The sequence below is a fragment of the Haplochromis burtoni genome, unplaced genomic scaffold (genome assembly GCF_018398535.1).
Source record: "Haplochromis burtoni strain Fernald_Lab_line unplaced genomic scaffold, NCSU_Asbu1 Contig_15, whole genome shotgun sequence".
Taxonomy (NCBI): domain Eukaryota; kingdom Metazoa; phylum Chordata; class Actinopteri; order Cichliformes; family Cichlidae; genus Haplochromis; species Haplochromis burtoni.
In genome coordinates this window covers 64,544-130,617 of record NW_024582376.1, presented here as the reverse complement: position 1 = coordinate 130,617, position 66,074 = coordinate 64,544, and the positions used below count along the sequence as shown (strand labels likewise).

Here is a 66,074-nt window from a genome sequence, read left to right as displayed (position 1 = left end):
GACCAAACTGGATGAAGAGGATGAGAGGTTTCTGGGAATTAGCACATCTGCCTCATTACTTCTAAGATCTACAGCATTTTAGAGGGCGGGTGTGATGTGTTACGTCAATGTGAATTTCAAATTGCAGTGGAGTTTTAGCCAGTGGACCTCTGTTGCACAGTTAGCTTAGTTTGCTCCATGTGTACAGCTTTCAAATTATAGACAGTCACAATTATTTTACTTTAACACTTAATATTTTATCTCTCACATATAGAGTCTAAAATATAAGTGTTATCCTAACTTAGGCTTTCAAAAAAAACCAAACTTTTTTGCGAGGGTGTGATGTGGCCTGGCACCTCTTTATTAACTCCCAGAGCAGAGCTTTTATTGGACTGTTCCTCCTTCACATCTCCTCACTCCTGACAAGTCGAATCACTGGAAATTTTCAGCTCAGGGCAGCATCCCTCAGCTTTGAACATTTGTTTGGACAAACATAACAAGAGAGAACAAAAAACAAGAAGAGGTACAGAAGAAGAAGAAGAAAAGCACCTGAGAGGAAGGCACAAAGAAACTACCATATATAAAATGTGAGTAATAACTGGGTTTTGTGGCATTTAAGTTCATTTAAACGGATTTAAAATGACTCTGTTGCCTCACGGCAGGAAGTTAAGCAGCTTTGGGTATGAGCCACTGGCTGGAAACTTTCACCAGCTGTTTCCTTCAGGTGCTGCAATTGTTTCCAATTTCAGTGGATTTTGTCATTTTTACAGGCAACACTGGAATTTTCAGAAATATCACTTTTTACAGAAGTGTTTGCTTGGCTGGGATGGCTACAGCCTCTAGTGCAGAGAAGTTATAAACGAAGAGGATCGGCTTATACATATGATCTTATAAATAAAAGAAATCATCTGAGCATATTTTAAAGGTACAGACTTTCTAGGAAAATCTGTTCAGAAAATCATTTCTGTTTTTACTAGTTTCCTGTCTGAGTTGCAACAGAGGAATGGTAAAATCCCCCCAAAGCCCCCTAATGTGTCACTGCCACCAAGAGCTGTCTCTCTATTACGATGCAGGGTCTTTACCTTACTATAGTAAAGTGCCTTGAAGTGACCATTGTTGTGAATTTGTGCTGCAAGAATAAAATTTTCCAGAATTCAACTAATTTTAGTTTCAGCTCATCAGAGCTGCGTGCGCTGACTCAGAGCTGTTAATTCTGCCTTCCATCACTGCCAGTGAAATTAATTTAAGGGGCAGCTAAGGACAAGAGGAAACATGCCCACGAGCAATTAGTAGCACAGAGTACACGAGGGAATAAAAGTGTTGAAAAAAGACAAACTAGAATGATGTGAAATAATCAGTAAATTAAATCTTGAATAGTCCTTCCTGTGCTGCCCCCCTCTCCAAACGCTTAATCTTGTTTAGGGGAACAAGGACACTGTTGTCCCTCACTGCGCCACCACTGTAAGAAAGTGGGACAACAGGACTGTGTGTCAGATTAAATGTTGCACCTGAGTCCGGCAGGTAGGTGCAGCTCATTACAAAGCTGCCTTGTGCTCAGTGTCGCGTGGAAACAGCGAGTTACTGAAAGAGACGAACTTAGCGAGTCCAAAGAAAACTTAAGCGACAGTTGGACAGCTTCTGCGTGCTTCGGCTTGAGTGTCTAAATGTTCATTTAAAGTTAAAATAATCCCCTTAATCTAACGGGTTGTCACCCACCTGCAGCAGCGTGAGATGCCCGTGAACGCAGGGCATGTGGGTTATAGCAGTGTGCCGTCGGGAGCCTCAGAGACATGCCCTCTGCTCATTCCGGAGTCCGACTCTCTGTGGAGGCCAATGACGAGAGAGGAGCTCGAGGCAGCTGCTGGGCCTGCCTGGAGGAAAGTGCGCTGTTACCTGATGCTGCTGTTCTGGCTCGCCTGGGTCACCATACTTGCCACTTCTATCGGCATCATAATAAAGAGCCCCCGGCCGGTTGCGACGCCCTTGAAATGGTGGCGGGAGTCTGTGTTCTATCAGCTGCAGGCCGACCAGTGGACGGAGGCGCAGACCGAGGGTTCAGAGGGCATGTGCGGTAGGACGCGCCGAAATAAAATGCTGAAATTTGGGTTTAATATTTCTATGCTTAAAAAATTGACATGATGGATAATTTAAAGGTGGGTGATCAATTCAAATATCGATAGATTCTATTCCGACGCTGATATTGGATCGATATTAGCACGATAAGATAGATACTTTGCTTCGATCCTTTCAGTTCAATTTTAGACCACTAAACTGTGGTAAATTATTTATTTATGTTTGTTTTTTTAAAATGGAGGGGGGGGGACTTAAAACATGCACTACGAAAAATGTCTGAATCTTTGTATAGCCTGGCCCAAATAAGACAGACACATTTACATTCCAGTCCCCCATTTTCAAAATACATGAGAAACTGAAAAATGTTTTGCTTTGACTGATTATTTTGGAAAGTGAAAATCACAGTGACTGATCAAAATTAGTTCAGAATTTACAAATTGATGATTCATCTCAGTCATGATGCACAAGCTGCTTTTATAAGTTAAAGGCACTGGCCCCGTAATTACATGGTAAATGGCCTGGATTTGTACAGCGCTTTTCTAGTCCCTAAGGACCCCAAAGCGCTTTACACATCCTGTCATCCACCCATTCATACAAACATTCACACATGGTACCTGATCTATATCAAAATTTGCAGCGTGCACAACCTTAGATGCACCTCATTCACCATCACTTAACTACCTGCTTCCTGGCAGTCACGACAACAGGAAAGCTGCAGTCATCAGTTTTCATTGAAACCATTTTTTCCATTATTTTGTCCACCGCATTTATGTTGGTAGGGCCAATAACGGCTTTGAAAACCACACAAATGTTATTGTACCCAAAAATGCAATGTGCAAGCGTGGCTGTATTTGTACCAATTATTGCTTTTAGTTAAACAGTTTCACTATTACTGTGAGGCCAAAAGCTGCACTGGGTTCATCTCTGTGCTGATAACTACTTAATCTGACTGTGTGATTAATACTGTGGGCTACCACATGATTGTATCAAGTTATGAGAGTCTGAGAAAGTGCTGTTGCTTTTGCTTTTAAAATAGAAAACATTTTTCTAATTCCACATGAGCATCTGTGCGCAACATGTTCTTCGATATAAATGATAAATAACAGCTCTACTGAAATAAACATGAATGCAAACCCATCACATGAGGAAACTGAATATCATGGCATTCTGATTAAAAATAAGTAACTCTTTCTGATATGTATTTTCTTAAGCAATGCATGAGCAGCTTCCCTACCTCGGGTCTTTGGGTATAGGGGCTCTAATCCTGAAGGGTGTGTTTGATGTTGAGGTCTTTCCTTTAAACCTCACTGCCGCTGATAAAAACTTTGCTCCACTGGCTTGGATACAACACCTGCTCAGTGAGCCACAAAGCAGGTGAGTAAAGAACTTTTTTTTTTTGTTTTTGCAAATGGTATTCAGACGTGGTTTTATGGGCCTTTATTACTGATTAACAGGCTTCATGCTGGTCCTGCAGGTCTTAAAATTGTGCTTGACTTGTGTAAACGGGATCTGTTGGCACTTCAGGATGTAACTGGAATCCTCTCAGCTACCACACAGGTAAAACCTGCTTTCTGATCATGCACTCAGTCAGGAGTTCATAAAATATGAAATGGATATTCTTTCTACAGCGTGCACTCCACTTCTGGTTGGAAAAAGGTGTGGCAGGTTTTGTTATCTGTGACACTGATGCAGCATATTCAGAAAAGGTAAAATGATATTGACTAGTTACCATAAGCTCAGTTTTCCCAATTAAATGTGTACTTTTCAGACTCTGCTGGAGTGGAGACGTGTCTTTGGGGAATTCAGTAGTCCCGAGGAGGAAAGGTGTTGTTATGCATGTAAATACAGAGTTTTTTTTATGTTATAAAGGAAGCTCAAGGATTGCTGGAAAAAAAATGTTTAATTTCAGGATTGTCGTGGTTAAACAGACGGCAGATGTTCTGCGTCCATTAAATGGCTCCGGTCAGGTCAACGTTACACTGGTGGATGTGGTCATGAGGTCCATTCTCCCTCGTTCACATCACCCACTGTTTGCACAGGAAGTGGCTGATGCTGTAGAGAGACACCTACAAACAAGAGGAGATAATATATGGCCCAGCTGGACAGTAAGATTTCTCTATAAGATTCTTGTACATTTTGATAGAAAAATGCTTATTTTACAGATTTTGCAAATTTTCCTAAAATCCTTGTACAGTTATTTTAATTGACTGCATCAAGTCATTTTTTTCCATTATAAGCAAACCTGTTATTTGTGTTATTAAATGTCAGAAAAGCTAATGCACATATTGCTTAATCTAGTGGTATTATCTGTTTCTGACTGAACAGCTCAGCCCTAACGTTCGTTTAGGCTATGTTCACACTGCAGGCGAAAGCGCATCAAATCCGACTTTTTTGACCCTATGCGACCCATATCCGATCATGGTATGACAGTGTGAACGGCACAAATCCGATATTTTCAAATCCGATCTGGGTCACTTTCGTATGTGGTACTGAATCCGATACATATCTGATGTTTTAGAAAGCGACTGCTGTTTGAACGGTCATGTCGCATTAAATCCGTCTTTTACGTCACTGACACAAGACAGACGCCAATTATCAGCGCCGGAGAAGACATCGTGAACGCTTCCTGGCCATCCAGTGAAACTGTTGGGAAGACAACGTTGGAGAAACGTGAACATTTTATTTGTACTGTATAATCTGCAGATTCTGACAGAAATCTGCAACTATCCTTTGAAGCACCGCTCCTCTAAAACAGCAATAAGGATAATTATTAGGCCATATGTAAATAACAAAATAACTTTATAACTTAAAGCAAAATTGGGAAACGTAAAGTCCGAAACAAGTCTTTATATTAAGGGCCATCAGTCAAACAATACTGTTTGCTCTGGGTCTAAACAGAGCGCGTTGTGTGTGACATCTTCTTTTGCGCATGCGGGCCGCTTTGAGGGTTCACACTAGAGCGCGTTTGCTGTCGCATTTTATTTGTAGTGTGAACGAGCAGACAAAAAAATCGGATTTGATCAAAAAATTGGAATTGAGCATTAAAACCTGCAGTGTGAACGTAGCCTTAGTCAACTTTCTATGTGACAGTTTACAAGCATCAGACTACAAAGATGCGACAAAGATACTAAAAACCGCAGCTCTTATGCACTACTTTTCATTACATATTTATTTTTTCAGCTTTGGTTTGGAAAGTTAGTAGTTTTGTATTGTATTTGTATTTATTTATTTATTGTCATTGTCAGAGAACAATGAAATTGCATTTGGGGCTTCCGTACAACCCGTAAATAAAATAATGAAGAAAATAATAAATACCCCTTAAAACCCAAGTGTAAATATTTAACCCAGTGTGACTCCAGTGCAATAAGACAATCCTTAGCAACAACATGAGAACATGACAAGTAAACATGAGAACCTGACAAGTAAGTTCAGTGCTATTAAGAAGTTGGATATGGTTATTGTCCGTGAGAGGGGGGCAGAGAGTTCAGGAGCCTCACAGCCTGTGGATACAGGCTGTTGGCCAGTCTGGATGTTCTGGCCTGTATAGACCTGTACCTTCTCCCTGAGGGCAGCAGGTGGAAAAGGTGGCGCGCAGGGTGATGTTGGTCCCGCAGAATACTGTGCACCCGTCTCAGACAGCGAGTGGGGAAGATATTACTAATCTCTGGCAGACTTATTCCAATAATTCTGCCAGCTTCTTTCACCACCCTTGGTGCAGCTGGGGAACCACACTAGAAATCCATACGTCAGAACGCTGCTGATGGCACAGTTGTAGAGGTTCAACATCAGAGATCTGGGAATGTGTGCGCTCCGCAGTCTCCTCAGGTTGGAGGCAACGCATCTCAGGAACTGAAGAAGTTACTCCTGGTGTTGGTGATGACTCTGCCAGGATCACCAGCAATCCAGTATGATAAAGACATGGAGAAAACAAAGGTAAAGCCTTGTTTGAGACTTTAAATTGATTGATGAATGATTTTTAACCGCTAACGATGTCATCTGAAACATTGCAGCTTGTATTATACGCCACTGAAAATTTGCATGTCTCACAGAGAGATGGACGAGCTACTAGATACCAAACACTCAGTATGAAGCTAGCTTGTGCTCTAAAAATGTCTCAATAAGATTTGTTCTTTGACTTTTTTTTCACAAATGCAGTTGGAACTCTTGCAAAGCTGTTGCAGTATTTGGGGCATATTGTATTTATTTTTCTCACATTTGTCGCCATCCTCCCCTCTTCCTCAGGAAAAGGGCAAAATGAACCGTGCAGCCCTTCAGCTCTTCTCCTCCCTCAGCTTCTCCAAAGCCAGAGAAGAAGCGCTTCAATATGGCAGTTTCACCTTCCTCCCTTTCAACACCTCGTCATCCTCCAACTCCTCTCTTTCCTCTCCTTTATCTCCCCCAATTCTTGCCTTTCTACGCTCCTGGGGTTGTGTCCACTTCCTTGTTCTGCTCAACTTCGAGTTTCAGCCTCAAAGCCTGGATCCTGCCTGGGCCTCGAGCTTGCCTGATGCCGGGCTGTTTGTAGCCAGCACAGGGATGGATCGTTTTGGGTCCACATCTCTCTACAGTCTCAGACTGCAGCCCCACGAAGCCATCGTAGTCAAACTTTTTGAAGCACAAAACTATTTGTAGAGTTTCTGTGGTCGGGTTTCAGTATATCTCAAACCACAGTGATGCAGCTGTTTTTTAAAAAAATTCTCATTTGTGCTCAGAAGTCACTGAAAATAAAGTCATTGTTTTGTGTGGCAACATTTGTGGTTCCCCTTCAACCACTGGGATCTGTAATATATGTATAATATAGCATGACTGTATGAACTCAGATAACAAGTAAATCTTGATTTCACATCACAAAATTTTGTTTTGTGTGTGTTTAAAGAGTTAAAATGATACTCAGTTCACAATGGGTTTAGACAGTGTTGGGTAAGTTACTTTAAAATAGTAACTTAGTTACATTACTAGTTACTTCTCTCAAAAGTAACTCAGTTACTTCAAGTTACTCGTTACTTTCAAAGTAACTAGTTACTAGGGAAAGTAACTTTGGTTTTACTCAGAATTCTCTTGTTAATGTGTTTCTTCCATAACTTTGCCAGTCTTCTAGCTTGCTTACTTGCCACAAGTGCACTGTGCCACCTACCAATAGAAAGGAAAAGATAATGTGCATATTTCCACGAGAGAAATCCCACGCCTGGACCGTCATTGACTGCTGCCATGATTCTAGCCTACGTCACAGCGTCATGTGCGCCTTTTACATCCAACACAAAAACTGCAGTCGTGGTGCTTTCGATTGTACTCAGAACTCAGAAATTCTGCCTTCTGAATAGGAAGATGTAGGTAACACCAGACTGCAGATGAGCTGCATACAGGGCTGGACTGGGACAGAAAATTGGCCCGGGCATTTTGACTAGAGACCGGCCCACCATTATAGGAAAAATCATAAAGCCTTTGAATGAAAATAAACACTGTTGTGACAGTGATGTACACTGTTTTGATGGTATATATGCATCAATCTATCAATCGTTTGTTGTAAGATTCAGATAATTATTTTTTAAAAGCTAGACATTTTAAATGAGAATAAGAAAGAAAAGTATTTCTTTGTGCCCCCCTCTCCCTGTTAATGCCCTACCTGCCCCCCTGGCAACACTTTGCTAGACCCGCCCCTGCACAGTTACCAGCTGTCAGCTACCTAAAAAAGGATCCTGGTGTTATTTGTCTCTCAGAAACAGTTCATAACTTCCCTTCAACTCATTCATGTCACCTAAAAGGTAAACCTGTTTCTCCATCACAGCTCTGATGATCCAGTAAGGACATCTCCTGGTTTCATCTTCATGTTTCCCTCTCACCACATAACCAAACCATATCATGACCAGCAGGTTTACAGCTGTGGCTCCAGCAAACATCAGCTGATACTAGAAATTAATATTAAATAAATTCTAACAACAGCTGATCAAGCTTAAACGTGCTGCTGTTGTTTAGCGCGACATCCGCTGGTTTCCTCTTTCGGCGCAAAGTGGGCGATAAACAAACAAGAGAGCCGATCAGCTGATCATTGATCAGTTTCATGATTGAAGTAGAAACGGGAGAGGGAGGGGGGAGAATGAAAGAAGAAGAGGCAGCTGTGCAGCAAAGACACAGAATAACTCCAGCTTTGTGTCTTTTTCATTGTAGCTGAATTACGGGACAAACTGTTCCTTTTCACCTCAATAAGAAACACGTAATATTTTCTCTGAATACCAGACGGGACGGTTGGCAACTCTAATAACTTATGAACAAAATAAAGTTCAACATCATTAACTTCATAGCACCACCCAGCTGTATAGAAACTCCGTCATGCTAGCTAGCACGCAGTACGGAAAAAGTCAGAATAACGAAAATAAACTCCACCTAAACTTGGTTCATATCTGACCCAGAGAGACTGCAGGTCATAACTTCTTACCTGAAGTTCAGTTCACACTTGGACCGGCGGCCGCCTCGGGTCTCTTTTCCTTCTGCGTCCCTTTTCCTTCATCCACCTGCTGGCCTCCACCACTTGCTAATGTTACTGAATCTGTGGAAGCTCCGCGATAGCCACCACACGAAGTAACGAGTAACGACCCTATCTAAATCCCAGTAACGACTAACGCGTTCCTGATTTTGGCATAATAACTAGTTACCGTGCTCGTTACCACAATAATAACGTAGTTACTGTAACGCGTTACTTAATAACGCGTTAGTCCCAACACTGGGTTTAGATAACCTATTATAAGTGTGCTTATATCAGAAGTGAAAAAATCCTTTTTACAACAAAATTTGGCAGTATCCCGAGTGTTATTACTGTAACCGAAGAGTTCTCTTGTATTTTGAGTTTCCTGAATTTTTGAAACGGTCACTTAGGCGTGCGACTAAGTACAGTATATGCTAGCAAAATGATACAATAAATGCTGGATATAAGGACAGCATAAAAGATGCCAATCAAAGAAAAGAATGAACGTGACATGCAACACAACCCTTTCTGCCACACTCAATTAGTGGTGAAGTGTGGCTGCCTGAGAAAACAAAAAACACTTGGGAATATAACCTCTCCATCTTGGGATGTTTACATTAAGTAACCACAAGGTGAAGCTGCAGTACCAGTAACTGTTCAGCTGCTCCCCCAACTCTTAAAGTATGACAGTAAAAACTCATCAACTACAAATAAAGAGTTTCTAAAAACAGTAAATCAGTATTGATACACGGCACTTACAAAATCAGCTGCCATCATGTGACTGCTGAGTCATTCACTGCTAATATGGCACTTTCTTTTTTTTTTAAACGTTCCTCATTTTCATCTCTTTCACTCTGAATCATGTCAGATTACTTGTTATTTCAGAAATTTAGGCAGCATTTCACTTCTCAAGAAACTTTCTTACCACATCATCGGCATCTGGAGTGATCTCACTAGAATTTCAAATCAGCAAGTCTTTGTGTGATGCATCTGAATAAACCTATAAAGCAATTATACTTTTTTTTAAAAAAAATTTTTAAGATCACATCTTTCTCAAAGACCTCCATGTTATATTCTCTCTAATATGGTTAACATAAAAATCAAAAAGTGTGTTGTACTGTTGCAACAGTTTTATTTTTTTTAACTTTAACACTTTTACTTGCCACAAAAAAATTATAAATAATCCACACACACACACACACACACACATATATATATATATATATAGATATATATATATACATATACATATATATATATATATATACATAATATACACATATATATATATATACATATACATATATATATATATATATACTGCATAAGGGCTTTCATGTCATGTCATGTTCTTCAAACATCGGGTCTCATAGAAGACAAACAGTGCAAGTAAGGATGTTCACTTTTGCTTTGTTTTTACATGGACAAAAGAGTTTTTGACAAGATTGTAACTGTAATGAGATTTTATTTTATGTGAATGAAACGTTAATGATAGAATGAATGATATTCTTTCATTCAATTCAACAGATTTACAGCTTGATGATTAAACACTACATCCTCAAAGCAAAATGTGTGGGTGGTAATGTGTCTAACATCGAGACATGCATGACTGAGCATAAGTGAAATCAAAACGTGAATGTGGATTGAAAACAAAAATGTTTTGAAGAAAGAAAAATCCCAATTTTTGTCGTACTCATACATTTGCACTTGCATAAACCAAACTTGCATAATCATTAAAACACACAGCTTTACAGCACAGGAATACAGTTACAGCTTTAAAGTTAAAAGTCTAATTCTCACAGTGCATTTTGCAGCAGCACGGAATTTTTAAAAGCAAAAAGCTCTTAAAATGACATTCACAATCATCATAGGTAGTTTAGAGATCCATGAAAAGGAGGAAGAAAAGGAGAATGCAATGTTCAAGCAATACAGTGACATTATGAACAGGACTCCCACAGGAATGAAACCCTCTCTGAAAAAGAAGTAACCCAACTCTCAGAGATGGTTTGGAATAGCAACAACTTATACTAATCCCTTTCGTTTCTCAACATAAAACATTATTATTAGACTTGCAAAAAAAAGCAGGTTTACCTTTAAATTACTGTTTTAATGCAAAAGTAAGTGGTAAAAGGAATAGGCCATTTTTACGACAATTTTTCCCTCCAACAGAGCACAATTATGAAAAGCTTCTACTGTACCAACATATATACATAAACATTTATGTATTACCTTTTCACATTCACTTAAACCTTATGGGTAAAGGTAGAGGATGTATTTTAGAAAACACACACATACAACCACAAACACATGAAACACAAAATAGTCAGTGTTATGAGTCAGGCAATCTTAACTCCTGAAGAAGTAAAAGCTTTACGTTTCTGAAATCCATTTTTTCAGTCACAGTGGTTTTGCTCTTGATACATATGTCTTGACAACGATGTGATTTTTTTTAAATGCAGAAAGGATATTTCAGGGGACTCTGATATAAACTGTAGAAGCATTTACACTTTCTTGGAGAAAAAGGACATTACACGTGTTTACAGATGTTATTGTTACTCCCATTCTGAGGGCTCCCCTCCGCAGGAAGTTGTTATGCTTGAGACAGACAGTCTATGTTTATCCCTCAGTCGAGATAAGGTGGTCTCTACTTTGTTGCCTACTGCTTCTTTATATGAAAGTAAATACAACGTGGGCGATGCCTGAGAAAGTCTCTGAAGCCACCAGCAGAGTCTGGTCAACACAATGCAGAGCAGAAAAATGTAGGCTTGACCCTTTGGGACCCTTCTGTAAAATTGAGAAAAATCTACTGACTTTTTGGTCTAGTGCCAACCTGTGTTTGAGATTTTTGGTCTTAAATAAAAATACACTATATAGACAAAAAAAACAAAATAGGCTTCATCTGTTAATCTTCAAATTCAGGTGCTTTCTATTCCATTGCCACAAGTTTACAAAATCAATCACCTAGCCATGAAGACTGCCTTTGAAAACACTTGTGAGAAAGCAGGTTGTCCTAAAGAGCTCACTGAATTCAAGTAAAGGTACTGTAATAGGACACCATCACTGCAGCAATTAAGTTTGTAGAACTCTTCCCTCTTGAGTGATCTTACTGCAAGTGGAAATAACCACTGACACATTAGTAATTAGCATTGCTAACACTGGATCTGCTACACATTAGCATATGTTGCACATACAACAAACATTGACATCATTAGCATTCAGCTTGGATCACCCCATATGGAAAATAAATTTCCAGCCCCATTGTCTCCATTAGTAAATGTTTCCTAATATACAGAAAGTTCTATGAGACATATATATCACACTGTGATTTAGTTCTATATTTATTCTTATGCATAATAAATTTTACTTGATTAAATTTTAATTCATATGTTTTTTAATTCATGTTTCATGACACACAAATACATTTTCAATACACAAGTTGTAGTATGAGACACACAAGTCTTTCAAGACATACAAAATACAAACATTTCCTGTAAGTTAATTTAATTTCCATATGGGGATATCCATGGTGGCAGACTTGTTAAGCTATTCTGGGTTATGGGCAGTGGACAGTTCAATAATAATCGTGTATATCTGTTACACACATATGTCATCCAAATAAACCGTGTAAGCAGGCACGTTGCGTGAGCTGAATCTCATGTCATCCATGCTTTAGACACAGATAATGCATTAACAGACTTACTGACTTACTGTGCCTTAAAGAAAGGGCCGACTGATCGAGATTCAAACAACAACAACTATACATTCATACATTTCCATACAGCTTTCCTCAACTGCATATATTCAGATTTTACAGTATGTCATCCTTGGGCCTGACATGACTGTAAGTGTTCCTTAGTCCCAAGTCACAGTGCTGTTTTAATGGCACAACTCCCCTTGCAATGTTGAAATAACTTCCGTCCATTAGTGGAAAGTTAACAGTTAGTGCAGTGATTTTTTCCAAAGTTAAGGGAGAAATTTCAACGGCAGCGCGTAGATTTAAATTGTGACAGTCTTGTCTTTGTGCCTTCAAATACTAGGTGCAGGAATTTTGGATTCATACATTCATTTCATTTTAGAGTTTTCCTTAAATGTTTTTTTCCATATAGAAACGTCCTCCAGCCTCCAGGCCATCACCTTGCACTGCCATGGGTTTTTGTGGGTCATCGAGGTAAATTGGAATACATGTTGGTTGGTGGAACTGACGTGTTTGGTGGGTTGCGTTGTATGACATTGTCAAGGGGTAAAGACAGAGCGCAGTGTGCTGTCGTCTTTACGGCTCCTTTACTGAAGCGGAAGCTCAGCAGAGAGCAAAGGTGGCGAAACACGGACTTGCGGCAGATGATAAAGACCCAAGGATCAACGATGGGGTTGACCGCATAGAATCTGAAAGCTGTCAGGTTCACTTTGTCACCGCAAAATGGATGGATCGCATTGATAAAGCCTGCAATCTGTAAAGAAAAGACAGAGAGAGCGTCAAGGTCAGATGCAATTCCTGTGATTTCCAGCTTACAAGTGTAAATGTTTCTGTACCGTCTCTTCTACAAGGCCAAGGTCAAGAGTTAGAGAGACAATTTTTGTAGAATTGTAAATTAAACAATCAAGATGTGTTTGAAGTGCAAAATTTCAACTTAATTCAAATAAAAATCTGTCTATTTTATATACAGCTCTGCGGGAGGTCATCATTAGGCTGACAACCCCAAATAATCTGGTGTATTGTTAAAATTTTACACTGATCTGCTCACCAACACCAAAAGACCTGAAAGACCACAGAAGACAACTGAAGTGCGTGATGACAGAATTATTTCCAAGGTTAAGAAAAACAACTTCATAGCATCTAACTGAGCCAAGAACTCTCTTGAGGAGGCAGATGTATCATTGTCAAACTTTATTATAAAGAGAGCCTTCATGAATGGAAATACAGAGAGTTTACAACAAGGTGCAAACCACTGGTTACACCAGCCGACACAGTTCTCTAAAATAATCTTTGAACGGATGAAACCAAGATGAGCTTGTACCAGAATGATGAAGACAAAGGTATGGAGAAGAAGACAAACAGTAATAAGTTATTAAACGGTAACAATGTATTTTTAAAAACATTAATACAAATTTTTGAGAGGAAACTTCTTGACAGTGGAAAGTTTTTGGCACACGATTAAAGATATTAAAGAATAAACTTTGTCTCAACTGGATGGAGACCATTCGAAGCTTCCTCCAGCAAATAGAGCAGAGTCGTCGGCACTTTGTTGCTAAAGCCAGATGAAAACTCAACTGCGTGTTCAGCATCAGTGTCAAAGGAGATGGCAGTTCATCTTGCTGTGCAAGGCTTTAACAAATGTCAGCATCATCACACGCGGTGTAAGCGCATCTTTAAGTTTCAAATGTACAAAGTGTTCCGAAAACAGACCCACATAAGGCAGCATGTTAAAACCACATCTTTTTCCTGTATCGACCTTTATGGTATGACAGACTGGAGAAAAGCAGGCCAGACAACAGCAGCAGCTGGCTGCTTACAAAGCCAGGGCAGAGAGAGAAGCAGCAGCTGGCAAAGCATCTTTGTCACCTCACTCCCATTCTCTATCAACAATTCTCCATTTCCTCCACGAAATATCCAACAAACATTCTCCTAATTAATGGCTTCTGCTGATTGACTGCTTTTCTACATCGGTGTAAATGTTTCCATGTTGCTAGGGACTGGACTGAAAACTAATAAGCAAGAAACATGAGAGAGGCCTGAGGGAGAGTCCAGACCCAGTGCAGGGACCAGTCACAAGCATGACTGCATGCTTCGCACACTTATCAGCTGGCTAAAATCAACCAAACATGATATTTCACCTAAAGATGTCTGGGTATGCCGATGACAAACAATAAAAAAAAAAAGACAACAGAGAATAAGAGAAGAGGCACACCCAAAATAACAGCACTTATCATGTGATTTTACTGAAAGGGGTTGAGCTCAACGGTATAACAACATCAAAATCCTGGAAGAGAGCCGTCATCCTGCATGTGTCAGTAGCAGTTACGGTTGAGCGTGGAATGAAATACTCTCCAGATGTTTTTGACTTTTTAGGAAGTAAGCATGCAATTTTAAGTCGTCTAAAATTTCTTGAATTGCACAACTGATGCTGGCAGATTCTAGCGGATTTCACAGGCTTAATAAATGGCAGATAAGACAAGGAGGGATTTTACAAAAACACATCTGACCTAGTGTGTCCTCAACTTCCTTTCACACAACATGTTTCCTTTTTTGCAGGCGTAGACTGCAAAAATTTCACAATTTACCTGCTGCCACCACTTTATTAGTAAGTTTCTCTCCTCCTTGTTACTACATTAGTAGCAACTGGTAGTAAAATAAAAAATAAAAAAACTCCAGCTTTAGTAAAAACCAGTAGCTTCCGAGATGGAGTTGGAACTCAATAAAATTATCAATGTCGACTGTGTGTAAATGAAATGCCAGCAAACTTGAAAAATAGTCACCCAAAGTATGTAAGCAGGAAGTCACTGCAGCATCAAGAGCGGTAATAAAACTTTGAAAAATTGGGGAGCGGTTATTTAATAAACTCATCTGGAAGTATTCAGAGAGTTTTGAATGTTTGTTTTGTTAGTTGAGAATTAATTTTTTTTAATTCATCACTGCGTGAAGCGGCTGTTAACTGCTTTGTGATTGAGAGCATAAATCACGTACATTACTAGTCTTAAAATTGGCTTTTGTTGCCTAGGCATCAAAGGTTACACTGATATACACGCTGAAAAATGGAAGATTACTAAATTCAAACTGTTTGTTTGAATTTAGTAAACTCAAGATTTATGTATCGTGTGTGCGTGTGGAAAAGGGCCCGAGTGTACAGATGTCAGCACAATTTGGTGGCAGATACATTTTAAAAGCTCTGGAGAATCATAGAGAAAGATGTTCGTAGAAACGATAAAGAAAATACAACAACACCCTTAACTATTTTGGCTTCTGACCTAGGAAAAGGTCTCATGCTGGCAATAATTTCTTATTTGATTTAATGTTTCAAACAAAAATGAATCTTGGCATTAAACACACTAACAAACACAATGACAAATGCTTCTTGTGCTCAATGCAAAGTTATGGTACCCTTAATTCATCACGCGGCGCTGCCAGAAACATTTCAAACAGACTCGTGTGCTCTGCTACCTTCCTCGCTATTGTTGTCTCACGCCACATTACCACCCTCGCTCATGCTTCTGCTCCCTACATGCCACCCTGCCTCTTATGGTGCTCTCGGCAGGCTTTAAGCCCCGCAGAGACAAACACAAATCACGAGCTGTCCACTCAAAGCACTACAGGCTGTGGGGCCAAAACTGATGACATGTCAGGCTCTCCTTAAACAGGAGCATATTAATGGATCTGTCTGTGCTTAAAGAGCAGGCCAGACATAGAGGGAAAGCATCATGGGGGATTATTTAGGAGAACAGAGAACCAGGGAGCTGCAGGGAAGGCGTGATGAAGACATATAATGTATTATATATGTACCGTATATAAATCTAGCCAACAAAGTGCCGTACATGTGCAGTTGAATTCACCTATCACCACCCACAGCCTTGCAAATTGTAATGACAAATACTGAATGAAACAGAACCTCGTCTCTTTTGTAGCCATGGAGATATTTACCTTTTAACCAAATACTCTTTTAAAGCAGGTAAAGAAATCGATGGATTTTAAACATTTCACAATTATACGCAGAAAGCTTTGGAGGGCACTGTTACCAGACAAGTACCAGACTATTATTATTATATTTCAGCTGATGGTTTCACATCCAGCCTATTTTACTTTGATATTTCAAGAGCCCTCGGACTTCTCAGTATGGTTTTACCTTGCCTGCATGCAGCTTTCTCAATCCTCAGTTCCTTCCCTCACCACCTCTCCTCAAGTCTTAATCCTACCCAGCAGAGATGCAAAGAGAGTGGAGCCAAGGCAACAGGCATATAACAAAATGAGGTATTTTTGCTTAGACGCTTAGACAATCTGAATGAATGCAGAGACTCCTTTATTTACAGACCCCCGCCCCACCAATGCCATGGTTTGTATGTTCCAGCCGTGTCACGCACGTTAGCAGAGGATGCAACACCTGTGCACCCTCGAATAAAACTCGTCCGACAAGCCTCCTCTCTCCTCTCTGCCAGATGCATTTTAGGAATTGAGACATCCTTCAGCATGGCATATTTAGATTGATTTCTGGGTCATGGTAGTGATGAAAGACAGAGGAGATGAGGAGGCACGTGGCATCATTTGCTCTGGTCTGACCGGAGATGCAGTTATCCTTTATTTAGGCCACCCGTATTTTGTTTTGGAGATTTTGTTTTTGTTTTATTTTGCTCAAATTGTTTTTTATGGATCTCACTTCTTTGTTCTGACAGTCTTCATGTACCTGGATCCAGGCCATCTGTTGTAAATAAGGCATGTAAGACACACATAGGTTGCATGTAAGATGGTTGATGATGGCTGCTTCATTCAGGAAACAGACCACATAATGGATTTCTACACTCTACAACCCATTACTGCCTATCGTGTTGTCCTAGTGGACTCCCCTAACTCTGTCTTCCTGATCCTGTTTCACTGCAGATTATTCTGAAACTTTAGATCAGACAGTGCAGAGAAAACGGGGCTTTCAGAGATCATTTACAGATCGATTACAGTCTCTGAAGGAATTAAGATTTTTGGAAAATATGCGTAATTACTTACTTATTCCTAGAGTAAGAAGAGAAACTCAATATCAATCTCATTGGTGCCTGTTAAACCTGCAATATTTGTTTTGTTTTTTTTTAGTTGGAGAAAATTAACTATTAATACAAAACTGACATCGTATGTGCAGCTTCTTACATGTTTGTATTCAATATTTGTGCTTCTTTAACTTCTACAGAAAACAGCTGCTTCTTTAGTTACCTAATGCACCCCAGTGTTTGCCCCCCGGCTGCTTGCTTTTCAGGAAATGGAAAGCGTGTTGTGTAGTGTGAGGTCGCTCAGAGTGTTTCCGTTAAAAAAACACAGCCTGTGTCAGTAACACTGATCATAGCTTGAGCTAGATCTGCATGAATCTAAAGCTATGACTCCCACAATTTACAATACACGAACTCATTTGATCTGTTCTTAATACAAAAGCACTGATTTTAACAGGTTTAAGTATGGAAGTGGCTTAATGTGTACTGACGTTTGCCACAAACATTATTGTTTAACAAATTTCTGCACTTACAGTTTTGTGTTATCATCATTTCAGAGGACGTCACACTTACAGTCATTTCATGGAATCTACTCACTATTTGCCGAATCCTAACATTTGATCTGAACCTGACCTTAAAAGTAAAAGCCTTTCACCGTAGCCATCCCCTTCACGGGTAAGCTAGCAGTAACACAACACGTGCGACCTTATTGCCTCAGGTTGATTCATTCACTTACATTTTGCTCTGAAGTGATTCAGCGATGCTCACACTGATGATATTCTGTTTCCTTCAGCTTCATAACTTGCTTACAGCTGTTAGCCTTTACAAGCAATAGTGAGTCATTTGCAGACTTTTTGGTTCACTTCATTTAAGTCTTTAAGAGAAATCTAACACACCCATCCTCCATGGAATAAATTTATAGGCTTGAGCTTGATTAACGCTCTCGTCTTGCTTTTTTGGAAACAAATGAATCATTTTGGGCTGTAGAGTTGGCAACAGCACGAGAGCACAATTTACCAAAGGTGCGTGAAACTTTGCTGTATTTCTGTTTTTTAGCCAAAAGGTTGCATTAGTGCAAGATTCCTCGGAGGGGGCTCTCTGCACTGGGGCTGTGATCGACCGTGGCTGCCCAATTTTACTCTTTAAGTGTGTGTGTGTGTGTGTGTGTGTGTGTGTATGTACCCATATGGAAAAGAAATAGTAAAAACGTATATGATTTACTCATGAAAGTGGACACTTTCTCATTACTTTCATACATTGTTTTAGTAAGTATCCAAAACATACAAGTTTCATTATATAATTTTTCAAGGGATCTTATATCTGTTTTCACTCTTGTATGCTTTTGATACAAGTTTCACACAAGACAGATACAAACTTTATAAGATTTATATATATCTTTTCCATATGGGTATCCATGACCGTTTATGTTAATGAGAGTGTGGGGAGTGAGTTGGAGGGCGGGGTGGGGTGGCTGCTTTTAACCATGTAAATCACTTTGAGCTACATCTTTGTATGAAAAGTGCTTTATAAATAAAGATTGATTGATTGATTGAAAGGTAATCGTACAAAGATTTATAACCATGGCATAGCATGGAGGCATCTGATTCATTCAGCACTTTAAATGAGGTGAATCATAAAAACTACTAACTACACACAGATGAGCCATGACAGAAAAATGAACGGCCTTTTTATTGTGCAACTCCCTTTAGTGGTGTTTTTCCATGCCTAACATACAACACTGGGAGAAGGGCTTCTGGGTCCTGTGGGATGCACAGCAAGGACTCTGTGTTCCTCGAACTGTTCTTGGCCAGTTTGTTTAGTATAGCTTGCATGTACGCCCTGTCCTTGTAGGGAAAGGGGGGCACATGTGCATGTAAGGTGCCATTAACACAGGATACACTTGGTTTGGGTGGCACATGTTAAAATAACGTCCATATAAACGCCAGGACCGTACTATGTTTCGCTTCACCTTTCAGTGTTTTCTTTATTTATATTGTGGCTGAACTGTGTACATATTCGTGGCTTTATTTTTGAAAGTAATCTTTTACTTTTAGTGACATTTTTCCACATGCAGTAAATTGGTGGAAATGTGAGTTCACCCAAGTGTTTTTTCCCCTGTTTAGTTTTCCGAGTTGTCACTTCTCTTCAACTTCACACATCAACGAACCTTATCCCTGTTTTCTGCCCGTGTGTATTTATCAAAAGATTCATTCAAAACATGACAGCAGATTTATTTTCTCGTAACTCCGCTGGAAGGTCAGCGAAAGGTTCACCACAGCACACTAAAGTTCATTGATCCATTGATCATTGGAGATTATAGGATTTCCACTAACAGCTATGCAGGAGTGTTTTCTGTGTTATTTCTCCTGAACGCCTTAAACAGAGCAGTACGAGGCTTAGTGACATAAAGGCTGTCTGAGGATGCTTATCTCCTGAGATCCTGAAGTTGTTTTGTTTTTGTAGTTGGTGAATTATTCAGTGTGGCACTATAATGCAAGGGTAGACAGGTTTTTTTGTTGCGTGTTTTCTGACATTTGAGGTTAAGGAGAACGTACAGAGAGGAAAAATGAGTGGGTGTTTCCTGCCGACACCGTCTGCAGGATATACATCTCTGGTGCATGTACAACGGCTTAATGGTAACATTTGTTTTCCTTACTGACTTTTTCACAGAAAACACATCCCAGTCTTTGGAGATTATTATTAAGCTGTTCATTTCCATGAAAGACATTTCCAGAAGACAAAAAACTATATGCTGCAATAAGTGACGGTAGTATAGTCAGTCTATATTGATATAATCAGACATGCTTCATTAGGGGAATTACACTGTCTACACTTACGGTCCATTAGTGAGCTTCCTCTCTAAGATGTGCCCAACACTACAGTGAACTACTGCACCTGAAAACATTAAACCTTTTATGATCATCATCTATAAATGACTTCTGAGAATAATGGACTCTCTGAACACTCACACATCAATTCAACTGTCTGCAAAGACCACAGGGCAAAGTAATATTACATTTAACACGCATGCCTTGGTATCGCCAAAAAATGACCCCTGTTTTAAAAAGTACACAATGTCTTATACATTACATGCTTTCTAAGTTCGTGGAAAACTCATAAAAGTTTTAAGACAAACCTTTATAATCTCTTTAGAATTCAGGGCCAAATAAAGCTGTCACTCTGAACTCTCTCACAATTAAATCCTGTCTCGGGAGCAGGATGTGCCAAATGTGTAGGAGTTGTCGTTTGCTTAACAACTGATAAAAAGAGGCTGGTGTCAGAATTACACTTCTCAAACTCCCCAAAAGAGGAAGTGGAAGTAACCGTGAAACCATAAAACCCCACTTTTCCAACTGGACAGTGTAAAATATGAGGCACAGTGTTTTAGCTAGGCAAATTACAAAACCTTGAGAGTGTTACAACAGAAGAAGCTGTAGACCGACACTTCCTCTTCATTGGAGATAAAAATGCTCATTTTCTCTGCTGTATCTGATGCTGCTGTGGTCTAAAGAGCTTGGAAAGAAAAGCGCCTGGACTTCTTTAAGTTTCTTGAAACTTAAAACTTCAAGAAACTTAAAGAAGTCCAGACGCTTTTCTTTCCTTAGACTACGGTGACCTGGATGACTGAGAACCTTCACAGACATGATGCTACTGTGTTTTCGTGTATTGTTGACAGGGTCATATATGCCCTTTGAAAACAGCAGGAGTGTATCTTTTGAAATAACTTCAAATCGAACAGAATTGCTCACAGTAAAGTGTAACTGTTGTTGACTGAGGCTGTGTTTAATGTCACTAGTGCAGCCAGATGAATTTAATCCTGGTTGCGACATTCTTTCACAGAGAGCCATCTGGACGTCATCCATGTAAATTAACCGCACATAACCGAGGACTATGAACTAAATCCCTTGTTGCTGTTAGCAGTGAAAAACATCCACTGGAACTAATTTGCTGTTGCTTTAAAACATCAGTCCCAAGGGCGTAGATTTGGCATGGTCGGAAGGTACGTGTCCCCACCAATAATTTGATCTATTCGAGTAAAGAAAAACAAACCCGATAGAAAGAAAAAACTGTGTCAGCGTCTCATTCACCCAGCGGTGCAGAAAGAGTTAAATTACGTCCTCTACTGGAGTCCTACGTCATGTGACAAATATGGCCAATGTGATTGGCTGTGCCTTTCAGGGAGCTCTGTTTAGTAGTGATGTGCGATACCACTGATTTCCTTTCCGATCCGATACCAAGTAAAATTCAGGGTGGTATCGGTGATACTGATCCGATACCGATACTCTGTACAAAAACTTAATGTTTCATTGCATTACATAATACAATATATAATTGTATTATGTAATTGTAATAATAACATAACCATATTGCTTCATAATGATTAGAGGACATCAGACAACTTGTTTTTATTGCTTAATAATGCAGAATAATCATATAAAAAAAAAACTGACGTTGTGCGCTATTTGAGCATGTTGCCTGCCTGCAGCACTAAAGGACTCTGCGAGAGACGTCTGTCTCGCCCTAGCAGCACCTGTCCTCCTCTTCAGTTCGCCTCAACATAAGCTCATCATATTCTGTGATGTGATTTACTCTGAGGTGTTTGACGAGGTCAGTGGTGTTGCCACAACACCTCACTGTCTTGCCACATATATCACAAACCGCGTCTGGGCTGTTTGTGGAGGTAAAACGCGTCCACACATGACTCTGTTTGCGCTCAGCCATTGTTGTGAGTGTGCACGCCAGGGGCTGCGACACATTTATACAGCCGTATTTCGCATATGACTATGAAAGGCGTAAGAGGAAGTAGTTCCTTCCAAATTAGACGATCCGAATGTATAGTTTCTTTCCACTGCGTTCATTTTAATGGAAAAACTACAAATTTACCCCAGAGTACTAAAATATCGATATTATAATATGAGAATCGATTCTAGAACATAAATTGCTGGTATCGGAAGAATCGATATTTCAGTATCGATCCGCACACCACTATTTAGCAGCGGCAAACCTGCGCTGCGAGGAGGAGAGGAAGACGGCACAAAGAGGAAGAACCTGGATATAAGAAAGTGTTTTTCAAAGAAACCTGTAAGTCACTTAAAGTCAAGTTCACTCATAAAATGTGTCCGTCACAATAACGTTACAGGCTATGCTAGGCTTTGGCCCACATCAGTCTAAAACTGTATGTAACCATGAATAACGTGTTTTGGAAACTAACTGCACAACAGGCAGCACTATTAGTTCTCTCAGTCTCAGAGCAGCATTTCTAATTTTGATTGAAACTGTCAGAGAAAACAGCAGCCTCGAGCAGCCAGGATATTAGTTTACAGAGGCTGTTAAATTATATGTCTAACGTTAAAATGTTGGTGACACAATAATTTCATCCTAATGGCACTGACATATTCATAGGGTTAATTTTTGAGACAAAATATCATGAGGTAGTCATGATTTTGCAAATATTCCACCTTGTAGTGCAGTTTGCACAAATTGTTTTAAAAATGCACTCACTACAAACATTACTGATGAGTCAAGATCTGCACAAAGTGACAGAAACACTGAAGCAGCTGCACATTTTATTCTTATTGTCATGTATGTCCTATTTGTCAGGTGACAGAAGAACCAACACAAAGCTCAGAGAGCAATGGTGAACAAGATCACAGGTGAAATTGGATGATGACTTGTTGGTTCATGACTGTATTTGAAGCACATGTGTGACTGCATGTATTTGGAATGTCTCACTGTTATTCATCAGGTGACAGAGGCAGCTCTGCCATGTTGTAGCTCGGACAGAGGTGAAGAGGCGAGGTCACAGGTGACTGACTGATGATTTGGTGCTATAGATTAACTAGTATTTATTATCATGACAATTGTTAGGCTGCTGATGTAAATTGATTCATTAGTGTATATTTGACAAAGAATCTGAATTGACATGTCTCACTTTTTATATGGCACAAATCAATGTGTTATTTTATCAGGTGCAATATGTCCTAGTGCAGTCAGAGGGGAAGAGCCAGGGCCAAAGGTGAGGCACATCAAGCACAGAATAATAATTTTAATCTGAGGATAAAATGCAGGTACTGAGGCTGAAAGAAGCTTCAGTGCTCTCAGAAGACTAAAAAGATGGGTAAGGTCCACCAGGAGAGACTGGACAGTATAGATGTAAAACAAACATGCCAGCAGTTTATCTCAGTTAACGAGAGGAGCAGGCATGTGTTTGGCTGCTTCACATAGCGGACATTGAGTTGTTGTGTGGGATACCAGTAGTCCATGTCTGTTGCTGTAACAGTAGTTCGTGTTTAGAATAAAACATCCCAGCTCACTGATCTGATCGGGGCAATAGTGCCTAAAATGTTGCACAATTTTGCTGAGAGATCTTTTACTTTGTAATGATCTTAGACGAGTAGTTGATGGACAAAAACCACCAGGTCATTCAGTGTGCCTTAGTGCCAAAGTATAACAGATGTTGGTGTAGTATAACTGAACTAATGTTGTTAAGTCCTTAAAGTCATATTCATTTATTGTCATGACTGTATTTGAAGCTGTTTTTATTTTTGTATGATACCTGATTTAATGGAATATGACTGAAGTAAACTAAAGCCTAAAATACTTAGTCAGTGATTTGTTTAATAGTAATTTAACATTATATAATTCACATATAAAACTATGAATTGTAATTTTAAATGGTTTAAAAGCATGTATAATAGCATATGTAGGCAAGTATATTCCTCCTTTTATCAAGAAGCAAAGACAAAAAGGAAAAAAGAGTTCGGTCCCCACCAAGGCCAAAACCAAATCTACGCCCTTGATCAGTCCTATTTTTTTGTTTGATTTATTGATCTTCCATCCCTGTTATGGCATTATATTAACTCTGGTGATGTGATGATATGTGACATGGTCACGTAGTCAAAGGGTGACACAACCAGCTGGGGTGGAGGTAGCCGGTGAGCGCTCTATGTTTTAAGCACTTTGTAGCTGATAAAGCCACGATTCAGACGACCTTTCAAAAAAACAGAATTATTTTATTGCTTGTCATCCCAGACTAACTTTCATATAGTTATGAATCTATACAGCAGTAAAATAAAAACAGGAGGTTATGATTAGCACACTGTTTCCACCCACAGCAGCTGACAGGTGATTTCCTCACTTTACTGCAATGCCAATAAAGTCTGTTCAGCGGACAACTGTTGCTTTTGTGTTGACTATATTTATTAGACGAACATCACTGGAAGTGACTGTGTGTTTTTATCACTTTCGCACAAGGTAAAGTCGACCTTTTTTAACTGAGGTCATTTTGATCCAGCTCATCACCTTTATTGCACAACAGTGACAGGAGAGTGAAAGTAAAATATGCATTTTTTACATTTAAATTCGTTTGTTTCCAAAAACTTTAAACGTTCTGAAGACGCAACCATAAACGAAAGAATACATTACTTACATTAAGCCTGTCTTTTGAGCTACCATATTATAATTCTGTAAATCGTAGACCTACTTTCTCGTCCTATATTTTGGATATTTTTTAGCACTACTAAATGAATGGATGCTGTCCACAACGAGGAGCGCGTGACATACAAAGAAGAATTCCAGGTCTTAACACGCACAGCAGGCCTTTATTTTGGGCTTTTCCAAACTGGTTCTAACAGCAAACCAAAGCCAAATAAATCCCTCACCGTCTTTAGTTGTTATATTTTTGGGATTAGCTTCATTATTATAGTAAAAACACTGCATTATAAACCTCATTAAAGTAAAAGCGCAGCATATTAGCAACAATATTGCAACACTATTCTGGTTAAACACAGCCAAGAGAGTTACACCTGCATCGCTATGTGGTTTTCACCCCCTGTATGGTGCAGTTTTAAAGGTTATCAAAGCGGTTTGCATAATTCATTTATCCTGCTAATGCGAGCTCCAAATAACCACAAAGCACTTCCTTTATGAAGTCTGTAAGTGACTATTGCTAAGTGCTGTGTTTGAATGTTTATTTGGATCTTTGATTAAATTTATAACTGGCATCCTGATCAGAACAGCTGTGATTCAGCATGATTCCTTGTCATTGTCCATCTCTTAGTTTTTCCCACTGAGCTGCTGGGACCAAGAATCTACGTGCCAGGCTGCGTGCTGGGTGTGTGTCAGCTGGGGATCAGCAGCATAGCAGCATCAAAGGAAACCTCTCAAACAGAAGATAATAACAAGGATTGAAGTCTGGATTACGGCACTATCGAAGCACACAGAACAGACTCTAAAGCAAAGCTAACTGTTACACAACTGCGAGACAGATTAACCAAATGAGACATAATGTACACAAAGAGTGAGAAGTGAAGCCAGCTAGTTGATTCCTTATGTTTTCAGTCTTTATTCCCAGATAACAGACTCGCGCTCGCACACACACACACACACACACACACACATGTTATTCATTAACTATCGCTTAATAACTGTTGAATAAAAGTTTTGAATGATTCTGTCTCGGTTTCTAGTTCTGTTCTGTGTAGAAGAAACATGACAGGAAGAAGAAAGTTAGATATTTTATATCACAGCTTTTTAAACTACATGCATTCATTTCAGTTTGAGTGTTACAGAAAAAAAAAACACAATTAAAAAAGTACCTCGCCATGTCACTTGTGCACAATGTTTATCAACAGCAACTTGTCTGTAATTTAAAAAAAAACAGTTCCTCTACTTAGGAAGTTAAGTCTCATTTCCATCAGTGAGGGTCACACATCTAAAACTATACAAATACACCCTATGTGGACTGGCTATCTGCCGACATGATGTATTTTTAGGATTTTGCAGGACTCTCTGGGAGAAGATGAGAGCAGAGGAAACTTCCCATCATATTCTCAAGTTCGCTGCAGAAGTAAACATTAGCCAGGGTGCAGTGACCCCCAAAATTTCAAACCACCAACTCGTCACTACTGTCTGGTTGCAATTATGTTGTTTCGTTTGTTTAGTCCCTGTTGTCTACATACTCTGTCTTAGATGTGTTTGAAGGCAGAAGTGAATCCACGCACAGCTGAAATGCATTTTGGAAAGAATCATAAAGAGGATTCATTGATGTGTCCCCCCCACCCCTCATCCATCAGTTCCACCCACAAACATTTTTTTAATTTATTGATATCCTAGATCAATGACTTCATTGTAATTCTATAACTTTATGAGATGTGTGGAAAGTACAGATGCTGACGTATCCTGTCTCCGTGTTGAATAGTTAGAACAATGCTCTGATTTCATTAATAGAAGAAGAAACCTTCAGCCGCTCCTTTGTGATAAGGTACCACTACAGCAGGTTAACATGTTTGGGTTAGCAGAGCTCTGCACCAGTTTCTCCAGCTGGAATCAAACCAGCAAGCTTCCACATGTTGCGCAAACATGTTAACCACTGCACTACTGAGCCAGCAGTTTCTGTAACGGGAAATTTGTATTACATTTTTCACTGTGACACTAGCAAAATTATTTTGCTTTCTCATGGAGATTTTCTTTTCTCTTTAAAAGACTTCAAAAGACTTCCTCATGACCCAAGCTGAGGGCACACCTGAGCACATAAAATGCACACATTAATAGGATTTACTGAGATGAGAAAGGTCTTTACAAGAAATATCAGTAACCTGGTTAGTCATACATGATTCTTACTCAGCTGGACGATTAAATTAAAAGCAGGTTATGTGAGAGTCAGTCAGTTGTAGACTGTTGACCGAACTGTTAACAGTTTTTACAGCTCACAAAGTTTTTTTCTTCCTTCCTCTTTTGGGGCCCCTCCAGCAGGCAGCGTGGCCAACTCAGGGATCACCCGAAGCAGTCATTTAGTTGGCCACGCTAAAAACCAGCCTTGCTATGATAATGGTTTTTAACTGCAGCAAGGGTTTCACCACATTATTGAACTCGAGTGTCAACTGCTTCCCTTTTCAAGTGTCCTTCAGCACATCAACAGATGCTCTGCCTATTCTGCCATTGTTATCGTCTGTTTGATATGAGGGTGTTGTATTTCACTGCTGTGCCATTGTGCCAGGTCGCTTATCTCCTAATGCTGCAAACAAGGCGGAGTATAAAACAAGAATCCTATTGTTCTCTGGAGCTGCTAACATAAGGAGACTAGACTTAGCTGTGTTTACTTAAGCTAATTATCAATTGTAAAACACAGATAAGTGGTTGTGTTTTGATAAGTGGATATGAAAATGGATTTGAATTAACTCTGGATGCCCAGGCGGAGATTTGTGTCTCCACCTGCATATAAAACCAGGGGTTTTTTGCTTGTTAGGTGAACGTGTAAACCACTACACTGTGGAGCCATTATGAAACAGTCACACCTCTGTTTTTCAAATCAAAAATACATTTTTAATTACACAATGTATGCCTGGGGGAAATGTGATTACTGTATGTACCAACATATCATTTTATATCATTTGTTCTATATAAACTTTTTCCTCGTCTTGTGACTTTCCTCACAGTCTGAAGCGACTACACAAGCCCTAAGGTTGAGAAACTCTAAACTTGGGTGTGGAGCACATTTCACACAACAGCGTGTGAACAATGACACTGTTGACAGAAAGGCAAATAACTGTGCACACACGTGGCAAAAAAAAAAAAAGCTACCCAACTACCAAGAGCTCTCAAAGTGAATGTATATGCAGCAAATGGCTAACTGAAAAAAGGGGTGCTGGTACTTTCTCTTGTATGCACACAGGCACACTAAAGCATGACACCTTGCATCTGTTTGGACCAAATGCCTATGTTCCCCATAAGGATTAGCAAGTGGAAAAGAACTGAATCCTTCCTAGAGTTGCTGATCTTTTGCTTTAATTGTCAAGGCCTCAGCCACATAGGTTTAGTGACCATGCACAGTAAGATCAGTAGGAAGAAAATTTATCAACAAATGTATATGCAATACTAACAGCCTAAACACATATAGAATCATACAGTGGATCACTGGTTCCTCTACAAGACATTTTACTGTATCTACCATAAATAATAGCAAATAATTCTTGCTGGGTAATCCAGCTGTGAGTGCAACTGGTTGCCTGCCTCTCTGTATTGGCCTTGGTTAGACTGACCTGTCCAGGGTGTACTCCCACTTCTCGCCCTGTGGTAGGTGGGATAGACTCCAGCTGTATTACCATCAATTATCTTTAAAAAAATGCTGCAGAATTAAGGTGCCTGTAACCTCAAGCATTAGCCAGAGTGCAGCGGTAGTGTGAAACTGTTACATTTCATAATGTCTTGTCCTTCCAGTTTTACCACTGAAGTATTCAATATGTAACTGCAGAGAAATGTGTGGTAGACAATCTGGCTGGAAGTAGAGAGATCATTCAAAGGACAGAGAAAAAAAAGTGCCATATACAGGAAATAAATGACGCGCAAAAGCGCAACAATCACTGTTTTGACGTTTAGATTTGAGACAAAAAATGACTTGTATAGAAGAGTCTCTCATAGCCACAAATCCACAGTGAATTATCAGCCAGACTCAAGACAGCTGTTTTCAGCACAAAAGAAGATCCTCTGAGAGTCACCTAGCCTGCACCAAACAGCAGACCAAAAATGTCAGAAACTAGATGGTAAACAGAACATATAGCAGCTAAAGGAACAGATTTATTTTTACTTCAGGAGTTGGTCACGGGGATACAACTGAGGGACGCATTCAGAAACACAACATTAAATAAGTGCTTAGGCTGCTTCACACCTTGTTGGATGTGCAAATAAGCAGCTATAGTTATGGCTCACATTCTCAGAGTTGAAAGTCACAAAAAAGTCTATTAAAAAAGTATCTACTAAAGGTATTCATTAACAGTGCCAAAGCATTTCGAGCTCAATCAAGCATGCAGAGTACAGTACAAGGTTCAGTTAAGCACTTAATCATCATCAGTCACAAACAATTTTTCATTCGGGGAACCAAAAACACATGAACAGATGATGACTGCTGCAGCTGCCCCCATCTGCTCCACATCTGTCTTTAGCCTCTTCCATTCATTCTATTCCTCAGCCATTAAAGACCTCTTCCACAGCTGCTCACCTCCTATTGTACTGGAGCCCAAAGCCATGTTCTCCAGCTCCCACACTTAACTGGCACATCAAAAGGTTTCTTCAGGAGATTCGTTGGCATCATATGTTGTCCGATTTCAGAATGAGTTCAAAGGTAAGGCAAACAGGATAAAACTACAGGTAGTACAAAGAAAAGCAAGATCAACAAGCCTGCAGCCATCTGACTACTGAAATACAAATAAATGCGTGCACATGCATGCGCATTTGTAATGTGCACAAAATAAATGCTTATTTTATAGCAATTATTGTTTTTATTGAGTTACTTTTGAGTATGTTATGTATGTTAAAAATAAAACTGTTTGTGTAGAAATCGAAACAAACATTGATTAAATTGTTTTACATATTTTTTGTGAACGAATTACTTGATTGATCAGGCAATATGTGCTTAATTTTTAAGTTTTTATTTTATTTTATTGGTGCCCTTTTTTTCTTGTGGGTGGTTAAACTTTAACAATGTTTCCATTCTGTAATCAGAAAAAGCCTTAAGTGTACAACATAGAGCGTGCTTACCAGCAGCAAAAAGAAGATGCCCCAGTGCCCACTTTTACAAAAGCAATCCAAAGTAATTAATTACACATTTTACTCTGATGAAGCAATTACAATTACTTGACTCGATATAGTTTCAACAAGACAACTAATAATCTCTCAAGGAAACTCCCCAACACTGTATAGATGTTTGCATGTGTGTATCTGCTTATAGGCACAAAGGAAAGGAATCCTCTTTGTTCTTTTCACAAAGTCAGCTGCTGATTGCAAAGCATCATCTTTCCTTTTAGAGACAACACTAAACCTCACAACAGGGTTAAAATACCACAGAAACAAAAAAGGTTCTTATTTTCAACTCTGTCATAGCATAAGTACTTTTACACATGTAAGTACGACGCCCATGCTGCGTGGACTGTGCTTCTAACAGCAACCTAAACACATGCAAAGGTAATGGTATCGTATGTTAATGTCACACAGAGTGCTTTCCATTCTAGTTTATGCTTCCTCCTGTCCTCGCTCCTACATGGTGTGGAAACAGTTTTCCCATAGAGAAGATGGGGAGCGAGAAGGGTCGTGCAGGAGGTTTTAACAAGAAAACACAAGTGCATTGCTTATAGAGGTGGCACAGTGGTTAGCCTGGTTGCCTCACAGCAAGAACAACCTGAGTTCAAGTCTGCCATCTATTTTTTCTATGTGGGGTTTGCATGTTCACCTGGTGTTTGTGTGAGATCTTTCTGGATGCTTAGCTCTTGTTCTTTCTCCAGCTAGTCGCTCAAGTTGGTAGTTTAGCAGAATTAAAGAATTCAACTGAGATTCCCAACTTTTGGTTTAATTTTAGACAACCTCTGGAAGGCATTTTAACTTCAATCTTCTGGATCTGTCTGGATTTGGGAAATTCCCCTCTTCATCCACACTAATTTTCTCAATCTGGATCCAGTTGGATGCAAATAGGAGTGGCCCTGAAAAAAAAAACACCAAAAGCCTGTTATTCTGCATATTTTCAATGGCATTCAAGCTTTGGCTATGACTGGGCATGTTAATGCATGTAAGAACTCCAGGCGGTTTGGAAACTATTGTTATAATATTTAGTTGTACGCTTGTTTAAGTCCTGCAGGGGAACAACGAACATGCATCTAAATGTTCTTGAACTAAAAGCAGAATATCCTGTGAAATTTGTCTTCATAACATTTTGTTAACTAATACCTCAATCTTTCTTAAATCTATGACCTGACAAATAGTTTACCAATGAAATTTTTGTGTCTTTTAACAGAAGAACTGTGTGCTGCATACTGTTCCACATAGCATTTTGAAAACTTCACTCTGTGTGATTTCTCTTGTCCAGGCCTGTCAAACAATCCAGATTTATGAAGCGCTGTGATGATTCTTGGAGGAATGATGCCCTGTAAATGTGTTAAAGCTGCCTGCTGTTCATCATCTTCCCAGCAATCAGCCCTCTTGCCCAGTTAGCTCACAGCTATTGGAAGCAAATTGATATTTCCATTTTTCTTTTTTTCAAATCACAGAACAAACTGTGCTCCTGTCAGATTTGTATATCACTAGCCCCAGCAGAGTGAAAGAAAGACTGGGTTCAACAGGAGTTATATGAAGTCCAAAGACTTAACATTAAAGTAATTGAGGCTCTTAAATCAACGGTAACATGACGTATCTACTGTGAGAAGAATCAAAAAGAAAAAGGTTCATTTTTTAAACAAAATAAAAATGGAAATTTTATTTTTATTTGCTATTTCACTGCTACTGCCACTAAGCAGTGTTTAATCTTTGGTCTACATTTGACAAATGTGCAAAGGAGATGCCAAACTTTATACTGCGGCTGTGGGCGACTAGTCGACTAGATGTTTAAACGTTGCTTGTCTTGATGGTCCGTACTAGAAATAATATTTGGGTAAAAGTATTATTCTCTGTGAATGGAAGATGTACACAAGCACGGGGGAAAGTAAACAGACGATAGCAGCGCTGTTTTGCAGTACTCAGATATTAAAAAATGAGCAGCTTATACGTCGGCTTTGTCAGAATAAACTGGAATCTAACCACGCAGCCAAAGCAATGTGTAACCGCATAATGATGCTAGCAGAAACCGAGGTTCTTGCTGCTAGCACTGTTAAAGCTCGCCAAACACTGTAATTTAATCATTGTGTGTGCTAATCTCATACACGACGCACATTTCAGCTACATTTAAAACATGTTTGGTTATCAAGAAACTTGACTCATATTTCATGGAGCTCATTGGACAATGGTTAACTTTGTCCATTGAAAGTGTGCTCATTGTAAATGTTTTCTGATGCTTTTCCTTCTTTACTAGCAAATTATTTTGGATCCCTACGTCATATATCAGAATGCTGATGGTTTGAAAACGATTAAAACAAATAACTTTATTATTTAAATAACTGAAAAGAAGGAAACAACATTCACAGGGTGACATTTACTGTCATTCAATTTCCAACTTTCCAGCCTCTAGCCTTCCACCTTACTTAGACGGCCGTATGGTGGGTAAAACTACTCAGAAGATCAATGACTGAAGAATTAGTATGACCTCATTCGAGCTGTTATTTATTTTTTTAGATACAAATAATATTTTCAAAAGCGGCTAGCTGGAATTTATCATGGATTTTTTTTGCACTCCCTAACCACACACACAGGAATCAATACAGATCTGATGACTGAGATGGGCATATGGCATCTGCCCTAATGGAAACCTTTTATGAATAAGTTAAAACATTAGTGATTAAATCGAGCCCATGCTGCTGCTGATACAGTTGCTCACTTAAAAAAAAGCCTAAAAAACAGGAAAAACCAAAAGCCTGCCATTTGTTTTTCATTATTCACAAATGGGATAATTGGGAAAATTTCTAGCGAAAACAACTTTATTGAGCCAGGTATTGACCAGATGAGTCGCTTCAGGAGTTCCCATAGTGACACTATGAAGGGCATCGATTTGTAGACTGGAGGAAACAGCCTTTAAAATAGAGATTACAATAGGTTAAATACTCACATGATTCTTATTGAGCTGTCAATTAATGCTTATAAACTTCAATGGCAGTATGTAACAGTCATGTTACTGTTAATTCAGCAGTATCAACTTGCATAATCCTGAGAGAACGCTTTAAAACCTTTCCAGCAGCAGGAGATGATTTTTGTTTTTCATAGCTGTATTTTTAAACATTTTACAACCAACAGAGAGCATACTGGCAATAAATTTGACAATAAATCTGTAACAATGTGTCAGTGTCTGCCTGAGATTAGCTCTAATTGGATAACTGAACCTAATAGTTTCCAGCTGTCTGCATCAATTGCACGGTATGAAAAGTGTGAGTGGGAGGTAATAGATAACATTAAGATCAGGGTCATAGTTTGACAAACTTGCTAAATAATGCTTATGCGAGACAGGCAACAGTAAACTAGACATACATTGCCTTTCCTTCTTTGTCTCATAGATCATGTTTTACCACCTCTCTGTCTGCAACACTAATAGTTAATCTTGCCGTACTCAGAACCAGACCTCAGAAAAATGCAGAGAAAACACCGCTTCATTTATTAGTGTCCATAAGCCATTCAGTGGATGCAAGATTGTGAAATGTGATCTGTAAATACAAAGTCCACAGACATTATTTATACCTGTGAGCCAAAGACCATTGAAAATAATGAATGTGTCGTGATACGATAAATATTGATATTCCCTGCCAAACTTAAATTTAAAAATGTAAGTGTTCATTTTCCAGTGCCTGCTTTTCATCTCGCCTACATCAACCCAAGTGGAGTGCAGAGCCACAGAAGAAAACCTAATTCTTTAAAGTATATTCAGTTCCTCAAAAGTGATCTGAGACAACAAACACTAACCGGAAACACATGCTCAATGTTTTTATTTCTTCTTTTTTCTTTTTGCACATTGTTGTTGTAGAAGTGCAAGAATTAATGACCAAATGAAGACCGTATACCTCTTAAGTGAAGGAGAGAAATTGAGAATAAAAATTACACTTGAACTCTACATTGTTTTCATTGCAATGAACAGATTCAGACTTCTCTGCCCACATCTGCCTCAGGCAAACCGACCATTATTAATCATGAGCCTACATCTGTCTGGAAGCTCTGACACGACAATCAAAACCACAATGTGAACAACCATACATGCACACATGTCTGCTGAGACGCTGCTGCAACATTGTCTTTCATCATATATACAACGGATATCAAGCTCATAATTTAAGCACGTTGATAGCAAAACTTAACGTTAGGCTAAATTTGACTTTTTCGAAAACAAAGCTGAATTATAGAAATACATAGGAAAGCTCAAAAGTAAAACAATTTTCTATTTTTAACTTTGAAACTGAAACACAAACTGTCTGCATGACTTCGCAAAAGGAGGACCGTGTGCTTGCAAGCGGTGCAGTTGGAGTTTCCTGGAATCTTACTCAGAGTGTGAACGAGTATGTATCGTCATCCCTGTCACTCTTAACCATAACTCAGGGCAAGTACAATCACATGGACCCTAGGTTAGTCAAAGCTTTAGGGCAAATGTTACCACAAACCACCACGAAGCAGACGGTGAGTAGACGGTGAATAGCACGAGCGTGACAAAATGCATTTTCAGCTTCCTGTAAACTAATTTATCATGAAACCGTCTGTTTAAGAATTAAAAAAAGGCTAATATACATATGACAGCACATGAATGCCTTTATAACACGATTCACACATCCTCTGTGAAAGGCAGGGCCGGACCAGTCTGCCAGGGTTGTCAGGTTGTAGGCACACTCCTCTTAAACAGAGGCAGATACTGAGCTGTGAAGAAAAATGCATAACACAAACACACAAGCAGCGACAGTGTGCTTTGTGTGGCAAAGGCTGCCATTAGGGACACACCTTTCATTAGCAAAGCACAACCGTTAAGGAGACTTCAACAGGGCAGACAAACACATACCACAACTTACAAAAACATCAACCGTCGCCATGCCACCAAAAGCTTGCTATGTCCATAATAATTACAGAAGGGGGGAAAGGAATTCACTTTATTAGATGCACACAAAGTTAGGAAACCCTGAGGCTAAAATGACCTTACTCCTGTAAACTTTGCCTGCCACCAAACAGCACCTACTGAGCACCTACCACCTACCAACACTGAGGTGCCAAAATCTCCAGTTCCTTAAATTGGCACTTGAGGATCAAAAAGTGAGTCCAACCTCAGACTACAATGCAGAATGCCTGGACTTTTGCAGACATAAGCATTTTTGCAGCCTGACACACTTCACCCTCTTGGCTGAATGTTTTCACTTCCTGCACCAAAAAAGGAACAAAGCAAAGACCACAACGCTAAAATTGAGCCTTAAAAAGCACTCACCAATGCATGAAGTCAGGTGGCTCCATCCATCTTATTTACAGATTACATCAGACTTGTCTATCATCGCTGCAGATTGTGCACAAAAACATCCACTACAGGCCAGTAATGATGATAACAATAACTAAACCTTCTTTAACTTTCCCCTTTTTGTCTGTAAACTGCTGTAACCTCTTTTCATTTCACTGGGGAGCTGTGGTCATGTTTCAGCAAACTGCATAAAAGCAATCAGTGTGTCACCTCTCCTTCAAATGTGACTGTGTAGTAAAACTAAAAGGAAAAACAACATAATATCAGTAGCTTGCACAGAGGGAAGGTCAAATATAGACTCACAGTGAGAGGCAGTGAGCAGACCACAAAGATGACAGTGATGAGCGCCAGCAGCACCAGGTGTTCCATCTCCTCTTCTCCCTGGCCAAACCAGGCCAGGCTCAGCCTCCTCTTTCTGCCCGTTGACCCGACCGAGCCACGGCGCAGTTTATGGCTCTTGTGCATCTTGCAAAGGGTGATAATCACGGAACCGTTGCACACGAACACTGCAAAGATCAGCAGTGCCATGAGGGAGGAGTAGGACAGAGAGAAAGCCAAAACCAAGTTGGCCTGTTCATCCTCAGTCGCATCCATGTCAATGAAGCACCATGTCCCAGGGCAGTACTGCCTGAATTTACCATAACTAACGAACGGCAGTAGGCAGAAGGCCACAGAAAATAGGTAGATAAAGAGAAGGGTAAATTTAGCAAAGTTGCGGCGGATGTGTACAGAGTAGAAGTAAGGGTGGCTGATGGCCAGGCAGCGTTCCACAGCCATGGCGCACAGGATGAGCGTGGGTGCAAGGCCGAAGAAACTCATGGCAAAGCCGAAGAGGTTACACAGTCCTTTACCGCCCAGGTCTGTAAGGGACATATTACGGGCATAACAGATGAATACAGGTGGGCTTAGAAGGGAGGTGCCCAGAAGATCTGTGAGAGCCAGGCCGGTTACCAAGATGCAGAACACAGAGGACCTGGAGCGATGCTCCTTCTGATGCACTCCCAGGATAAACAGAGCCAGGAGGTTTCCGACAACACCAAGCAGAAACATGATGATACTTGTGGCCGGTTTGCCATCACGGCCCACAATGCAGGTATGGTTACATGGTTCATTTGAAACAATGCTATTGTTCATCTTGTTGAGAAGAAAATAATAACCCCCTCAGTGTGGAATTAATAAGGAATTCCCAGACATCAATAGAAAATCTTGTCCTCTTGACAGCAACATTTGGCAAGACGTAAGACAGAGGAGACGTGTGGTGAGACTCATACTCCTGTTTTGAATCAAAATGTCAGAAGCCTCCTCTGGTTGTTTCTTGTAGACAGTTTTCAAATCTTTCTGTGGACCAAAAACAAACAAAGAAAACAACGAATACATATCTTTAGTTCTCATAAACATAAAGCTATAATCTATGGGAAACCCTAACCACGTTTTCACAAAATACAAAACAGCCACACTTTTCTGATTCTTCTTACGTCATCACATTGAAACGCTTAAAATATATCAAATTTTACTAAGAAATACTGACTCACCTTTTACTGGATCTGACAGAAAGCCCCCAACACATAAAAAGTACTTGAAAGTTATTTCTTCCCCTTTCGGTAAATCATTAAAGGTAGCACGAGTCTGCTCTGGTGTGCTGGGTTTAAATGTACCGCTGCTGGAAGTGTCGGAAAAACAGAATGAATCCACGGACGGAGAGGAGGACTGCTGGCGCGGCGCTTCTCCTTCAAACTTTATTTCTCTGTTGTCGTTGTGCCTCCTAACCGGTTTCGGATCGATGCAGTCTAGGCTATAGTCCCTCCCACTGCACTTGTGACTCAGATGACATCTTGAGCAACAGGACACTTTAGAGCCGATGCAAAACCGTATTTAAATCCAATAGAATTTCGGTGCTTTCTAGTGACTATTAACCCTTCCCGTTCTAAGATGGTGTAGATTTCAAGATAGTGTGCATTTGCACCGAAATATTTAGTGATTGATATATCATAAATCACTAATAAAGATGGGGGTACAACTTAACTTATCCATTGTGAACCATTTAAATAATACCTGGAGTCTAGGCTGCAGTGAGCTAAAGTAAACTTAACTGTGGTTGGTCTATATATAAGAAATAGGAACAAGATACTGACAGCATTTGTGGACCACGCTCCCACCACACACACACACACACACACACACACACACACACACACACACACACACACACACACACACACTTAGATTGACACACAGACTTCGTCTTGATGTGAGCTAAGAACAAAATGTTTAATCAGTCTTTTGTGTAAGTATTTGGTTTGGCAGAGTCTGACATTCATTTTTATGAAGGTGCTTTGAATAGCCTCAATCTCTGCTTGCTTACATTTCATGCAGCCTTTAGCACAAGTCCAGCGATGCAGAGAGAGAGCCAGTGCACACTGGCTGAGCATTTTGTGATGGGTGCAGCCTCAGCCCTTCCACACTGGTTTATGCTTAATTTGTGAAAGCTGTAGTTTCTGTTTTATTTGTACAGTCTGTAAAATACTGATTAGGAGAGGGCGGGGGGTAAATACAGAGGTTAATCCTTCAAGTGTGTTTGCTCTGGAAACAGTGCTTCACTTTGATTTGTCCATGTCATGTTGGCCACGTATTACTACATGTATTGTTTCTTACATGACGCCTATACAAACAAAAACATATAAAAGGGTTTACACAGTCACATGTTATCATTATATCTTCCTTAACTGGCCATTCTCTTGACTGATGTATGTGCAGGCTGCGCTTGGATTCCACTGAGGAGAAATGATCGGAGAGCAATACATTTAACACTAGAAGCTGTTATTTCATTTTGCCACACTGTTTTCATCAGCAAATCAAAGGAAAATAGCTGGGATGAGATGTTTGCTGAAAAACATAAAAACCCTCATCCCTCATGTGCTATTACTTTAGTCCTTAATGGTTTGTTTCAGTGACACCTACAAAGGATACTAACAATAGAGTCATCATAAACAATAGCCATGAATACAAATTGCAACATAGTAATTACATTTCACTGCTCACTTTCCTCTCAGAGTAATCCTATTCACGCTTGCTTCCTGTTGCTGTTTCTGTAGCTGACCAGTCATATTCATAACAGCAAAGTGCCAAGCTTCAATTATGGTTAGAGTAATGCAGATCAGGTTTCTCCTTGTGTTATACTTTGTTGAGTTTTGCAGACTTACACAGCTAATACAGACATGCAGTTTCAGCCTTCTCAGTTTCACTTCATCTCTCCAGCATTCAAGCACTCCCTCCCTCCCTCCCTCCCTCCCTCCCACACAAAGTTTACTGTTAACTACCAACTTGAGATCTGGATAGCACTTGAGTTGTTTACAGTTGCTTTGCCCATAAAGCAAACCAGGCTAGCAACTTTAAATAAACAACACACAAAGAAGCTAAAAACAAATGCAGACATACTTGCAAACATTCCTCAAACCATCAGATGAGTTTGTGAACATAGCAACTGAGGCGCCAAGATCATAACACTTGGTAAATTTAAACAACTGCTTATTTAGATACATAAGCAGTTTATAATAGCTTTAGCAAAGCTTTGGTTTACAATCAAAGCTGTAGGTGTTTGCTTGTATGATCTTAATTAATGACTAGATGGATCTGGCAACTACAGTTCAGATGAAATATGTACTCAAAATAAGAAATAATGGATGGCAAAATACTGGAAAAATGAAGAATGCTGTATGATGGACAGATTAGTGAGAGGACTGTAGGTGGGTGATTGGTAGATGAATAGATAAGTAGAGTAGGGAATGATATTTTGGATAATAAATGAGTGAGTGGGTGAATGGATAGATAACTGGTAGACAGAATGGATACTAGAAGGCTGATAATGATTATGAGTGGGAGAACAGCTGGATGAAATGATTAGATGTGTAATGACAGGAAGAATTATGGACAGCTGGATGGACAAACAGATTATTAACACTGATTGACAGGAGACCTTGGGATCAAACCACCAAGACCTCGGAGTCTGTTTGATTTGAATTTGCAATCCAGAATGTTTGAATTCCCACTGGTAATTTTCAACTGGAACATGCCCTCAAGTCGGATTTGCAACTTGGAAAGTCGAAGCGGCCCCACTAACCTTGACTTAACAGTCTAAGGTTCTGGCAGTGCATGTAAATATTAGTAGAACTATAACAACTACTGTTGTGTATTTTTGACTAGTTAAATAAGCCATATGTAGTGCACTGAGCAGACTCCATCCATTACGGTGACACAGCAGTGTTTTTAAATGTAAGAAAACCCCTAAAAAATTGTGCTGCATAGCCTCTGATGAGTGAATGGCTCAAATTTTCCAAGAAGAAAAGCAAATCCTGTTTCTACTTGCTTTTCCAACTAACCTTTGACTGTCATCTGACGCAAGTATTGGTGCATCACCAGCAAGTGGTGGACCCGAAGAAAGACGAGTGCTATGTAACTCTTTGCAAGTGAGTAAACATTTTTACTCACAAAACTCTGGAAACTGATAAATTAAGCCAATCTGGCTGCTTGAGGTTAGCGCCAAAAACTGAGTAATTCCACAGAGTTTTACGTTAAAATGCCCCAAATTGTTTTGAATCTATGGTTAGCTTAACCCCTCATAGCAAGAGTGAGGAGGGCTAACATTTTATATAATTTATCCACCTGGCTGCTGGAGCTAGAGGTGTTGCATTGACTAATAGGTGTCCTGACACAGGTAGTTGGAACTAGTACCTCCACTTCTGCATCTTTCTGCTGTTTTTATGCTGTTAGAGGTTATAGGGACCTGGAATGGTCCCTGACTGTGCGCATAGTCCAAATTAAAAATGGAAGTAAAAAAAGACGGACTATGAAACAGATGTGTGAACCCCACGATTGCATTTTTCTTGACTTGGCTGCTTGGCAAGTTTAAAAATACAAGAAACACTCCTATTTAGAAATGGTGTGCCATTAAGTGAAGTATCAAAATATATTGCTTACATTGGTCTGTGAATTGTTAAAAAAAAAAAAGGCTGCTATGAAAACAAAGTCTAGCTAAATGTTGCTTGAACAGTATTTTTCCTTTTCTTTTCTAAAGAGAATAATAGCCTATGAGCCAGCTGTTTTTAAATACAGTAGAGGCAGTGAGTGGACATGAATATAAACCTTCTTACCTGATGAGCATCTTTTTACTTTCAGTTGAATGTCAAAGCAGTTTTCCTGTAAAACATATGACGCATCTCACATCAGCTTGTGCTTTGTTTTCTGCTCAGAAAATGCCATTTCAGATTTAGGACAAAGGAATTTACTGATGTGAAAATTCCTTTTCAGGAAGAGAGCATAAAAAAAACAAACCTCATGTTTCCCTACAGAGTGGCTGAATAATGACATTACTTTGTCTTCACCAGAATTACGAAACATGTGAAGTTCAAAGGTGTTTGAACTTGGTTGTTTTCATCTTTCTTTGTCTTCCTAATTGGAAGCAGATGTTAGCGGTAAAAGATCTGAGTTTAAAGTGGAGGTCAAATCAGATCTCAAGAGATCTTGGAAAAGCTCCCAAAGCTGAATTAGATTATGAAAAAGGTCATATTTAGCATATGGATGAATGCTGCGCACTTGTGTCTGTTGACATGTTTCAAAGGGCCAAGTAAGAGTAGATAAAAAAAAAATGCAATAGATGGGGAAAAAAAGAAAAGATTTCTGTGCCTACACAGATTTTCCATATTTGTACGGCACTTCCTTCCTGCTGGTTCTTGTTTTATTTTAACTGAGTGATTCAGGTACTGAAGTCATGGAAATAATAATCACTAAATTATTAAATAAGCCACCACGTATTTTCACCTTCCCATGTCACGGTGGGCTTTGTTTCTTTCTCCTTTCAAATTCACCCTTCATTTGTGTTTTTACATTCGAAAGACCGGTGACGCAAAACACACTCTAATTATGAGCCAGATGCTGACGCAGACCGTAAAGATGTAAGCCCAAGATTGTGGAGAAGTTGCTGCTGATCTAATACAGATACAAACCCATGTGCAAAATCCCAAAATACTTTGAAAGAATTTGAGCTCACAATTCATGCTAATTCTGTTAACATTTGTATTTTTCATGCTCACTTACTTTACACAAAGATGTATTGCATATTTCTGTTCTATAAACTGACCACTCTGTTTGAGCACATCATTCATCTTTAGTCCTCAGCAAAACTGCTTTTAGTGAACCATCAATTGTGAATTCCAACAGCCAACTTATATGAACGCTACTAATACTGCCAAGATGAGAGAGAAAAGCTAGAATTATGTCTGAAGCTTGTTTTCGGCATCTGGTCAAGGTAAACTAAATATTAGGGGGGTTATGTATACTGTTGACTCTGTGTGGTTTAGAGGAAATCCAACTTGTGCACCCAATTCTTTGTTTTAAAAAAATATATCATTAAATACGTATGCTGTAAAGTCATTCCAACCTGGAAAACGAATGGTTCAGCCCAAAATTAATGTGACATTCATGCCAGTGACGAATGTATGAAAACATCTGGCCACAAATGCAAAAGAGGAAACAAGAAGTAAAAACTTAGAACTTTCTTTTTCGTATTCTTTCCATTTTTAAATTCAATCACTTTTTATTGAACTATTTTAAGAAAATCACAGTCAACAACATTTTCCTGCCATTTAGCTACACCCAGAATTATATTGTTAGCAGTTGTGTACACAGAAACGGAAAGGGCTTCCCTGACGATAGACATGCAGCTACAATTCAAAAATAATAAGACAGGCCTGCACTGGCTTACTTTGGTTAATGCAATTCAAATCATAATAGTATATGAAGACGTCTTCACTGCTGATGGCAGCTGTTTATTGGTTGTTTTTTATTTTTTCAAGAGGTCCCTACTGCTTTGTCTTATCTATTTGCAGGACTTGGCTTTACTTTCTGTCCATCAAATTAAAAGCTTTTCAAATAACACAGAGTTTGAAGATTTTTCTTCTCCACCACAACTAATTCCACGTGTATGGATAAATGATTTCCTTTGGGCAGAGACTCCACAAAACTCTTTTTATTCTATGCTTTGCAAAACAAGTAGATCCAGCCTGAAAGACTTTATAGTGTCAGGTTTTGCATCCTGAGTGTGGAGACTTACAGGACTTGCATTAAAAATGATGTTATGGTTTCTTTTTTTAAGCATAGTGAGACCATTGTGGTTGTAAGTTCGGAGAAAGAAGGAAATTAAATACCAGAGATCATACTTAGAAAAATCTAGGCTATTTGGCTGAAGTCTTTAGCAGCATTAGATGGAAACCGCTCCAGGAACCACAAAGCAAGAGAAAGCACTCAACCTGAAGTGAAATGTCACATAGCCCTTCTTTTGAAGATGGGAAAGGGATACTGAAACTTTACTTTCCATATCTAGTACTTTAACCGTGAGAAGTTTTCATTTCTTGTTTATTCTCTTTATCTTAACAGTATCATAATCTGAAATGTATGCAAAGTCTTTATTAAAGGTTAAGACAAAGCTAACTATTATTTTGACAGGCTATTTCAAAATAAACATTCAGAAGTTTTAGGGGACAAACACAACATTGGAACTTTGAGCAGAAGGTCCAAGATTATTTAGTTTTTATAATAAATCATGCTGGCCTGGGAGTTTGAGAGTTCTCTGCAGTATCTCAGCTGTTCCTAATCCTGCACTCTTCTGGACAGAGAGCTCTGATGTTGTGCCTGGAATTTGCTGGAGCCACTCTTTAAGTTTTAGGGTTCCAGCTCCTAAGTGCTCCAATTAACACTTGGACCACTTTGGACTTTTTTTTCCAGTTCTAGTTGTTCTTTCACCCTCTGATAATTCTCGTGGACCTTCTTCCTGATGTTGTTGTCTGTTGGGATTGTGGTCTTCTGGTCCTTGTCAGTCACCACGATGTTGGTTGGTCCCACGGGACCTGAGCCCTGTTGTTCTCAATGAGCTTTGGCGGTGCCTCAGAACTTCTAATCCAATCTGTCCCAACTTGCATCTCAAATTCTGCTACTGTGTGGTAGATAGCCTCCAGGTCACCTTTTCACAACTTGGGAACTGTCAGGTGTATATTGTCTCAGCAAGAGGATTATGCAACAGCTAGATATTTTCACTTCTTTCTTCTATTTTGAGACACTTTATATTTTAAGCCAAAGCACTGATAGTTGGTGGATAACATTAAGATACAAAAGTGAAGAATATATACAACGTGCAGGAGAAACTAAATGTGTTCCGCTTCATGCAAAGCGAGATAGTGTGCCAGGCTTTGCACAGTGTTGAATTATGTCAAAACAGTAGATATGAGGAGAAAGAAGGGGATTCTTGGTAGGTCTTGGAAAGGGAGGTGTTGTGTGAAAAAAATTAAATAAGTTAGAACAACTGTCCAAACACAACCCTAAAATAGATACATTATTTAGGCGTCTGCTTTACACCGTGAAATTTATATAATGCCCACTACCCCACCTCCCTCAGACACAATGATAGTGGAAAGAAATATAATATGTTTCTAAAGCAAAGGGGTGGTTAGGTTACAGCGTACACAAGCATGGGTAGTGGGTGTGGTGCACCCAAGCAAACCCATGCACCTACAATTCACACATACAACACACGCGCATGTTTCTTCATGTCCACAAACAGACCATTTCACCCTCCAACTAAAGATTTCTGTGACTAAGAATATGCTACCCTTTAATGTTCTTCAACAGAAAACACGATTTCTCAAAAAATGATTTCATTCATCTGTTTCCAGTTAGGCTGTCTCATCTCCTTCCTGTCTTGCGCAGCGCATCTTGAGTCCAGTTGGAACGTGATGAAACACTGCCACCGTGTGGACGTGTAAAATGTTTCATGTTGTTTTATTCTGGTGACAGTGTTTGATTATTTGCAGTGTGTGTGCTCGACGGAAATATTCTTTACCTACAGTGTAATATGTCAAAAGTATTAGGTATAGAATGACAGGGAAATCCAGAAGTTTTTGTCTAGCAGTGATGAAGTGTACTTTTAATTAAGTGCAAATTTGATGGGCGTACTTGAGTGCTTCAATTTTTTTAATACAACTTCTACTTTAGTTTCTTTTTAGTAGAAAGTATTGTGCATTTTTGAGCACCGCCTTACTTAAAAAACGTGATTAGAATGTAATAGAATGAATTTAACCCTTAGATGACAGCGAATGCGCACCTGTGGACCATTTATGTGCAGCCCTGTTTATAGTTTTCTGTGCATTTCAAACATTGTACTTTCTGATGTTTTTTTTTTTTAATATCTTAAGTAACATGGCTGCTATGAGGCCAGCTAGGAACTCGGAAGCATTGACTCAGAATCGGACATCTCAGATATAGAGGACCCAGACTAAATATTCCACTACTGATGGCTAAACAAGTCCAAAACCCCTTTGCTATAGCCTAATTACCAAGGATTCAGTTACTGTGCTTCAGAAAATTTACTCAAGTTTCCATACAAACTGTAGAATTACGTTATAAACATTTAATGTCAGTGAAAATTACAGCATTGGAAATGTAGTGAAACATTTAGTGTGTGTGTATATTTTTATTTATATATCTATATCTATATATATCTATCTCACTACACAGCTGCATTATGATAGATTATACAGCCTTGTGTTATTTGATTATTGGATCGTATTCATTGAGGCATTGTGATTTGAGCAGCACATTAAATGGCTGGTGTGTGCTGGGGGCGCTGCTGTTTTTTAGTGTACTGTGTCTTTGATATTTATCAGATTTTGTAATCTGTTTTGCTGGTACAGTTGTAATCTGTAAGTGATTGCCTCTCTTTCTTTTCTCCACTTGATACAGCAGATCGAAAGTAAAACTTGTAATTCAATTATTTATAATGAATGTCTACAACCCTCACTGCAGAAGAGGCAGTGCATTGTTGATTCTCAGTGTAAACCAGCAAGCCTTTCCAGCCTGTTATACAACCGCAGAGGGATTACCACACCTGCCTGCGTCTGTAGTGCTACGGTTCTTATTGTACTGCTGAGTGTGCTCCTGTTTCCTAATTCATTTATATTATCTACTTACACTTGCACGATTAGCATGTGGACACACATCCAATCACATTCACCTGGCCCAGATAAAACGCTGTTCTATTGGCTCTTGATCTTGCCTCTCAACAAGAAAGGCTTTTTGCATTTAGACTGTGTGAGGGGTCGTGACCCTTGCTGACCTGGATTAGCACAGGCTCCTGCAGCAATCTCATGAGCTGCCAAATATAGCCTCTGCCCAGGATAGTTTCTAGAGTGAAGACCTAGGCTGACCTGCCCTGACCCAGTCTGAGGCTATCTGGAAGAGTCTCCTTTCTAACACAGAAGCACTGGACGGAGGAGTGTATTGCAACATTATGGGAATTTGTGAACAGTTACAAAAAAGAAGAAACAAAAGGATGTCTGTTTCATTAATGACTACTTTTAGAATAAACATGCCAAGGAAATGCAGGTGAAGTAAAGCTCAGTCAATTTATTGATTTATGGAAAATATATCACATCTTTCCATACTGGACACACCTTCAGAAATTAACAGTCCAATAACCATTTACTTCCAAACATCTGACTCAAATGTAACCAATTTGTACGCCTCAAACAGAGCAGTATATTAAGTTTCACACATTGAGGAAATCACAAGATTCCCCAGCTTAAATTTAGCCAACTGTTCAAAAACCTAACACTGAAACCAACTGCACATCTAAAGCTGGAGTCGTTGCTACAAACCCATTTCATTCCCCATATGAAAGCCTCAATGAAACGCATCACCCCCCCACCATAAGCAGTATGTGTCAGTATACACTGAATGTATTCTGTTTAGTAAAACAGCAAGCCGACTGGAGGTTGAATCACCGGACTATAAATTGAAGATCAGACAACAACAAGGACAATGAGTGAAACATGTTGTTATAGCAGCAGCAACAGTGACATTTGGTTTCTTTTTCTTCTTTTAAAACAAAACTTTTTTTGTCCTCCATTTTTTTAAACAACCACATGGTTTATACCAAAGTGCAAATATGATGAACTGCATGTATTTTTATATTATTATATTAAGTAGAGTTTTTCTATTCTAAAGAACTACAGGTCTTGCAAGAAGGTTGAGGGTTTTTTTTGTTTTTTGTTTTTAAGAGTATTATGGCACATTTCAAAACCGAAGAGAAAACATGTCACAGATCATTTACTACAACAATAGGCATTGCAAATTTAACGATACACTTATATAGATATAATTTGTGACCAAAGTTCGTCAGCAATACATTAATATTTGAGAACACATTTATAAAGCGTTACATCAATATTGCATCATCAGGATATCTGTTTGCAGAACAAATGTATCAACTGCAGTCCTCAAGTGTGTTTTCCCAATAATCATCCTGAAGCAATTCAACACACTCCTGTCTTCAATTAGTGCAACGTAAAACCCACGACTCAAAACAATACAAAATAACATCCAACTGAGGAAAACAAACAAAGAAAAAAAGAAAAACCATCCAGCAATTTTCAGTCCCTCGTTTTCGTTCGAACTCTTCAAGGTTATAAGAATGCTCATCTCCAGCAGAGCACCAATAAACACCCTACATTGCAACTATTTGCTCTTGCAATAATCAATAGTGACACAAATTTTTTACAGATATATAGCTATATATTTATGTATATACCTCCAGTGTGTACACAACCTGAACACTACCTCTGACAAGATCAGAGCTTCCTTGTTGTCACGAGAGACAGTCACAGAAAGGGTGCATGCAAGAAGAGTACTCAATTCAGTATTTGGAGAGTCACCACTGGTGCAAGAGAGTCGATTTTCTTTGTTCAAGACTATCAGGTAAGAATTGAAAAGCCAACTTCTCTACATGAACCGTGGCATAGGTTCCTATCCCTCTGCCTTTTACGATGTTGCGCTTTCCTCTAAATTAATCAGGAGCAGGGTGACTCAGCAGAATCTTGGTCTGAAGTACCAGGGGCTTTGGCCCTCTTAAAGCTTGGTCCATTAACTTCTCTAGGGATTATTCTGTTCTGGTGGTGATGAAACAGATACCTTAGAAGTAGCTGGATGCACTAAAGCACAATTTGCAAACGGTTTAGATAAATGATTTTTTTCTGGAGGGGAGGGTAAATTTATCATTTGAGAATTGTTCTTTTTTTTGGTATATTTGACAGTGATCTTAGAGGACAAGCAACGTTAAAAGAAATTTCAAATTTCTCTTCACTTGGCTGTCATCATCTGGACAAACTCTGTGGAAAACAAAAGAACAGAAAGCAACATTTAAAGTTACGTTAAATAATGAACAAATAACTAACTGTAACAGCACCGTTACCAGATGGAAAAAAAATAAGTGCATACACACAAACTTGTAGATTTTCACATTTGCAGACTCACAAAAAGTATGGTGGTTAATAATTAAAATCTCACCCTCGTAGTTGACCTGACCATCTCCATCAATGTCGGCCTCGCGTATCATCTCGTCCACCTCCTCATCAGTGAGCTTCTCACCCAGGTTGGTCATGACGTGCCGAAGCTCTGCTGCACTGATGTACCCGTTACCATCCTACAGGTGGCAAAACAAAAGCAGAAAGTTAGCTTGGTGTCTTCTATGTTTACAGGCAGGTGTGTGTCTACAGATACCATAGCGCCAGAGACAAGGCTATTCCCTTCACCTGTGATGTCGAGATCCTGATTTAGGAAGTCTATTGAGCTAAATGTTCAATATTTGTGTGTTTGTGACGCTTAATATAATAGTCCGGCTAGCAGAAAGACAGAAACGCTCCAGAATATCGCTTATGCAGACATTTTTCACTCTTTTGTCTAGCCATCATCATGGATCAAAGTCATTTCTAACAAATACAGAGGCTCTCCTTTTGCTGAATAGTCTAATTAAATATTTCCACTTTACTCCTACTTTACCTTGTCAAAGACTCTGAAGGCTTCTCTGATCTCCTCCTCACTGTCTGTATCTTTCATCTTCCTGGCCATCATTGTCAGAAACTCAGGAAAGTCAATTGTACCATTACCTTAATAAAATAAATAAATAAAACAAAAACAAATAACAAACCAGAAAAAAAGTGTTATCACCGTGTAATTTACCAGAAAAACTCAAAATCAGATCAGGAAAATTAGCTTATGACAATGCAAGGTAGTTCAAAGTATAAAAGGAAATGCACATCATTTTTATTAATTACAACAGACAAGGCAACAAAAACAACAAAGACTAGATTCAATCTACACACATCTATACAGAGAGAACAGAAACAAGTTATGCCATCTCAGATATCAGGATCTGCATTTATGCCAGTCACTAAATTCTTGAATGACAAAAGAATTCTCTTCATGAAGAGCTTTCTCAAAAGTAATGCAACTTCAAGCTCTTGTGCATGTTAGTTTGATCTCACCATCAGCATCTACTTCATTGATCATGTCCTGCAGCTCAGCCTCTGTAGGATTCTGTCCCAAAGAGCGCATGACAGTCCCAAGCTCTTTGGTAGTAATTGTACCATCGCCATCCTTATCAAACAGTGAGAATGCCTCCTTGAACTCTGTACGTTTGCAGAAAGAGAACTGTGAGTTGTAATGAAGACTGAATCCAATGAACATTCACTGACTATACACAATAGTCAGTGCATTTGCAACAACTGGGACACTGAACAGACAACCCCTGATAAGAAGAGCACAGGCTGAATACAAAGCACTGCAGCTTTAATGTAGACATGCAAGCATTTCTAGGACACCTGACTCAAAACCCTGCTGCTTCTCATTACCCAGGGTCTGATTTTATACCTAGGGAAAACAAATTGAATGCAATTATCTAGTTAATAGTATGGGACCATAATTAGCATACAATCCCATAGACCTGCACATCTTGTATAATCTCTGAGAGCCTAGTTTCTAAGGTTTGTTGGAGAAATTAGGTGTTGCTAAACCTAAAACAAGCAAAAAAGGCTTGGTTAAGGTATGCACTCACCAGCAATCTGCTCCTCAGTCAGCTGATCAGCCTGTTGAAAAGGGAAAAAGACACTGATAAAACACTGATGCTTCAGCGTGGAAATAACCTCTTTTTCAACCCTGCCACCATTTACAATTATTAAATCGTGCATTGTATTCAAGAAATACAGTTTTTAATGGCAAGTTCAACTTATATTAGGACTAGGCAAATAAGATAAGACAGCATTTAAATCCCAGAGACGGGAAATTCACACTGTTACAACAGCACAGTAGAGAGGGCAGTTATATAGACACAGCTGCATCATGCCTAAGAACAACAATACTATGCAAAAAACTGAAGAAAATATACATTATACAAGGTAGAGGAAATATACTTTAGACATAAATATATGTGCATATACAGTCCTGGTCAAAAGTTTAAGACCACTTGAAAAATGGCAAAAAATAATAATAATAATAATAAAAAATTAAAAATCATATTTGGCATCTTAACAAGGTTCCAAGTAGAGCTTCAACATGTGGATTCATTGTCATTTTCTGTCAGACAGAAAATGTCACACTGTCATGACGTTCTGATGGCAAATGCAAATAAACATTCCCTTTCTGAACCCTGGGGTCCGTTCTTCGTACCTCGCTAAGTTAGCTGGATTTGATTGTTGACGATTTCGCGTGATCTTGGATCGTTCGGTTCCCCGAAGCTCATCCGGGACTTGCTGTCATAGCAACAGATCCGTAAGCGTAAACCTGCTCGGGAGCAGGCTTACTTTATGTAAACAAGATTAGATCACGGCCACTCAGGTATGTCCGCTTCATTTATACGAAAGCAACAGCGATATTTTACCACTGTTTTACCATAAATAAATATTATCAATGTAACTAAAGATAATGCAGTATTTGATTCTTTTATTGATTTCATACAGACACAGAAGTGGACTGAAACTGACTTTACTCCTACAGAGCACCCATGCTATCTTGCATAGATAGAGCGCTTTAGGTTGAAGTTGTAAAATGTTGCCTTTGTTGTTTCTTTCTTTGGGTTTTTTTTAGGTCATTTCCTAAAAAAAGGGAAATGTACTATTAATCATTCTATTTCATGTATTTGATTATTTCAGATGTAATTCATATTTCAGAGTAGTAATAGTAAATTACTTCGTGTAATCAAGATGAGAGGCCACGGCTATAAAAGCGAAGGTGGATTTGGGAAGTTTGTCGCAGCCATGTCCTGTCCGTATACGCGAGCCACCCATTGCGGAAGGTGCAAGATTGATAAGGAGAGTCCTCAGAATTCCGCGTATATTGCGGGATAGACAGGATCCTTTAGCTCAGCGCGACAGTGTGCTCATATTTTCCCGTGAGGGTATTATTTACTTAACCAACTTGTTGACGAGGGGGTGCAGGACCACCACCTGTCTTTTTTTGCTCTGCCCTTTTCTTGGTTGCTGTTATAAACAAACAAACAGATTATTTCAGGGTCTCTTTTCAAGAGACTAAAAGCAATATAAGTGATAAATATTACCATTCTGTAGAATATTCTTATATTTCACTTTTACTTGTTCCCATGTTCTAGTGGGTCCTGTTGTGGCTCTAATGTGAAAGAGGATATAATGTAATATAATATAATAAATTTACCCTACCGCCTACTGGTGTTGGCCAGAGGGGCCGATGGCGCGATATGGCAGCCTCGCTTCTGTCAGTCTGCCCCAGGGCAGCTGTGGCTACAACCGTAGCTGCCTCCACCAGTGTGTGAATGTGAGAGTGAATGAATAGTGGCATTGTAAAGCGCTTTGGGTGCCTTGAAAAGCGCTATATAAATCCAATCCATTATTATTATTATTATTATTATTATTATTATTAAATTACTTACGAGTTTAATTTGTCAGCAACTTTCTGCCAGCCCTCTCTCCTTGCTTTTGCAGCCTTTGCAGTGTTCCCTTGCGTTTTAATTAAACTCTGAAACTCCTGAAATCCCTCAATCAAGAGTTCTTGCTCTGCTGCCGAAAAATACTGAGCGCGCTCCTTCGACATTTTCGCCGACCAATCAAAGGGTTGCCGATCAATGTTTCTACTATCGATGCGTAGCCCCTGTTAAGCCACCCAGTGATCTCACATTACTTCATCCAGCTATACTAATCGTCAACAACAGGTGTGTTCGGAGAACCGGAATAGCGAGCTCAAAGTTAGCGCGATGATTTGATCTTGGATGTGTCATTTGATCTTGGATGTAGTAAGCGAGGTACGAAGAACGGACCCCTGGTCAGGTTGTTGAACTGCATAAACAGCGTCTCTCGCACCACGTCATTGCTGCTGAGCTGGGACGCAGTAAGACAGTCATTTGGAATTTCTTAAATGATCCTGAGGTTATGGAACAAAAAAGTCAAGTGAAAGGACCCAAAAGAATTTCACCAGCACTGAGCCGGAGGATCCAACTGGCTGTCTGTCAAGACACTGGACGATCCTTGACCCAAATTAAGGCCAATGCTGGTGCTGACTGCAGCCCCATAACCATCAGACAGCGTCTGAGACTGAAGGGCCACAAACACAAAAAACGTCTTCAAAGGCCTCGTCTCCTTGATAGAGGGGTACCGATCGTGCTTTAGAGCTACAGATTAAAAATGCCCAAGGCGAAGCGGTCAAAAGTCTGGCTGTACTTCACAGCAAAAGATGCAAACTCAGCAGCCTGCAACAAGTGCTTTAAGCTGATACTGTGCAAAGGAGGTAACTCCTCAAATCTGATGAAACACCTGGCGCATAGCGTTTTTTTAAAAGCCGAGAAATGCTCCGTATTTGATAGCTTGCTGCGAGACCTCACACCGAGCACATCTACTGCGGGTGTGGTGCCTGTTATCGACCCGGAGTTAGCAACATGAACCCGAAGAGGAGAGTCCTGGCCCCTAGCCCTGCCAGTGTAGCAGAAATGATGACGGATGATGATGGCAGCAGCAGCCGTTCTTCTCTGCGTGAGTAGCTTAATGTTGTTCGTGTGTAATTTACGTTGAGTAGGCTAACCACGTTATTACATTAATGCATGTAAGGTGAACTAGCAAACACCGTCGTAGTTACATGCGGCTGTCTTCTTGTTTGATGGCAGATACTCCCTTCACCCTGGCCAAAAAGGCTAAAATGACCAAAGAAAAAGTGGGAAACAGCTAAACATGAGAGGTTTTTGGACAAAGTTTGTGTTTTTTCCATTGTTTAAGCACTGCTTCCAGCCAAGAGTGATACCATATATGCCCTATAGCTGCAGAAAAGGCTAACATTGTTATCTTTTTACAAAAAAACAGCTAAACATGAGAGGTTTTTGGACAAAGTTTGTGTTCTCCATTCTTTAAGCACCGGTTCGAGCACCGACACAGTTTCAAAAGTACCGGTTTGGTACTGGTATCGGATAAAACCTAAACAATACCCATCCCTACTCCTTGAATGCCACAAAACTGACCGTTTGGACTTTGCAAGAAAGCACCAAACATGGGACATTGAAGGTGGAAGAAAAAATGATGAGAAAAAAGTTAACCTTGATGGTCCTGATGGTTTCCAACATTACTGGCATGACAAGCAGATCCCACCTGAGATGTTTTCTACACGCCACAGTGGAGGGCGGCGCCATAATGGTCTGGGGTGCTTTTTCCTTCAGTGGAAATATGGAGCATTAGGGCTGTTCGATATAACGATATATATCGGATGACGATATAAAAACGTCTATCGTTTCATTTTACGCTATCGTTTGTTTCGTGGTGTCGCAAAATAAACTGTTTACGGCAATATTTTTTCATCGTTTTGATGGTCACTGTAGTGGCTATATTAATTTCTTAAAGTTCTCTCTTTCTCTTATATTTAATATAACCACACTACAGACGGACAAGCGCCTGTTTTTATGGGTTGTCGTTAGCAACAACGACGGTAAAACCATCGCATGTCCGCTTGTTTATTTTCCACATAAACCTTTCACAATAAAGCTCAAGATCCTGTTGAGAATTTTCAAAATAAACGGAATCACGTGAAAAAGTATGCAGAGTATTGACGGATGAGAAGCAAAAAAAGAGTCGTCAGGTGCTAAAAAATAAACCTTAGACTCAAACGTTAGAACAGGCTTTCCCCGCAGCACGCCGTGTAATAAATACAAAGAAAACGGCGGCCGTTACAACCTATGTCTAAAAATGTGTAGTTTCATGCATCGGTTAAAACACTTGACTCCAGGTACAAGACGCCCAGCTGGAAACACTTCACCTACCCGAGATTCACAGAATTTACAGGAAATAGTACATTTTTTGTGATTTATATTGTTATCGCACAATAGATGTTTTATATCGGGATATGAGATTTTGGTCCTATCGCACAGCCCTAGAGCACAGGAGGTGCAGGGGCATCAAATGGCTGACGCCTATGTACAGATGTTACAGAGAGCTTACCTCATGACTGAGGGCCCTCATCTGTGTGGTAACGACTGGGTTTTTCAACAGGACAACGCTATAGCACACAATGCCTGCAGGACAAGGGACTTCTTCCAGGACAATAACATCACTCTGTTGGACCATCATGCGTGTTCCCCGGATCTAAATTCAATTGAGAACCTTTGGGGATGGATGGCAAAGGAAATGTACAAAAATGGACAACAGTTCCAGACAGTAGATGCCCGTCATAAGGCTGTCTTCACCACTTGAAGAAATGTTCCCACTCAACTCATGGAAACGCTTGCATTAAGCATGCCACAAAGATATTTTGAAGAGACCAACAATAATGGTGGACCTACTCATTACCGAGTTCATGTTTGGAACTTCGATTTCTGTTTTGGGGTAGTTTCCGGTTCTTTTGGAAGGGTGGTGTGACATTTTCTACCGACAGAAAATGACAATGAATCCACATTTTTGCACAGATTTGGCCTTTTTAAGGCTAAACTTTTGATGAGCTGTAAAACAGCCTGTTTCAGTTTAAGCGTGGTTTTCAATAAATTGCATGCTCAAAATTTTTTTTGTCTCACTCCTGTTTCTTCTTGTTGCACACTGAAACTCTACTTGGAACCTTGTTAAGATCCAACCATGCAAAATATGATTTTTTTTTTTGCCATTTTTCAACTGGTCTTAAACTTGATGGGGAAAATTATGAAATTTCATAAACAAGAAACGAAAAGAAAGACAAATGAAACAGCCTTTCTCATATTTTTGGAAAAGAAATGACTAAGCAGTAATAAATTAAATCACTTCAGGATTGATATAAAAACCCTGAAAACAATAATTTTTCAAAGAAAAACAAAGAATTTCCAGCAGGCAAAATGGAGAACACGTGCATCAGGCTCCACTGTGTACACAGGCTCTGCCAATCCAAATGCAATTTAGACAAACTAATTCAAAACAGACTGCAGTATTTTCTGGCAGCTGGACCCGGCCATTACTTATGACCTAGATAAAACTATGTTAATACAGCATAAAAAGCTTTACAATAAACTTAAACTGTAGATGTGTTCACATTTTCACATACAAATGTATGTAAATTAAAGAAATACATATTACATATTATTTCACACACATTGTTTGAACTCATGTAATAATAATTGTTAATAACTAAATGAAAATATTCTGGGAATACTAGAAACAAGAGAGCTCCACCATCTTGAGATATTGTTAGCCGAGCAAACTTGCATTAAATCGGCTCAACCTAAAATCCAACACTGGAGTTTCTGCAGTCTCAGTCTGACTTGGCCAGTATTCAATCACTCTCAGAAAAATTACTTAAGGTTTGTAAATGACTTATTTAATTTTGAGGAAAAAAATACTCATTTGAAAAAAGAAGAAAAATGGCAGTATGTGTTAATGCAAAGTTGCAAATGGTTAAAAACCACAATAATATTGTATCATGACCGAATTATTGTGATTTCTTATTGTGGGGTGTCTGCTGATTCAATATTTTTTTTACCACATTCTCACACACACACACACACACACACACACACACACACACACAAAATAAATTCATTAATCAAACAAGGAATTTAAACTCATGTAACAAATTCATTCTTCAAGTTCATCTGAGACATAATTGTGCGCTCCATGTGAAGCCTTATCAGGCCCGTCCAAGTCAGTCAACATGCTCACTTCAGGCAGGGAAAGTGCGATGAGGGACTGGTATAAATACTCCACAGCCCGAAATACACACGCCTGCTATAATTAGTGAGACACGAACAGGGTCGCCAATGTAGCACACTGAATATCACCGCAACTAACCACCTCCTCGACTCTTTAAAAAAATAATTTTAATTAAAAAAAAAAAAAAAATACATTATGTTAACAAAACAAAAAACAGATTAAACCCTTTGAATGTGCCTTCTGCTTTGCATACTCCTTCAGGATGTTTGTTAGAAAACTGTGAAATACCTGCTGCATAAAACAGACCATTAGAGTCTGCAACAATTTAGCACTGACACTAATTCGTTGATGGGGATAAGCTGATAATGCTATATGTAATACTGCCTAAGGACTCACTGTGCATTTGCTGTTGAGCTAATGCCTCGAATAAACATGTTTTCACTGTATCCACATGCTCTTGCACCACAGATAATGGACAAATTAACTTGCTTTTTCAAAACCAAACAGAATAAAGCCAACATTTCTGTAGCAAAATTTCTGCGGTGGTGGTGGTAATGCCATGCATTCAAGTCAATTTCAATGAGTCACCCATTTAAGGGGAAGGGGGGTAGGCAGAAGGGAGCATGGCAGACTGCAGAGTATCCAGTCTGCTCACTGCCAACCAATTCAGTGTTGCTGAAGCAAGCAGTGTCTGGATCAGAGCACAGCTGGAGGATTTATACAGCTGCTGTAAAAAGTACTGCTTGCTTTCAACTCATCAGTACCCCACAGAGCATGTCATATATTCTTATGTTGACAATATTTTTCTGAAGTGCAGCCAGTTAATCATATTTGCAAATGGTATTTGAGCAGCATGTGAATAAATTGGATTTTGTAGCTGTCCAAGTTTCCTTACTTGGCAAAGACCGCAAGGGACTCCATTCGCCTGCTCTCTTACAGAATGCAGATGAACAACAGACGACACATGATAAGATATGATACAGATATTCACATGCAAGTATATATTAGAAGTATTTAAAATAGTTAGATCCCATCTTGGAGGGTACACTGCGGGTCCTGACAGCCGACTGCACCAGGGATGCTTGGTTCAATGCGGGGGGAAGGGAGGCGAGAAAGGAGGGGTGGAAAAGAGGATCATTCAGCAGAAGCAGAATGCGGTTCAACGTTATGGCGCAATACGTAACGCAGGACATGGTGTCATGGTGGTATTGAATCTATTCCCAAATTGTTGCGGCGCCTTGCTGAAAGCTTTGCAATATGACAAACAAGTGTTGCTACCTGTGAGCCGTATTCTTATGTAACCCCAATCGGTGGTTGAATACGACCCCTTTTCTCGCTTGTTGCGCATGTCCGAGTCCGTTCAAAACACCCTACTGATGTGGCTAACACAGATACTGTCCGTGCTGCAGCACCTTATGTGGCATGTCGAAAATGACAGTTACTCAGAGTCCCGATGTCTTTCTCGCAAGATTAACGAGATGGGTAAAGATCACATTCACACTGGACGGTCTATTTTTACACAGCACCTTCACCGGCACCACGCCCACTCTCGAGTCCAAGCGAACCAATAAATAAATAAATGAATAAGTGAGCAAAAAAAACAAAAACAAAAAAACAACAACAACCCAAAAACCAAATGCCACAAATATCTGTCCAAGCTCGGGGACTGCAACCACATCATCAACAACTCTGCTAATCAACCGAATGAATGGTGATACATTTGAGCATTAAACAGGCCGTTTGTGTCCTCTCGCAATACAGCGTGTGTGCTGCGCATTTGGCAGACACTAATAAATAAAACGTTTCTCTTCTCTTCTATCTCGTCAGCTGTTAAGCACACATAAAACCACCGATCGAAAATTGCGATATATAGACGATAAAATGATGAAAAAAAAAAGAGCGTTGTATGCACGTCAGGTGTGGGATTTTTCTGCAGTTTGCCAATACTATAAATGCCATTGTGAAGGGAAGCCGGAATGTGCTTTATTGCTTCAGACCGTATGCATTTACGATTATATTACGCATTAAAGTGTCGCATGAGGACATTACGATTTAAACGATTCATAGCTAAGGCTAGCTAGCTTACGTTAGCTAGCTTACACTTACCATCGTCCCGTTGACTTTTCAAGCTCCGTGAAGATGAAAAAAAGCTCAGTTAAATGTCTTGTATTTTATTTACTTAGGGATCACTTACTCAAATAGAACAATAAAATAAAACAGGACTTTAAGTATAAGAAATGCTTCGGGAAATCTGTGTAGACAGTATCCTTCTGTTGCAGCAGAGTTGCCCGGAAACCTAAACCAGCGACGTGCTGTACCACAGTTTGACAGCCGTGTATCCCTCCGCCGCTGTCTTGTACGTTTTAGTCCCACTGAATCCACTGTCAAAATGGAAATACACGAGCATTAAAAAGCTCGTTCTGTTGCGGTAATCATTCACTGTTTATCGCCTAATAATTATTTGACACTTAACAAAGAGCAAACCACAATTTTTGCTGCTTTACAAAATCAAACCGCGCAAAGATACTAGCCCCATTACCACGTCTCATAAACAGTCTATGGGAGAAAAGAGTGTTCCAGTGGTCATACTGAACACAATACTAATGGGCCATTTTAAAATTACAGGGCAATTTCTGTACCGCTCATTAATTTAAAAACCATTCGTGCAAAAAATACTAAAATAGACATTTGTGGTTGAAATTAGACTTGTCCTGGGACAAAATACTCCAAAACATGATCTCAAATCCAAAATAGGTCTTCAGAACACCTTCCAAAATGTCTTTTTCTCTTGTCAAAGATTCTTGATCAAATCAAATCGCATATACAAATTGGACAAAAGTATTAGTGTGTCTGAAGACCCCAGAAAAACTTCCAACACACAAATGAATGACTTAGTAACATTGTTGTAGAGACCCCTTTTAGCACATCCCAGTACACCCACTCACTTCACCAGATGCACCTTGTTTAGTTCTCTCACCTTTGATTGGGTGTGGTGCTTGTCCTCGATTGCACTCACCTGTCACACATTATATGTCACACATTATATAAGGACTGCATTCACTTTTGGCTCACTCTTTCTTCACTTCCACACGGGGCGGCAGCTGAGCTGTGGCAGTCCATGTGTGTCTTTGTTTCCTTCCTTCTTTGCCTTATTTATTTGAGAATAAAAGGAGAACCCTGAGAATAATTCTGAATTAGATGGCTGCTTTTTCTTATTCTAACCGGATGAGCCCATGATGCTGATTGCTTCAGCCCTGAACCTTCCTTCCTTCAAAACATGGTTCTCCGAGCTGGAGCAGTGTTAGCGTCATGGATTCAAAGCAGCCATTGACTGAAGGTTTGAGAAGATCCAGTCGTGATAGTCGACCTCCTGCCTACCTGCAGCAGTATGACGTTCAGTATCCTGGAGCTAGAAGAGCTACATGTGAGACAGAGTCAAACCGAATGCCAGCACAGTGACAAAGACACACATGGGCCGCAGGATCCTGTCGGAGAGTCAGAAAGACAACCAGAGACATCCCCTGCTCCTTTACCCACCAACCAAGATGAGGTCATGAGGGAACTCCTGACAACAATGAGGGAGATTAAACAATTTATGATTCAATCATCTCCTTCCCATTCTCGTAGCTCCAGATCTTCAATTCGCACAGTCTCATCTGATGGAATTAAATCTTCTGTATGCAGTTTACGAGCCAGTCCTCAAACACATCAACAACATGAGCAGCTCCCAGTGATTGATACAGTAACCTGTCAATCACCCTTCCAGCCCCCGCAGATTAGCCGTCAGTCTGGCTTAGTTACAGCTGCCAGCCCTCCTTTACCTAATTCAACAATACTAGATGCTGCAATCCCTTCCACTGGTTTGCCTAGACCAGTCCTTGCTACAGAAGATGAGACTCCCTTTGATTTCCTGGCCTTATCACGGCAGGATCCCCACCAGATCTCATGTGTTCAACCTGCTGTTCCTTTAGCTGAAGACCCTGTTCAACCTCTCATTCGCATATCTGACCACAAGCATTGCCCTCCTCTAGAGCAGCAACCAGCTACATCCAATGCCTCATATGACCAGAAACCTTTGATACCTGGTACTGCTAGCTCGGGTCACTCCTCTAGCATGAGAACACATGTATATAAGCTTGAAGGTCCTTCGTTTCCAGACCTTAGTAGAGAAGACAAACTGCATCATGCTGGTTCAGAAAGACTTTTTGCTGAACTACGTCGGAAATTCTGGATTCTCAGAGGAAGGGAAGCCGTACGCAGGCATCAGTATAGCTGCGTCGCATGTCAGAAATGGAGAGCACAGCCCATCATTCCAAAAATGTCAGACTTGCCTGCTGCTCGTCTTAGGTTATTCAAACCACCTTTCTACTCCACAGGAATAGACTGCTTTGGACCATACAAGGTCAAGACCGGCCGCAGATCGGAGAAAAGGTGGGGAATAATATTCAAATGTCTCACCACTCGGTGCATACATCTTGATCTCCTAAACAGCATGGATACCGACTCATTCCTCATGGCCCTCCAACAATTCATTTCTCGACGAGGAACACCCCTGGAAATCATATGTGATCAAGGAACTAACTTCAAAGGAGGAGATAAGGAACTACGGGCAGCTTTTAACAACCTTGCTCCGACTCTACAGCCGGTCCTGATGACTAAAAGAATCCATTTCAAATTCAATCCCCCGCATGCACCCCATTTCGGTGGAGCCTGGGAGAGGGAGATACGTTCTGTGAAGAATGCTCTGAAGAGAACCATTGGTGCACAAATGGTCACTGAAGAGGTCTTAGGAACAGTCCTAATTGAGATTGAAGGCATTCTGAACTCAAAACCCCTAGGCTATGTATCCTCAGACATTGCGGATATTGATCCCATAACCCCAAACCTTCTCCTTATGGGCCGACATGATTCGTCACTCCCCTTGGTATCCTATTCTGATTCTGACCTCCTAGGTCGACGACGATGGCGACATGCACAAATATTGGCAGATCACTTCTGGCGGCACTTCATAAAAGACTATCTACCATCCCTCCAAAGAAGACCCAAATGGCAGAAGGAGAACCCCGGTCTCACATTGAACTCTGTCATGATTATGGATTCACACCTTCCACGTGCCCTTTGGCCTGTAGGGAGAATGACACGCTTGCTGAAAAGCCCAGATGACCGCATCAGAACTGTGGAGGTCTTAGTACAGGATAAAACCTATATCCGCCCTGTCTCCTGTCTGATCCCCCTGCCCCCGCTTCCTGACGAAGATCGATCCTGACCATATCAACATATTTCTCACTAGAAATATGGGGACGGCTGTTGTAGAGACCCACCTTTTAGCACATCCCAGTACACCCACTCACTTCACCAGATGCACCTTGTTTAGTTCTCTCACCTTTGATTGGGTGTGGTGCTTGTCCTCGATTGCACTCACCTGTCACACATTATATGTCACACATTATATAAGGACTGCATTCACTTTTGGCTCACTCTTTCTTCACTTCCACACGGGGTGGCAGTTGAGCTGTGGCAGTCCATGTGTGTCTTTGTTTCCTTCCTTCTTTGCCTTATTTATTTGAGAATAAAAGGAGAACCCTGAGAATAATTCTGAATTAGATTGCTGCTTTTTCTTATTCTAACCGGATGAGCCCATGATGCTGATTGCTTCAGCCCTGAACCTTCCTTCCTTCAAAACAAACATCGAGAACAGTCTAAAAGAAATCAATCACTTAAACCACAATGCACAATTTAAAGATTATGAATATCTTTCTATAAATGTACTGACAGTGATTCAGTAACAAATGTTCCATAATTCAGACTATCTGCCGACGACAATAACAAAGACAAAGACAGTGATGTTCCCATTTTAAAACCTGTTTTTTTTCCCCAATTACAGTTTTTCTCATGCCTGACAATATGTATCCATTTAAATATGTGTTGCACAGAAATGGAATCTGAGGTTGCAGACCAAGAAAAATTCCACTTCTGCAGAAGAGACATCTTCAAGCTAGACTGAAGTATGTTAAGGATAACCTGGAGAAAGATTACGCATGCTAGAAATACATCTTTTGATCAGATGAGACGAAACTAGAACTCTATGGCCATAAAGGTGTTGCTTATCTTTGAAGAAAGATGAAGATGCATTCAACCCAAAGAACACCATTGCTACAGTGAAACCTGGTGGTGGGAGTATTATGATGTGGGGATGCTTCAGTGCGTGTAGAACTTGGAATCATGAAGAAAGAAGGATATGTGAAGATTTTGAAAGACAACCTTAAAAAATCTGCAGTAAACTGTTTGGTTGTCACTTTGCCTTCCAGTCTGTCTGCCAATGATCCAAAAATATGTTGTTTCTGGTGGAGAACTACCTCCTGGAGATCAAAGTGAACGTTATGGAGTGACCTGCGCAAAGACCTCACTTGAATCCTATTGAAAATCTGTGTGGAAAACTCATGCCAGAAGGTCATTAAATCTGCGGGAGCTTCAGAGATTCGGATGGACTAAGGATGGACTCAGTGGCAGTCCTAGCCTGTTTGGCGCCCTGGGCGAACACTCCCTCTGGCACCCCCCCGACATTATTTCCTTAGGGATTAATAAAGTATTTTGATTCTGATTTTGATTGTTTCAGGATGACCTGCCATTATCCAATGACACATCTGCTTACCTGTATCTTTTGCTCGTTTCTCCTCCTCTTCTTTTCTCTTTTTTCTAAACTGAGCACCTGATGGCTTTGAACTTTTCTTGTCCATCTTCCATTGGTTTTAATTTTGCACTCCAGTATGAACACCCATCCCCCAACCCGAGGATACCACAACATAACCTAATAGACTTACACCTTAGTTCACAGATTCGATTTGTCTAGGGTTTATTTCTGGGATTTCGCACAACCCAGGGTCCAAATGATGAACACATAATAATACATAATGGGCTTGGATTTACAACATTATGAATGAAATGTGCTCTATTTGGAAGAAGCAGCCCCCCCTCCCCTTTCGACGGGTTGTGTGTGAGACTTTAAATCATCAAACTGCAAATTATAAATTGTTATTGATCCCTTTACCACGTGTCTTAAAGTGTATATTTATTTTCTTACTCTTCTTATATTCATTGTTTGTTTACTTGCACTGCTGTAACTGGAGCCACGTCGTCTCGTCTCTCTGTATATTGGACTGTATGTAGCGGAGATGACAATAAAGTTTACTTTGACTTCATCAGCGAGCAGGCGCACCGAGGGCTCTCGCGCTCACTTTTCGTGTATAGAATTTCGAAAAAACATCGGTGCAAATTATAAGTCTGTATCATAATGTCTGGTGTTTTCATGTTTGTTGGTTTGTTTTAATTTTATTTTATTTTGCGAGTTGGTTATCAGATGCTGCTCCAGCCAGCCAGAGAATCCGCCGCCGCCCCGCCCTCTCCTCCCTGTGTCGCAAGCAGCAGGCGCACCTTGCAAACGGAGGGCGCCCTTACTCCCAGCTAATGGACGATAGAAAACCAGTCGGTGCCTATGCCATTCCCGATATGCGCTGGCATGATGTCGGGGCAGCATAAGTACGAGTAATTCTTTTTTTTATTTTTATTTTTTTTTTATGCCGATGCCCGTGATGCCGCCCCCCACCATGATGCCGCCCCGGGCAACCGCCCGTGTCGCCCGTATCAAAAACCGCTACTGATGGACTAGGATTATTCAGCAATTGCAAGTTGAAACAGACTGCAGACTGGATGGTGTACTGAGTATTGAAAAGTTTTCTTGAACAGCAAACATCAAAAATCCAAAACCAGAGGAATTATTTCTCTGTTATGACTTTGTCTCGGTGGCAGTGCCTAAATTGAAGGACCAATAGAAGCATGAACATAAAAAATAGCCCACAGACTGGTTCTTTTTTTGTACTGCCTCCTGGTGACACTGCACAGCTACAACTGGTCTGCAAAAGTCTGTGTAGGAGCATGGTGTGGATGTGGGTATATTCAATTTATGGTTGTGCACTGAGATTGCCCACTTTAAGGTGAGACGGTGTTTCTGTGTGTTTAAGATTTTTGAATGCATATGACTAGCATATATTAGACTTAGTGCCATTTCCTTATAGTTTCACTTCGGTAAGTACTGTGAAGAGTGAGAGAGCAGGCTGATCACAATGTATAGAATGATTGGGCAGAGGGGAAAAAAACAACTTAATTATGCATGGGTGATAACAGGCCTGCTGATTAGATCCTGTATTTAGTGAGGCTCTGCCTGTTTATACAGACATTTGTTATATGACTTTATCACTCACCCATCCAAATCATTGAGTTCAGGTGTTCAAATCACTTCTATGGACACAGGTGTATAAAGTCAAGCACCTAAGCAGACGGTATTTACAAATATTTGTGAAAGAACGGGTGCTTAGGGTGATAGGATGCCACCTGTACAACAAATCTAGTCATGAAATTCCATGCTATTAAATATTCTACAGTCAACTGTTAGTGGTATTAGAACAAAGTGGAAGCAATTGGGAATGACAGCAAGTCAGCCACAAATGCCATAACACAGAGTGGGATCAGCAGATTTTGAGGTACATAATGACAAAGGTCACCAACTTTCTGCAGAGTCAATCATTAGACCTCCAAACTTCATGTGGCCTTCAGATTAGCTCAAGAACAGTGCGCAGAAAGCTTCATGGAATATGTTTCCATGGCTGAGTGATACATGACTGTATTGTCACAGTCCTTGGTCGCTAACCCAGTGTTTTGTATCTGTTTAATTTGTATTTCTTATTTGCTATTCCTGGCTTTAGTTCTCTTGATGTTATGTTTTATGCTTCTAGCTTCTTGTTTCTGTTTCTGTACCTTCCCAGTGTTCCATGTTTGGTTACCTTTTTGTCTCTGTGTTTCATGTTTCCTCTGTGTCCAGGTCTGTCATGTTTCATGTCTCAGTGTCTAGTCTGTGTCTTTGTGAATTGTGCCATGTTTCCTGCTTTATTTTGATAGTCACTCTCCTGTGTGCAGTGTATCTAATTTTGCTTGTCTTATTATGTTTGCTTACTCTCTGCTGTGCTCTCCTGCTGTGTCTCATCCCCTCGTTATCCTTCAGTGTATTTAAGCCCTGTGTTTCTTTCTGTCAGTGTTGTGCCCTCATAATGCTGTGTGGTTTTTTCTTCAGTGCGCCCTGTGGCGGTGAGCCTAGTTTCTAGCTTCTCAGTGTTCAGTTATTCGTTTCCAGGTTCTAGTTTAGGTTTTATTTTTGCAAGTTTATTTAATGGAGTTTTCAGCTACAACGCAATACGGCTGCCTCTTTTAGTTCACCCTTGTCTCCGAGTCCTGCGTTTTGGTCCAGTTCTGCCTGCCACACGGCCGAACCATGACATTTAATGTGCCAAGTGTAGAGTTTGATACGGTGTGAATATGGTGTGGGGCTGAATGCTGCTGGGTTTGGACCCTTAGTTCCAGTGAAAGGAACTCTTAATGCATCAGCATACCAAGACATTTTAAACTGTTTCATGCTCCCAATTCCTCAATTCCTAGAACATCTGACAGTATTTATCCACTTAAATATTTGCTGGGTTTCAAGTGTTCTCCTTTGAATCTCTCATCTTGTTGGTGATGACCATATTCACAAACTCCTTCTAATGAGGCTCTATTAACAACCTTTGTCTCCACCATGTGGTTGTCTCTCAGTCCTACAGAAGAAGTACTCTCTGAAGTTTGTGAAGATGGCCAATAAGAGTGGAGTGAATTTCTTCTGACACTAATTGTCTCCTTGGACTTCTTCCTCCACCATCTCCTCCTAGAATAGGAGCAGCGCGTTTTCATAGCTGGGCTGTTTAGTCTGTTTAAGTTGAGCTCTGGTTTAATTTTCCACTTCAGTGTAGTTTGTTTGTGAACACAGTAATCAGACTTGAGTGCAAGCCACACAACTGCACCAGGATCCTTTAGAGGATGTGTTTTGTCTCACTTTGATTCCTCATAAACTCCCCAGCAGCTTGTTTATGGTGAGTGATGAGAACATGATGTGACCTTGATCCTGTACATTCTGTCGTTTCCTGCTTCTGATTAGTCCTATGAAGGCAGCACTTCTTTCAAAAGTGTGAAGCAGTGTGCTATTTTGAATACATCTCTTTGAAATTCATTTGTCACCATGCTCATATAGTTTTGCTTGAAACATCCACTGGTCCAGCGTACAGCACTTTCTTTCTAGTAAGTGGATGGAGCAATTTCAAGTGTCAATTTGGTTTTTCACACAGTTTGGCTTACAGTTTTCACGGTGTTTTCCGACTAAACCACAGGAAAAAGGTTTAGCAATAATAGCTGTTTTTGGTGAGGCATAAGCAGTCCAGTAAAACTGTAGTTTCAGCATTCTGATACAGAGTATATCCTCCTGAGAAACAGCTTATTTTTTTATGTCCTCTGTAATGGACATTTGTTTTTGGTCTGTATCTTTTGACTTATTTGAGCTACCCTCTTAGGTCCTGATGTATGACATAGAGGAAATCCTCGACTTTCCATTGATATCTCAGGTGTTTGGGTGGCCTCTTTTAACTCCAAAGGGGAAGGAAATTCCAAAAAAGGTTTAATGGGAAAATTATTTTTTCCTCGCTTCTCAGAAGGATATAGTGTAATTTCTATGTGAACATCAGTGAGGAACATTTTAATGTGATTTACAAATACTCCAGCAGAGGGAAACATTGCTCTAGGATTGCCTACCCACCAGCTAAAGCTGGCCTGTCACAACACTGAGAGTGACTCAGTATTCATCTCTTCGTGAAGTTTTAGACATGAAAGATTAAGTTCCAAGAACTAATGGATAAAAGAAAGCAATCATCTGCAACCAACACTACCAATCCTAACACTCAGCCTTTTTTTTTGTATTTTATACCCAGTTATAGATGCCAGATTGTGTGGCACCCTGTGTTACCCTAACAATATCACATTAAAATACAACCACTGGTCTTCTTGTTATTAGAGTAGCAGGGATTTGGTTATTTACCCTTTTCTTAACTACACTGACTCATCAAAGGAGAATAGCACCACTCCCTCATCTATA

At 39.9% G+C, this 66,074-nt stretch overlaps 3 protein-coding genes across 6 annotated transcripts; 1 reads left to right on the top strand and 2 right to left on the bottom strand.

The window, feature by feature from the left end:
* Nucleotides 1-5,347: 5,347 nt before the first annotated feature.
* On the top strand, nt 5,348-6,945 carry LOC102289952. The gene is made up of 2 exons (XM_014329911.2): nt 5,348-5,985; nt 6,295-6,945. Exons 1-2 carry the CDS (start codon nt 5,929-5,931, stop codon nt 6,682-6,684), a joined length of 447 nt encoding a protein of 148 aa, XP_014185397.2. The 5' UTR covers nt 5,348-5,928; the 3' UTR covers nt 6,685-6,945.
* A 2,893-nt stretch (nt 6,946-9,838) lies between these two features.
* Nucleotides 9,839-37,025, bottom strand: ptgir (prostaglandin I2 receptor). Of its 4 annotated transcripts, none has more exons than XR_315388.2 (4): nt 36,611-37,025; nt 35,382-36,416; nt 30,414-30,660; nt 12,855-12,960 (listed from the first exon to the last, which is right to left on the bottom strand). XR_315388.2 is itself a non-coding variant. In XM_005915764.2 (3 exons), the coding sequence occupies exons 2-3, from the start codon at nt 36,210-36,212 to the stop codon at nt 12,673-12,675; spliced, it is 1,119 nt and encodes a 372-aa protein (XP_005915826.1). In that variant the 5' UTR covers nt 36,213-36,416; nt 36,611-37,024; the 3' UTR covers nt 9,839-12,672. The 4 variants fall into 4 exon arrangements, 2 of the variants coding, with proteins under 2 accessions (XP_005915826.1, XP_005915827.1); XR_315389.3 differs by lacking the exon at nt 12,855-12,960 and adding an exon at nt 24,235-29,329; XM_005915764.2 differs by lacking the exon at nt 30,414-30,660 and having other exon boundaries at nt 9,839-12,960; nt 36,611-37,024.
* An 8,482-nt stretch (nt 37,026-45,507) lies between these two features.
* Nucleotides 45,508-57,394, bottom strand: calm3a (calmodulin 3a (phosphorylase kinase, delta)). The gene is made up of 6 exons (XM_005915763.3): nt 57,176-57,394; nt 49,012-49,042; nt 48,443-48,586; nt 47,958-48,064; nt 47,466-47,601; nt 45,508-47,287 (listed from the first exon to the last, which is right to left on the bottom strand). Exons 1-6 carry the CDS (start codon nt 57,176-57,178, stop codon nt 47,259-47,261), a joined length of 450 nt encoding a protein of 149 aa, XP_005915825.1. The 5' UTR covers nt 57,179-57,394; the 3' UTR covers nt 45,508-47,258.
* Between the last annotated feature and the right edge of the window lie 8,680 nt (nt 57,395-66,074).

What these genes read in the sequence shown, in the direction of transcription:
- LOC102289952 (XM_014329911.2), top strand. Translation starts at nt 5,929, where the DNA reads ATGACTCTGCCAGGATCACCAGCAATCCAGTATGATAAAGACATGGAG. An exon ending in AAGACATGGAGAAAACAAAG is followed by an intron (nt 5,986 to 6,294) that starts GTAAAGCCTTGT and finishes CCTCTTCCTCAG; the next exon opens with GAAAAGGGCAAAATGAACCG.
- ptgir (XM_005915764.2), bottom strand. Translation starts at nt 36,212, where the DNA reads ATGAACAATAGCATTGTTTCAAATGAACCATGTAACCATACCTGCATT. An exon ending in TCTGCTCACTGCCTCTCACT is followed by an intron (nt 12,961 to 35,381) that starts GTGAGTCTATAT and finishes TTTTCTTTACAG; the next exon opens with ATTGCAGGCTTTATCAATGC.
- calm3a (XM_005915763.3), bottom strand. An exon ending in GACTGAGGAGCAGATTGCTG is followed by an intron (nt 48,587 to 49,011) that starts GTGAGTGCATAC and finishes GCAAACGTACAG; the next exon opens with AGTTCAAGGAGGCATTCTCA. An exon ending in CAATGAAGTAGATGCTGATG is followed by an intron (nt 48,065 to 48,442) that starts GTGAGATCAAAC and finishes TATTTTATTAAG; the next exon opens with GTAATGGTACAATTGACTTT.